Below are 60,948 nucleotides of genomic sequence, written 5' to 3'. Positions count from 1 at the left end.
ATGTCAAAAGACAAGAAGGTATTTTTCAATCCAATGTCAAAAGACTTCATTTCAGCCCAATCCATATAATATATGATTCTTAATGAGGCCAACAATAGCCCAAAAGGAAGCCCAATCTACACAACCCATTCTTATACTCTCCTCTCCACGTGGACGCCGCGCGAGCGCCACATCTGTGCCAGTTAGGCTCCAAACGGTCAGAAGCATACAACCAACACATGTTGTCCACTCGCCTCTCACAACCTTGCACAGGCCCAGCACCTTCCCTCCACATGTAACATTTTTATTGGTCATTTAATTCAAATTAAAAATCCTAAATTCCTTATTATTGTAAGATATCTATTTTGCCCTCACTTAATCCACTTAAAAATCCCAAAATACCCTTGATCCCTAAAAATCTTAAGGTTTTCTTTCTTTGCCTCTCACCCACCACCTTCCTCCTTTCTCTGCCATGGCAGAAAAAAGTTTTGGCATTTTTCTCCATTTTAACAAACGCTTGACCTTCATATCACAAGGCAGAGATCATATATCCATTCCAAGAAAACCTTTGTGAGGGTAAAAACAAAACGATTCAGGGATGGCTGACAAAGCGATTCAAATTTATTTCTTGTTTCCATTATAGAATAAGGCAAGGTAAAAGGTTTACATTTTTACTTGATGCATTTTCACCATATTCGGCATCAAGACCTCTGTCCCCTCGATTTTCTCTTCCATGTTGCCTCAGATCTACCAAAGAAGCCATTTTGAAACCCAAGAATTGAGCTTAAATCTTGCCCAAAACGTCCTAGAACCCTAATCCTATTCTATAAATAAAAAGTTTTTGGGGGGCCGCCACTTCTCTCTTTGAAAGCATTATCTTCTCATCATTTTTTCTCAAGGCACTTAGTATTCATTTCCTTCTTATCTCGGATCTGAGCATCATTCGTTTTCGAGGGTGAGTCGGAGATCCAAAGCCCCTGCACCTCAAAAGGTCGGCAAACTGTCCTTTTTTTTTATTTTATTTTTAGGCAGAATGGTCTAGGACCCCCCTGAACTTGTCGATTTTTATTCAGTGTACACCTAAACTTTACGTTGGCCTAATTACCCCCCTCAACTTGAAAATATTATAGCCTGGACCCCCTAGACGTTGATGTAGCAAAGAGCGTGGATACACTCTCTTTTAGGCTCGTGGAAGGGTGAAAAATCGAAAAATCAGCTTCCAAATGTGGTATTTTTCAACTATTAATTGCCACATAATCAGTATAATAATTTTGTTTGATCTAATTGTATTTCTTATTGGTTTTTCTTAATATACTTTGCATATTTTATCCCAATTGTGTTTTTTCTTTTTCGATATAATGATTATTTTTTTCAGCCATGTATTTTGTTTTCTTTTTTCGGATCCAAATCTAAATATCTTAGTTGAAAGTTTCAACTTGGAATCCTATTTATTTTATTCAAATAAAAATAAGGTTTAGCAAAAGTAATGAAGTTTAGACGGTTATTTTTTACAAAAATATTGTGTATTTTTCTTTTCATGGAAGTACTATTTATTTCAACTATGCATTATTTTTTTCGGGTCAAATTCGTAAAATATTTGGTTAATATTTTATTTGATTTCTATTTTAGATTCAATAATTATTTTTTCTTACTGTGTATTTCTTCTTTTCCTGGTCAAATATATAAAAATAACTTGATTAGAATATAATTATCTTTAGGGAAATAAAAAAATTATAGTCAAAATATTTTCAAGTTCTTTTTTTTTTTTTTACAAATTTGGCCCGAAAAAGATGATTCAAATAATTGTTGAACTTAAAAAGTAAAAAATATATATTGTATCCTTTAAAAAATGCCACATGGACAAAAACTCCATGTGGCAGCGCGTGTTGACCACCTCCATGGGGTTATTAGCGTCCAGGGGGGTCGTGTCTATCATATTTTCAAGTTTAGGGTGGGGGGGGGGGGGTAATTAGGCCAACGTAAAGTTTAGGTGTACACTGAATAAAAATCGACAAGTTCAGGGAGGTCCCGATCTATTCTGCTTTTTTTAATTGCAGTTTTCAGTACATTTATGACTCTGCGTATATTGTGAAATGTTGTTAGTTTCTTTCAGCTTTGTTTATTTTCTATCCATGAAAAGAGATATCCTACATGTTTGTTTTAAATCTTTGGTGCTGTGAGTATGGATCGTCATTCTGTGTTTTGCTATGAATCGTCATTTTGTGTTTGCTGCTTTATTAAGAATATTCATTAGTTGCTGCCCATGTAAAAATTATGTTCCTCGGACTCACTCTTTTTTATAAGCATTAAAGCTCTCAAAGAGCATGCTTTCATCTGAAGTTGATATATGAATGGGTGTTAGTCAATATATTTAAGTGTCGTTAATGGAATGAATGTATGGTCTTCTGTTCCCCATAATGTTGAAGCTCTAACACCATGCATTCCTTTTGATGTATTGATATACTTTCATTATTCTAGGTTGGACGCTCTAGGATGTTTCTTTTTGTTATTTACAGTACAATCATTTAATGCAAGAGTTAGACAAGTAAATGGGAAGCCGGTCTATTAAAAGCCTAAATCTTTCCCTTGGTTTCTTTTTTTTTTTTCCTTTACTACATTAAATATGATACACTATTTGGATATGTATAATTGAGATTTCCTTGTTAAATATTTAGAAACCATGTATTAATAAGCCTTTCTTGGTTAATACGAAAATAGCATTGCTATAGGAAATAGATACAATCTGTTTCTCGTCTAATCTGTTGTAGATCTTCTCTATACTTTTTGTGTGCAAAGCTTTGTGAAATCATAAAGTAGATTTTTTTGGAACTACAAAAAATCCTAGATATTTAGTAATGATTCTAGAATAGCCTAGTATAGTATCTTGGATAAATATCATGAAAAGATTTCTAGATAGTCTTGCGTATTGCAAGAAGATAAGGTTTGCTAGATTTTTCTTATAGATATATCTAGAAGAATGTCTTCATTTGTAACCAAGTAATTCAAGAAAGCCTTTCTTCCATAACTGTTATATCCCGTATTTTCGTACGTTGGATTATTCATAAGCTGAGGTGGGGTCCACATGTTGAGATTTTTTTTAGGACATATGACAAGTTATATGAATAATATATGTGAAGTTAAACACAACCCAAGAAGGACCCTTGAGCCAAATCAAAGTGAAAGCCCTCCAAAACAACATTTTTAAGATACGTTTTCAGGTGATTTAACTTCGGGAGGTCATAACCCTATCAGCATTTGGGAATTTGGGAAAACTCCCAAAATGAAAGTTGTAGATAATTGAAATAACTTTCCAATAATAGGTCGTGGGTCTGCATGTGACATCGGCATAAGGAGATATGGACATTTTAAGGCAGAAAGGTCGAGCTGAACAGTGAATTCGGCCCAACCCGATTCCAACTCGGGTCAGGCCCATTACCCATGATATTTGATGAAAATTTTCAGCTTTCTCATTCATTTTTCAGAGCAAAATTTCCAGAATTTTCAGAGATAGATAGAGAGAGGAGAGGTAGAGAGAGAAACCAAATTTTGACTACAATCCAAGCCCCGAATCGTGAAGCTCATGAAGAGAAAAGTGTTGTACGTCGCGTTGCCTTCAATTTGAGCTAAAATTCAGCCAAGAAGGAGAGGGTGGAGGTGGTTGCTGCATACATAAGGTAATATTAAGGTCCATTTTTCATTGTTAACAAGTTTATTTAGAGTTTTAACGGATTAGAATGGAGAAAATAGCATTATAAACTCGTTTGTTGTTTTGCTGGGATTTATGGATTAAGGGGCTGTTTTAGGCGGATTAAATGGATGGAATTAGCTGAGTTATGATGTATAATAATTGTTGATATTGTTGTTGATGTTGTTGATAAGAAGTTGTTCTTGAATTTGGAAGAATAAAGTGTATAAAGATATTGTATACAAAGCGTATACCGGGCTGTTTTGTGCCGATATTTGGGGCTGTTTTATGTAATTTTCGTGGCTGTTTTGTGACAATATTTTTGGGCTGTTTTATGTAATTTTTGTGGCTATTTTGTGACTATATTTTGGAGCTGTTTGGTATAATATTTGTGGTTGTTTTGCGATGATATTTTGGGGACTGTTTTGTGGGCTGGAATATCGGGGGATTGGCTGTAGTTGTTGCTGTTATATTATGGATATACGGAAATAAAGAAGTGTATACAAGCATTGGCATCCGAATGTATATTGGGCTGTTTTGGGAGTAATTTAAGAATGGATTTTAATTCTAGTTTGATATGAAATTGTTGGTATTGTTGGTATTTTTATTGATGTTTGGCTAAGTTGGAATTTCGAGGATTGTTAAGTTTATAGGGGAAATGCTGCCCGAATTTTGTTAAGTTTCATTCGTACTTGGATTGGTTAGTAAGTGATGTGGATAATCTAACTGTGGCCTATGTTATCTTAATTTTAGACCTGCGAGCTCGAGAAGTAGACGTTGGACATTAGATAGAGTTCAAGGTATGTGAGGCTAGTCTTTTCTTTTTATGGCATGATTCTTATAGCTTGACTCTCTTTCTTAACCATGAGTTCCCTTAAGTTCCGGAAAAAATGAGTCTATGTCCATAATTAGCCACACAAGGTAATGAGTAAAGTATAGAAATCCCAATACTCATGTTGTGATGATCCTATGATGTTAATGATGCTATTTATTGCTTACACTCACCTTATATGCTAATTCTTTCAAGGTGAGGCAGGATGTCAATGAATGTTCCATAATGACGTCGGAAGCCACCGACCTTACGTCACTCCGATATAGTTATGGCTTTTGATTGGGCTCTTATGCATGCTTTATTTATATATATATATATATATATATATATATATATATGTGTGTATTTTCTCACACCGCGCCGCACTATAGTCGGCCGGGCAGGCACGTAGATGTGCACACCACTATAGTGGGCAGCTTATACCCCGGACGCGGGAGGCCTGGATGCAGGCTATGATTATCACACCGCTCCTACATGGACGGACAGCATATACATTATCACAGCATACCTATATGGACGGGCAGCTTATATATGTATACATACATGACATGATAATGATTATGAGTAAGTCAGCATGCATTATTTCAGTTATATTTGATAGCCAGTACAGATTGCTCTTTCTTAATGCCTCCTTATCTCATTGATGCCTTCATATTTCATTGATATATTGTTACTGTTTATGCCTCTCATACTCAGTACAATATTCGTATTAACGTCCGTTTTCTTCGGACGCTGTGTTCATGCCTACAGGTAGACAGGGAGGTGAGCTTGATCCAGATTCTTAGTAGCTGTCAGCTGATTGAGAGCACTCCATTGTTCGGAGGTGCTTATGTTTATTCTTTTGGGTCCTTTATGTATTTCGCGCACGACGGAGTCTTGTTCCGTCTATATGTAAAATATGTTAGTAAAGGCTCGTAGACGCGTAGTGTGGGTTAGATGGTCTCACAAGATTACTATGTTATATTTGTATATGTTATTTTGATGGCCTAAGGGGCACATGTATATATAATCATTTGTGTTGTCAAATGAAAAATGGTTGTCTTATGATTATGAGATTATGAATGATAAAGAAATGCAAAATGGTTATGACGAGTGAGGAAACGAGCGGTGCTCGGTGGTTAGCCCCGGGATCCCGTCGCGTGTCCTAGTCGGGTCGTGACAATAACCAAGTTCTCCTATCTAAAAGTTTCTTTCTCCTTTCCAAATCATCCTCTTCTTTAGTTGAATCTTCAATCTTAATAATGATCTTGGGCTAGCAAAAGGTTTCTTCGATTTACTTTTCTTCTGCTATATTTCTCTACATAGTATCATAGCCATAGCCATATACGTTGGCTTCAAGATATATTTTCAAGATAGGGTTAGTGGTCGATTCAATTGTTTTTTTCTAAATGGATGTGTGTGGTCGTGCTAATGGACTAGGGATGGAATTATTGAACAAGTCCAACTAAAAGGTATGGAAGACCTATTTGGAGTCCTACCTTGTAGGCGAGGATTTGTGGGAAGTTGTCAATGGAAGCAAGACAAATCCTCCTACCGATGCACCAGAAAATAATGACGTACGTAAGAAGTGGAAGCAAATTAATGCCAAGGCGGAGTTCATCCTGAAGAGGTCCATCTCTCCCAGTTTATTTGATCATATTATAAGGTGTAAATCAGCTCATGAAATATGGAGGACCCTTGATCGTTTGTTCAACAAGAAGGATGAAGCTCGGCTACAGATTTTGGAGAACGAATTGGCCAACACCATTCAAGGTAATCTTTCTATTGCTGAGTACTTCTTGAAGATTAAAAACTTATGTTTTGAAATATCTCTATTAAATTCGGACGAGGATATTGCTGTAGCACGAATGAGAAGAATTATCATTCGTGGTTTGAAGTCAGAATATGTTCCTTTTGTTACATCAATTCAAGGATGGGCTCAACAACCATCCTTGGAGGAATTTCAGAATTTGTTATCGTCACAGGAGTTATTAGCCAAACAGTTGGTTGGTGTATCTGTCAAAGAAGGTGAAGGAAATGCTCTTATAGCCGATAAGAGGAACTTTAAAGGAAAAGCAAGAGATAGGATACACTCCTGCTCCTCAGGTGATTCAAGCTCGTCTGGAAAGAAGGAAGAGTCTTCTAACAATTATGGTAAGAAGCCTCCCAAATGCTATTGGTGCGACAAAATATGACACATAAAAAGATATTACCGAGTCAAAGAGAGTAATATGGCACAAACTGAGAAAGCTACTGAAGAAGAAGAAGAAGACTGGGGAAAATGCTTTGTAGCTGAGACTCGAACAGTAGATGCCATGGCTTCCATCAATTTTGAAAAAGACTGGATTGTGGATTTAGGATGTGGGCACCATCTCACCGGGATGAATCTAAATTTTCCATCTTATGAAAATACAATGGTCGTGATGTCATTGGAGAAGGAAGGCTTTGTTGTCATCAACGAGAAGCAAAAGGAATCTATCACTCTCAACAGTGTCTTTCATGTTCCAGGTATGAGGAAAAATCTATTTTCAGTTGCAAATGCTGTAGATGCTGGAAGTTATCTATTATTTGGCCCACATGACGTGAAGTTCCTTCAAAATATCAAAGAACTCAAGGCAGATATCATTCATACCAGTAAGAGATTTAATGATTTATATGTCTTATCTGCCTCTAATTCACATATTGAGAAGATGAGCAGCAATGATAATACATATCTGTGGCATGCTAGACTTGGGCATCTTAGCATGGATAAATTAAAAGTTATGGTGAAATTCAATCTAGTAAAAGCATTACCAAAACTTAATCAACTTTGGCGGAGGAGAGATTTGTGAAGGATGTCAATATGAAAAGGCACATTGTCTTCCGTTAGACAGATCCTTGTCAAGATACAGTGCTTCTGTAGAACTAATTCACAGTGATTTGATGGGGCCAACAAGAACTTCTTCATTCTCTGGATATTCTTATTTGTTAATTCTCATTGATGATTTTACTAGATTCACTTGGGTTTACTTTGTGAGGCATAAGTCAGAAGTTTTCAGCGAGTTTATGGAGTGCAAAGAAACGGTTGAAGGTGAGCTCGGTTCTAGAATAAGGCGGTTGCGGACTGATAATGGTGGTGAGTTCACTTCTGAAGAATTTCTCTCTTTTTGTCGTCAGCATGGTATTAAAAGAGAACTCACTTGTGCTAATACACCACAACAAAATGGAATGGGAGAAAGAAAGATTCGACACTTAACCGAGACATGTAAAATTTGGCTTCATGCCAAAAAATTTCCTAGAGCCTTATGGGCTGAAGGTATGAAATGTGCAACATATGTGATTAACAGGATGCCGCTTTATCCAAACAACATGAAGTCACCCGATGAATTAATGCTTGGAGAAAGCCTAGCATCAAACACCTAAGAGTTTTTGGCTCTATCTGTTATGTTCATATCCCAAATTCTCAACGAAGCAAGTTGGATGCCAAGGCAAGGAAATGCATCTTTGTTGGATATGACGAAAGGAAAAATGGTTGGAAGTGCATGGACCAGAAAACTCATCGCTTCATTATTTCTCGTGATATCGTATTTGATGAAGTCTCCTCGTATTATAGAGCAGCTTCAGAAGGAGAGGGTTTTAAAATCTTTATTCCTAGAGTTCCAAGCCTACCCATCACAGGTGTTTCCTTGGATAGTACAGCTGCAGAGGACCTAGGAGAAAGGGGGAGCCCGGGAACTCAACAATATGAAGCTCAACAAGAAGATAATTCACGTGATTCACAAAGACCAAGAAGAACTATTGTTAAGCCAGCCCACTTCAGAGATGAAAATTTTGTTAGTACATATTCTTGCTTCTTTGCAGGACCAATTGACGATGAAGAACCTTCCTCGTTTGAAGAAGCTAAAGGAGTCAAAGAGTGGGAGCTTGCTATGAATGATGAAATGGAGGCTTTAATGAAAAATCAAACTTGGAGCCTTGTACCAAAGCCCAAAGACGTATAACCCATATCTTGCAAATGGGTTTACAAAATTAAAAGAAGAGCAGATGGCAGCATAAACAGATATAAAGCAAGGCTGGTTGCTCGAGGATTTTCTGAAAAGTATGGTGAAGACTACGAAGAAGCCTTAAGTCCGGTGGCTAAGATGATCTCAGTTCGAGTTGTATTAGCCATGGTAGCATCGTACGGTTGGAAATTATGGCAACTTAACGTGAAGAATGCCTTCTTGTACGGGGAACTTGACAAAGATATCTATTTGGATCAACCACTCGGGTATGTCTCTAACTTATATCCTGATTATGTCTGCAAGCTTAAGAAAGCACTTTATGGGCTCAAGCAGGCTCCACGAGCATGGTATGGCAAAATTGCACAATATCTACATTTTTGTGGATATGCTGCATCACATTCAGATCCTAGCTTGTTTGTTAAGAAACTCAGAGACTTGCATGTTGGTGTTCTGTTATATGTGGATGACATGATAATAACAGGAAACAATGATGATGAAGTTGCGAGGCTTCAAGAGGAGCTTGCCATAAGATTTGATATCAAGAAGCTGGGAGAGCTACATCATTTTCTTGGCTTAGAGGTGACAAACACGATTAAAGGGATCTTTGTTACCCAAAAAGGGTATGCCAAGAAGCTTGTTGACAGGTTTGGGATAAACAAAGCAAAAAGTTCTCTACTCATCTTGAGACTAGCACGAGGTTAAGGCGTGAAGAAAGCTCACTTCTTGCAGATCCCAAGCCTTTTCGAGCTCTTGTTGGAAGTCTTTTGTATTTGACTATTACAAGGCCAGATATTGCTTTTTCTGTTGGATATGTCAGCAGATTTATGCAATCACCAAGAAAGCCTCATTTGGAAACTATAAAGAGGATTCTGAAATACATCAACTCAACATCAAATATGGGCTTACTCTTCCAAAAAAAGAATGATTTGGTATTAATTGGATATACTGACGCCGATTTTGGTGGTGATCTGGATGATCGAAAATCTACGTCAGGCAATATTTTTTTTGTGGTGGAACAAGTGTTTCTTGGTGCAGCAAGAAGCAAGACTCAGTTTCTTTATCAACTACGGAGGCGGAATATAAAGCAGCAGCTCTTATTGCTCAAAAATGTGTATGGCTCCAAAGACTTGCTGAAGATTTGCATCTGTCTATATCTAAGCCAACTCTATTTTCGAAGACAATCAAAGTGCCATCAAGCTTGCAAACAATCCGGTATTCCATGCTAGAACTAAGCACATTGAGGTGGAACATCATTTCATCAGAGAAAAAGTTCTTGATGGAACTATAAATACTTTGGAAGTGCGAAGTCAGGAGAATATTGCTGATATCTTCACCAAGTCACTTCCTAAAGCTTCATTCGAGTTCTTTCACGACAAGCTTGGTCTAGTTCCAAAAATTCACTTTAAGGGGGGGGGGGGGTGTGAAATCATAACGTAGATTTTTTTTGGAACTACCAAAAATCCTAGATATTTAGTAATGATTGTAGAATAACCTAGTATAGTATCTTGGATAAATATCTTGAAGAGATTTCTAGATAGTCTAGAGTATTGCAAGAAGATAAGGTTTGCTAGATTTTTCTTATAGATGTATCTAGAAGAATGTCTAGAACCATCCTTAGACAAGTATAAATAGGAGTGGACTTTATCATTTGTAACCAAGTAATTCAAGAATGCCTTTCTTCCATAACCAAGTTCTCCTATCTAAAATTTTCTTTCTCCTTTCCAAAGCTTCCTCTTCTTTAGTTGAATCTTCAATCTTAATAACGATCTTAGGCTAGCAAAAGGTTTCTTCGATTTACTTTTCTTCTGCTATATTTCTCTACAAGCTTTATTTACTAGATGGTGAATGAAAACACTTGGTTTGTTGTATTTTTAAACGGTTCGCTGTGGTTCGGAAGATCGGTTGCAAATTTGCCTCATGTTTGGCTTTGAGTGTTTTGAAGCACCTTCTAGTGTTGTAGTAATAAAATTGCATTTTTATTTTACTTTAAGAAAAAAAAGTGGGTTGTGATGGTCTCTCGTTAGTTATTGTCCTCTTGTTTCACCCAGCAGGGGGTGATCTTTTGCTGATGATGCAATATCCTGGATCTAAGGACATATCTTTGTCACTTGTTATGTTTACTTGTTAGTCGTTACATATATTGTGTTCTGTTATGCCGTATCATAGTGTTGTTTCGGTCCTCGCTGGTTTTAAAAATAATCAAGGACTAATCCTTTCTGGTTCTTTCCATTTTTATATATCTTTTCTTAGTAAAGCCAATTGGACATCGTTGACCAACTTTCTCATGCTTTACTTAAATACCCTTATGAGGTTGTCCCGCTAATCGTTATTTCCTCTTCTTTTACATGTACAATTCTCCGGAACAAAATGGAATCTTCATAAAAGACTCTCGCTGTTGCATAGTCTTTGCTACCATTACACAGGGAATCCGTGTCTTTTTTTTTTCCAGCAACCTTTGTCACTCCCTCGCGATGCATCCTAACAGAAAGAATAGGAAGGGAGAAATCTAGAGCCCGCATCCACTTGTTCACTCGCTTTTTGCACAGACTATTGCATTTTTAGATCGTCCTATGATTAGCTAACTGTTTTGCTTTCTAATTTGCGAATTTTGTACTTGATTCTTAACATTGTTAGCCTTAGAACACCTAAAAGAAGAGGGGGTAACAGAATATTCTTATGAGTCACTTACAATCTCAAATGAGGTCAATTTGAATTAGGAGCAATCTGAAAACGGAATTTGATTTATTTCCTTCACTTGAAAGCAATGGAAATTTAGTCTCTGGAAAGTTAAAACTCTGAATGTTGATTCAATTGGCAAACATTTTTTTTAAGTACTTTCTTGCTGCCTATTTTTAAAAACAAGTTAAAAACTTTTTAAATAGTCACGTAATTTTCTTTACAAGTTGACAAAAGGAAATGATCTTCTTTTAAGTCTTTGTTGTTTTTTTGAAAAATGTCTTTCGACTTTAAGATGGTTAATCTTACCTTCTTGAATAGGAAAACCTTTTTATTAATTATAAGTCGCAACTTTCTCAATTCATCTTGAGGTTAATAAGCGTTTCCTAAATTAACTATTCGCCTATTTGACGCCTTAAGGCAAATATTTTGTTTTTGATTAATTCACCTAAGTTTGACCAGTTAACCGTAGTTAATGGATCTTAAATGATGCTTAACCCCTTTCCTTTATGATAATTAAAAACCCTTAACCAGAATCACATTAGTTAAGTAGATCATTAATTAGAGTTAATTTTCAGCATTTATTTAGTTAAAATAGGTGTCCTAATTCACCTTTTTAAAATAATTAAATGGTGATTCCTTAATCTAAATAATTTAGGAATCACCAATATGGTGTACTCTACTTTGACTCACTTAAAATGGGGTATAACACCTATTACAAGTTAGGGATAAGATCTGCGTATACTCTACCCTCCCCAGACCCCACCTGGTAGAATTTTACCGTGCATGTTGTTGTTGTTCTGGTGCACAATAGAGCAGTTTAAACGTATTTGGTTCAGAGGGCTAATGACCCTTTTTTTAAAGATGTTTCCATCTAATGAACTCTACCTATGGATTGTATATTTTATTCTTTTCTTTAGATTTTATATTATAATGGAGACTTCTGTTGCACAATAGAGTAATACAAGCGTGTCTAGTTGAGAATTATAGTCTCATGCGGTCAAATTACCTAGTTTTACTCTAATTCTATGACCAAAAATATTATTCACACTCAACTATATCATCTATCTGTTGATGTGTATATCAAAACTTCATTAATCACTTCTGAAATATCATTGAAAGTAAATACTCAACAATGAAGAGAGACGAAATTATTGATGGTTTTTGTAGAAAAGAATTAATGAGTTATTTTTCCAAAAGGTAAAATGTAAATTGAATATGTCTTCTATGGCCATGAAGGTGCATTAGTATTTAAATCTTATAGATTTCTCTCTTCTTCTTTATTGGGATCACTATAACTTGTTTCAAAAGTATGAGATGTACTAACCGATCACAAGAGAGATGAAAGAGGAAAGAAGAGGACTGAAAGCAAAGAGGATAAATATTTTTCATTCACAATAAAAGAAATCAATACCCTCATCCTTCTAATTATAGTTACAACCACAACATTGGATTTTACAATCTCTTAACTTAGCTTAGTCAACAAGACTAAATTGAAATACATTAAAACTTGGCTAAAAATATAACAGGACATAAGTGTAAAACATAAAAACCTTCTTTGCTCCAAATATCAGCTACTCGTCAACAACTACGTACCATCAAATAAGCAGCAGGGACAACATCTACAAGCTTATTCATTATTGAATTTTACTAACTTAACATACAATCTCTAGCACAAGGGTATGGGTCTATATATTGATGAAACCCTGCTCTCTCAAAGTACCAATCCGCAACAGCTTCATTGATTGTCTACACAAATAAATGTTGCAAGATTTTTTTTTTTAATGAACTCATCATAACTAAAATGGTAGGCACATGATAAAATTCAAAATCAAAAATGTGTGTATTCAAACACTATATGGATATAACAAACAAATATTACCTTATGAAGTAGCCTTGGAGAGCTAGCGCTGAACCAATACGACGGTCTAAGAATGCTACCATGAGAATAGCAAGACGTGAGAAAACAACCCCTTGTAAAAGATAGGGGTAGTCCCTTGAATGTCTTCAAGAACTCCACTCCAAAGGCTAAATTAAAAGAAAAAAACAAATTAAAGGAGAAGAAGAGCCAGTGAACATGTGTAATTGGAAGGTATACATTAGTTAATCAAAGAGAAATGCTAACCTTGAACAATTATACGTTGGCCAAATGTGCAATTATTTATGCGCTTGCTGCAATCCTTCCAGGCATGTTGAGGATCAAGATATGGAGGAATCAAAATGTTATTAATCTGGAGTGAAGAGCGTAGAATAATTAGAATGAATTATTTTAGGTTTACAGAAGCTAAAGAAAGAAAAGAATAACATTCTCAAAACTAAAAGAAATTAGCATTTGTCTCCTTGACCTGCCAGGTGTCATAGACAGAATTGATTATGAAAAGTGGAGTCTGAACGTATGGAACGATATTCTCAGGGAAAAAGCACTGCACCATATATCATTGATTAGGAAAAATAATGTTATAATTAGAGGTCAATATTTATTCTCCTGCATAAATAAAGAAATCATTTTTGCTTCCAAAGCTTAAACTCTTACCAGACTTGGTTCCATTACAGACGTGCAGGCTGACGGCAAATTCTTAGCAGATCCCTGAAAATGAGAGAGAAAAAGCTATTATAGTAAAGCAAAAGATTTAAATTGTATCTACTTCTTAAGCATACCAAAATTTCTAATGTGACTCACATGTAGGTTAACAATTCTCCTATACATCTCTTCAATATATGAAGCACCAGAGGCTGTCTTCCTGCATAAATTGTGAAACGTGCCCAGAGGTTTGAGACAGTAATAAAGTTAATAGAAGAGTAGAGTATCATTTTCTTGAGATCACATAATGTGAAAATAAGAAAAGCTCACCCATTGATGAAGAAACCAGCATCTGCGATGCACTTTACTGTGGCATCATTCGGCAAGTGGGATTTGAACTTGTCGCAGTTTAAGATTGTTGCCAACCCTCCGGCTGAAGTTCCGCATAGAATTGCCTGACATTGCATTTTGGTATTCAAGATTAATTAGTAGAGTAAGGTAGAATATAAGTGACGTATAATTTATACTCTATAATGCTTTTTGTAACTAGAAATTGCGTTAAATTACCACACGAGAAATTACAGCTCAAAGAAAAGAACAAAAACACTGAAGGATGGACATAGAGCTCCATCCAGTTACCAAAAATAGGATCTTACGTTTTCAGCATTTTTCATTCCTTTGCTCTGTAGATCTTCCATAATAGCCTTAAATATTCTTGCCCCTCTAAAAAACAGCTTCTTATCCTAATGTAGATTTATCACCAAGTTAAATCATCAGTGATATTAATTATGAGTATAGATGAGAGACATATGTAGTATTTACTAATTTCTTACAGGGTCAACTTGTTCAACATCACCCATGAAAGATGAACCATCACAATACTTCACCCTCACCCTGTTCCAATTGTAAAACTCTACCAAATTCCAACATTGTTTGCAGTTAGAAGAATTGGGTAAAAATTATGCACACAGAGAAAAAGTTACATACTGCGTTTGAATTAACGAAATATATATGAGCTTCACCTGGATTTTTTTCGGAAGTATTATGAAGTATCCCATTAAAAGAACTTCGTTGTTCCATCCTTTTGGTAGAGCCTAAGTCCTTAGTTGAATGATCAAAGCAGTCTGGGATAGAGTTGCACCAACCGCCTCCCTATAAATATGAAATTTCTCCGGAGTTGGTAAAAGTTTAACTTGGTGTCTTAGTTATGCTAAATATGAAAATTTTAAAACGACCAAGAAGAATTAATCAAGCAACTAACATCCAAGTAGACAATCCAGCTACGAACTCCGCTACCATGTCCTCTATCTAGATGATAGGCTGGTGGACTTCCATCTAGGCATACTGTCAACGATTCAAAAACAATACAAATACATATGATTTTCTTTTCTGTTACAAATTCAGGAAGATAATATTTATGTATAACTAAAAAGTACCTGCGCCTTGGGCAGTTGCGCTTTCGAGTATTGTGATATTGACATATAGCTCATCTGCGCCGCTGAGAACAGTTGGACACAATACTTGTAGACATGCTAGCAAAGCCAACAAATGTGTTGTCTTCCTACAACAAACAAAAAGAAGTCTAATTACACAAGGCATTGCCCAGTTCTAGTTAAAACAAGAAGAAGAGAAAAAACAGTACAACTAATTATAAATGAATCGAAAAGAAACAGATACAAAGACGAAACATGGAATGAGGATTACATGTTGTTAACAGCAAGAAACTTTTTCTAGCTTCTTAAAAAGGCTGAGATAAAGAGAATGAAAGGAGGTTTTTAGAGAGGGAGAAAACAAACAATGCTTATGAGGATACAAGTAGAGGTGAATTTCATGAGAGTGAACTGCTTGTTTTTTCTTTTCCTCAGAAACTCTTCTATTACTTTTATGTGCAAAGGTAGATTTGAGGTGCTAATTGAACAATTGTGCATTACTGGAAATATGAAATTGAAGAGCCACAATTTTTCATTTTTCATTTAAAATCCATACATAGTAAAGAAGTAATCAATGATAAGAAAAGCTACGTCAGGCAAAATTCAATAGGAGCAACATATCTTCTTGTTTCTTCAATTAACGTTTTAAGTACATGTTCCATCAAAATGATATAAAAGGGTCAACCTATTGATGTTTTATTGAAACAATTAATTATCCTAGCTAGAAGGACCACCCTGTGTAAATTATTTTCGTTTCTATCAAGAAATTCTTTAATTGAGGAACCTTCTATTAACTGATGATTAGGACTCATAAATTGACTCTATGTACATTTTAGGCAATCATTTTTTGTGAATTGAAGAATTACACGTGTATGCTTTAAATGAAAGTTCCAGAATAATTCTATATGATGATTTATTGTGAATAGATGAAATTGTGTAGGCAAAAGTTTAAATAGGTGATTAAACTAAAATAAATAATGAAAAAAAAATGTTATCTAATCTACAAGAAACATTTAGTAATAATGCATATATATGTGATCGAGCATGCACATATTTGTAAAAGGATGCACATATTTACATAACGTAATGAAACTTAGAAATATACTAAAATATGTTCCAAAAAAAGATTAATATCATTGTTAAGTTAGACATTTTTGTTATCTGGCTGGGTCCGGACTAATTCAAACAATGAATTTTTCTTTCAAAGAAAAGAAAGAGATGGAAAAACATCAATATGTACATAAACAAATTCATTCATAACAATAACCAAAAGGAAAAAATGCATAATTAAATTACCCCTTACATTTGTATAAGAGAAAGAGAGTTCATCTGTGAACTTGAAGCACCAGAAGTGAGGCTTGAGAGGGAGAAAAAATAATGGTTGGGGGTTAGACAAGTTGAGGTGAATGAGTTTGCCTGAATTTGGCTCTATTTATTATAGTCTCCAATCTCCATCACTTATTTATTTCTTTTCTTCTATCTTTGAACAAATTCACATGGATTAGTCTTCATATTTGGTCGTAGAAATTAAAAGTTTCCACAATCGTCTTCTTTTATTGGCAGTGAAAATTAACTCCCTTTGCTACTTTTATCTTCTTCAAACAATTCACATGGGTTAGTCTTGATTCATTAATCGTTTTAGGTATATGGCCTATTCAAATTCTTTAAAAAAGGTCATCCTATATATGTACTATTACTACATATATTAGATATTCATGTTTTTGGCAACGACATCATGAACCGCTTATTCCAGAATTAAGGACCAGTCTATGTAATTAATGGTGCTAGTATATCAATAAATGTATCACTTAAAAAAAATACTGATTTAGTTTTACCATTGAAATTTGAAATCAATGATCTTAGTTAAGGAGATATTACCGATGGGATAACAACAAAATTAGATAATCTGCAATCATGTTTAGTGATGGAACTAGGCAGCTTAGCCGACGAAAAATATTTCGCAACTAATTTCAATTTTCTTATAGTAGATATGCACATGCATAAAAAATAATAAGTATGTAATTGTATTTTACTGGCAAAATGGAATTTCAACCTCTTCATATCTTTATTTAAAAACTAGAGAAGTTATCCACGCTTCACGCGATTATAACAAATATTGGTTAATCGAAATGACCAGCAAACAAATACGAATTTAGAATTATCTTTTTATTTTATTAGAAAGAAAAATATGCTTACCAACGTATATTTGAATCAATTTATACATTTGGGTTAACTCATACAGTAATTCATACATACAATTGTTATAAAGATGTAAAGAAGATTAAAAAATAAAATGTTAAATGAATAAAATTGAGTAATTTTCATCTTAAAAGTTAAAAGTACTAATTACAATACAAATAAGAATATTTAAATTATGATTTGTCTTTTTTTAAGAAGATAGAAATTCATGCAAATGAAATTTTAATTTTTTGATTAGCATTAAAAATTCTTCTTAGACGACAAACTTTATTATATCTGGGAGAACACAAGAGCAAAGAGCTTTCCTAGTTTCTCATTCTTCCTTTGAAACATACTCCTTCTGTTTCAAAATAAGTGTCATCTTAATTGTCCCAAAATAAGTATCACCTTAGACTTTCAAGAGAAAAATGGGCAAGTGTTACCAACTACGCCCTCAACATTAGAGAAGTATTCCTCTTTAATATTGCTCAATTTTCAAATCCAACTCAACATAAGTGTCACCTTAGCAAAAAAAAAAAAAAAATTGTCCCAAAATAAGTATCACCTTAGGAAATCAAAATATACCCTTGAAAGGCTTGAAGAAAACTCATGGATAAGCGAGAGCATACAAATATTTTTGTTAGATGCTTTCACTATGTCTTCGTTAGCTTTTTTTTTTTTTTTTTTTTCTAATGAAAATCCAATATTCATTAATCAAACATCTTTTTACGATTCTACCATAAACTACTACATCAACAAAATTAACTTATTATCACTTGTAAAAACACTAACCGTAAGACATCATGTTTAATTTATTCTTTTAATGTTTAGTGTTCATAAGTTATAATGTCATCTTAAGCACTTGAAAATAAAAAATTCAAATGAAACGAATCACTTGTAAAAACACTAACCGTAAGACATCATGTTTAATTTATACTTTTAATGTTTAGTGTTCATAAGTTAAAATCTCATCTTAAGCACTTGAAAATAAAAAATTCATACGAAACAACTCCTCCATCTTACTGTCAGAAAGATAAGGTCACGTTGGACATTGACTTTAACAATAGAAAATTAATAGAAGTATCTATCATGCAAATGACATCATTAAACTCTTCAAAATTGATTTTTTGAAGAAATCTCTTAATTATACACTTTATACTAAAGATAAAAGTGTTAGAAAATTAGAATACTATTGGTATTCTACTGCTCCAACTTGAGAAACAAAACCACTGTAAGTGACAACTTAATAAAATAATTTTTTAAAATAGGCAGTACACTAATGAAAGCTTTAAGGAATTATGCTTCAACCGCTATTTCCTTCCCTTTCACCATTTCAGTTGTGCTGCTTGTTTGTGGCTTCAATTCAGTGACAATCAAATCTATCATATTCTCAACAGGGCCTCAGAACTCAACTTGCATAACCTACACAAATCATCCATACCAATCAACGTTCACAAATTGATATCCTTTTACTAGTTATTGAACTAAAGAAACAAAATTCAGTAACATTTAGAATACAAACAGATATAATGATTTTTTGAAGGTAGAAACCGCTTTGTAATTTATACTCTAACTTCTTATATAATGATTCAACATTTAGTAGTACATTTAGCCAACTTGAATGCCTTGAACCAAGGTAATTCGTTCCAGACATCTAGGAAAGAAGAAAATAATAAATTCCATTGGGTTGAGGGCCAATTGTTGTTGTTGTTTTTTTTAAAAAAAAAAAAAAAAAAAAAATACTACAACAATAACAACATACCCTATATAGTCCCACAAGTGCGATATGGGGAGGGTGACGTGTAAATAGACCTTACCCCTACCTTTGTGGGGTAAAGAAGTTGATACTGATAGACCCTCTTGGCTCAAGAAAATCGTTTTCCAAAAAAAGGTTTGAAAGAAATACAGGAGTCAAAAGCTATGATGAAAATATTGAAGAATATAGAAAAAAGTAGTGATCCCGAATTGAATTATGTTTATTAGAAAACTTTGTCTAAGGTATTTTTGCCCCTACTTTCTATTAGTGGGAGAAATCTTAACATACAAATGCTAATTTGTTATAAAGTTATTACTATCTAACCTGTAAGTGAAGAATGAACAAATGAATAGGTGCAGAGATATACCACCAGATTGAATCACCAAAATTATGCCTTGATTAACAATGCAAGCTAATATAGTTTTTATAACTATCTGCAACTAAGTTTAGTCTAACATTCAGATGGCCACAAAAATATTTACAAAAGGTCAAAAATCTAAGTTGGATGTAGCCTAGGACTATTTTAGAATTCAATTACATTGTAAAAGCACTTATACTATGAAAAGCAAGAGACAATAATATTTAGAAGTGATTTTTTACATGCTCCAAGTAAGAATAATACTTAAAACTACATCACTATTAACATGTATCACCAAGTACCATTTATAGAATTCCATTAAAATGAAAATTTGAGCACCATCCATTCTGTTGCAGTCCCCCTCCCTAAGGTGCGCAGACTCTTCGTTTTCTATGCCGCACCCATCTCCATACGGCATGGGTGCAGATGCGGGATACATCTCGGATACGGTCAATCAACTTTGGCTAATTTGACTGGAGTCTGTGGATTTTTTATTTTTTTTTGTTGTGGGGCGGGGGAAGGTAAAACCGATTAAAGACATACCTTCAATATTATAGTCCTTTTGTCTCATGAACGCATGTTTCAGGCCAAACAGAGAGAAACCAAGAATTCAAGGGGTCGTATTCTTTATTGCTCTATATTTATGATTTTTAATTTTCTTAGCTGAATCCCCGCATCATATCCCTACCTGCATCTGCACCCGTGAATCTTAAAATTTAGATTTAGCATGAATTCGACACTCGAGTCCGTACCCGTATCGGATACCCGCACCTGAGTCTAAGCAATTTATCCCCCTCTACCTCCCTTGGTACATAGGACACAACCTCAAAATTCCTGATTTCCAATGTCCTACTACTTAATACATTTAATCATTATAAAGAAATCATGTAATGACAATAACTGATGAGTCGTGAAATTACGCGATATTCGATGCTAATTCCTTATGTTTTTGTGACTCTTTAAGCACTTTTGTTGTTACTTTTTGTGTTTTTATGTTGTTTTGTAGGAAAAGATGCCCGGAGAGCATAACGGAGCAAAACGGGCCAAAATAGAGCAAAAATAGAACAAATTCATGTTTTCTGGCAGCATATGCTAATAGCACATGCTGCAGCACTTTGTGCATGCAGCATGTGCGAGTAGCACATGGCGCAGCACTTTGTGCATGCAGCATGTACGAGTAGCACATGGCGCAGCACTTTGTGCATGCAGCATGTTCAACATGCGAGTAGCACATGGTGCAGCACTTGCTGACAGAGAAATTGGCACCATGTGCTACGGTTTTGGCACAACATGCGATTAGCATGTTGAACATGCGAATAGCACATGGTGCAGCATGTTGTGCAAGAGGGTATTATGGTCCAAATTTTGTTCCCGTTTTTGGTATAATATAAATACTCTTTTAGGGTTTGTAATAGATTATCTTTGGCAGTTTTTCATCAAGTTTGGAGACTAGTTTTTACACCACACTTTGGGGTTAAAGATTTGAAGATTTGGTTGAGTATTTCTTAAACCTTTAATTCATTTCTTCAATTCCTTGCTTTGTATTGTATATCTAAGTGTGTAGCTTTCTATTCCATAACTTGAATCTCGTTTATGAAAGTATTCTTAATTAAAGTTTGGTTTGAAACTTTTGTTATGCTTATGTATTGAATGATTCTTATTGCTATTGAAGTGGGTATTTGTTGATTTAATTAATCTCGTTCTTGAATGTTTCCAAAGGGATTAGCTAACCCTAGGACTCACCCATTTACTTAGATTGAGCTTGGAAAAGGAAATCTAGGTTGGGAAAGATTAATTAACAAGAATTTGGGTCATTAAACTCATCTAATAACTTGAGCTCGGAAGAGGATAGTTACTTGAGGTTAAATTGATTGTGCCTAATATCACACTCTAAGGCTTGGAAAAGCTTAGAGTGAAATTCATTGATTTGGTTGGAAGACTTTCAATGAGATTTTAGATATCATTATCTGTTGACGTAAACCCGTTCTTAGTTGAAAAATTGTGAAATACATTGGATCGTTACTTGAGTGTAATTTGTTTTGTATCCAAACTTGTGGCCATTGATCATTTTACTTGCTTTCTAGGTTAGTTTACATTTCCGCATTAGTCATAATTTTCTCAAAAACCCAAAATATTATCCATCGTTTAGCTTTAGCGTAGTTGGTGAAAGTTCCTTACTTTCTTAATCGCCTAGCATATTGTTCCCTGTGGGATCGACCCCGACTCATAGTTGGGTAAATATATTGCATACGACCGTGTACACTTTCTCTTTGAGGAGTGTATTTGGACGTTATCAAAAATGGCACCGTTGTCGGGGAACAATTTGGCGTATTTGGGTTAGTTTGGGATTTAAGCTTACTTGTTTTTGTCCAAACTTGTGAATATTTGTGTAGTTGTTTTCTTTTGATTTATTTTATTTTTATAAAAACATAATAATAAAAAAAATGGCATCATATAATGAAAATTGGTCGGATGGTAGTTGTTCATACTTTGATGACCCTTATCTTTATTGTGGAGGACCACACTCATGGCAAAACTGTCTGAATTCTCCTGGGGCGGATTGTGCGCACAATCCCAAACCTATGAGTGGAGTATTTGTGATAGGTGTGGTGGTCAAAATGGTCATTGGGATAATTGTGCTTATTTGTCCTCCCCTTCCCCGAACCCCTACTATGACTATTCTAGTTTTGATTTTGATGATAGTAGGGATATGGAAGTGGAAGAAGCCTCAAATGCTCAAAATGAGAGGATAATGCTCATGTTGGAGACCATCCTTGAAAAAGTGGAAAAACAGGACTTAGCGGTTAAGGACTTGAGGCAACCACTTGATGACTTGAGGCAAGCAATTAATTGCAATGACAAAGCTATTCACACCTTGGAGGATCAAATGAAATCATTGGTTCATACTCATAATGCTCAACAACTTGTGGGTGTTGAAAGTAGGCAAGAAAGTGGCCAAAACATGAATGTCTCCAAGGGTGGATTTTTACAAGCTTTGAATGACTCTCACAATGAAGAAAATCTTGACAAACTGGAAATTTTGAGCCAAGATTGGCTAATGAATCAAGCTCAACAACTTGAAGCCTATGGAAATCACCGTGAAGGCATTTCATGGATGATGGAAGAATTTCTAAAAGTACATGTTGAGCAAAGTCAAGAATTGGAGCTACTTGAAATTGATATCCGGAAATTGGAGGCCGAATTGAATGCAAAGATTGAAGCATGTAATGCTCAATATCAAAGGGCCATGGATTATAATTTTGAGTTGGTTTCCAATGTAGATGTCACAACCCGGCTAAGGTCCGCGACGGGTACCCGTGCTAACCACCGAGCACCACTCGTGTTACTACTCCTTAGCCTCTTTGTCAATCGATTATCCACTTCATAGTTAATTTATAAGAAAAACATTTTCATTTGGAAACAAAAGTACTGTATATACTTGAGCCCTATAGGCTAGCAAAATAATACATATATGTACATGCATGCAAAATGACCATTACCTGAGACTATACAACCCACATCGAGTATCTACGAGCCTCTATGAACTGACACATATACAACTGTACACAAAAGATTGTCATAGGCACCTCCGGAGCAATGGAGGGCTTTTAATCGGCTGGCAACTCTAGGAATCTGGAGCAACGTCTCCTCCCTGCCTACCTATGGGCATGAACATAGCGTCCAAAGAAAAAGGACGTCAGTACGAACATTGTACTGAGTATGAGAGGCATAAACAATGAAGAAAGACAGTGATAATATAATGTGAACATCAATATGAAACATCTGAATCTGAATGGCAATCATAAAAGAAGTATTGCATGTTGTCTTACTCATACTCATCATAATCTCATATATGCATAATATGCAAGCTGCCCGTCCATATCGGAACGGTGTGATAATCAATAACATTAGCCCGCGTCCAGGCCTCCCGCGTCCGGGGTACCATCTCATGCCGCCCACTAGTGGTGTCTGCCCATGCCCGAAGGTCATGGTGTCTCCGTATAGATGCCCGCCTTGGCGGTGATTGCCCGGCCAACTAGGCACGGTGTAAAATGCTCATGACATGCTCAATGCAAAATACTCATAATAATATGCTCATCATAAATTACTTATCTTATCCTAATGCGTATATAAGACTCATGATAAACTTTACCATATCGGGGTGACGTAAGGTCGTGATTCCCCGGTTACGTTATGGAGCCATTATGGACATTCTGCCTCACCTTGAAAGGGCTAGTACATAAGGTGAGTGTAGGCAAGGAATAACATCCTCACATCAAATAGCTTAATCCACATAGACATTCATAGGCATAAGCCTCTAACTTCTTAGAAGGTGAGAGCTCATGAAAAGAATAGGAATTCAAGCTAAGAGATTCATGCCATTAGAAGGAAGGACTAGCCTCACATACCTTTGTCGTTTAGCTAAGCTATCGGTCTCTCATTCACCTCCGATGTTACGCCGTCACCTTCATTAAAGAATGCGAGGTACATTAGCTAAATAACTATGAGAACGCGTCGTTATTTCTAGAAAAAAAATTGGGCAGCACTTCCTTTGTTTATACTACTTTTCCCATGTTCTATATCAACTCCCAACCTTCCCAATGCTACTCACAATATCACAATCAACAATCATCATCTATGTGCATTTAGCAACATCCACCATTTCTCTCCAATTTCATCACATTTATGGTTATAGGTTCGATATCGTATTTTCCCACGAATCACATTTATCTCAGGGTTTACAAGTCATTTATAACCTATTCATACTCACAACACCCTATAATCCATGATTAAATTCAACTACTAACCAAACATGACACTATTCACTCTTGAATGACCCATTTGCTATGCTTCTCTACAAGTCGAGTACCTTAACCTTCCAATATCTTAAACCACATGTAATAGTCATGAAACTTACCTTGGATGATGGTTGGACAAGCCTTGAGTGGAGTTTTCCCTTCTAGCACCAAAACCCTACTTTCCCTCTTTGGATTTCCTTGAGGAAGATGAACCTTACTTGGGTTTCATACACTTTGATTCATGGATTTGATGTTGTTAATCTTGGTTTCCCTTGATTTTTCTTGTGGATGAAAGTTTGGAGAGGGTTCCAGAGGTTTTAGGACTAAAATGGTGGAAAACAATGAGTTAGAAACGAAATTGGGTCTATATATAATTGTCCAGAAGATTCTGGACTGGCACAACATGCGACACCATGTGCGAGTCGCATGTCGAACATGCGAGTCGCATGTTGTGTCGCAGGTCTTGCCAGTCGATCGGTTCTCACTGGCACAACATGCGACACCATGTGCGAGTCGCATGTCGAACATGCGAGTCGCATGTTGTGTCACAGGTCTTGCCAGTCGATCGGTTCTTACTGGCACAACATGCGACACCAAGTGCGAGTCGCATGTCATGCCAGAACGTGATGAACTGTCTGTCGTAAAATGGTCATAACTTTTGATCCCGATATGATGTGAGGGCTCACGACCTATGGTTGGAAATATCTTTCAATTATCTACAGCTTGCATACTGTGGTGGTGTTCCCAAATTCCGACGTAAAAATGGAGTTTTGACCCCTACAAACCAGATCTTCCGAAAGTGTTTCCTTAACTCGCCCTTTTTGGATGGCTTATGCCCATATTTGGCTTATGGGTCCTTCTTGAAACTTACTTGGTACTTCATTACCAACATAAGGGGAATTATAATTCTTCTCCTAAATATCATTAAGACATCACTAGTTCGGTACTCGAAATTGTCCTTCGCCAGTTGATCCACTGTGCGCGAACGAAAATTTTCCGGGGTGTAACATTCTCCCCCCCTTGGGAACATTCGTCCTCGAATGTTAAACGCTCGGGAATTCTACGAAAATTTCGCCAGAGTTTCCCCTGTACTATGGCACTACTAACCTGTCACAACAACCCATAATATCATCGCCTCACAGGGCTACATCACAATAGCAACATATTTGTGGCCACACACGACCAAAATCATAAAAATTAGTGCATACATACCTTATCTCGTTGGCGTTTCGTCTTGGATTTCTCCTGGGGGTTGGAATAAGTGGGGATACTTTGACTTCATGCTCTCTTCCGCTTCCCAAGTCATTTCTTCCCGGTTGTTGTTCCGCCACAGGACCTTAACGGAAGCTACCTCTTTGTTTCGAAGCTTTCGCACTTGTCTATCTAAGATGGAAATAGGCACTTCTTCATAAGTTAACTTTTCCGCTATTTGCACATCATCTATCGGGACAATCTTTGTGAGATCTCCAACACACTTGCGGAGCATTGAAACATGAAAGACTGGATGGATTGATTCAAGCTCTGAAGGCAACTCTAGTTCATAGGCTACCTGTAACACCTTGCTGATGATTTTGTAGGGTCCGATATACCTCGGACTTAGCTTCCCTTTCTTGCCAAATCTCATCACCCCCTTCATTGGCGACACTTTCAAGAACACCCAATCATGAATCTGAAACTCCAAATCTCGTCGGCGGTTGTCCGCATAGGACTTTTGGCGACTTTGGGCTGTCAACAACCGATCTCGAATCACCTTGACCTTTTCTATTGCTTGCTGGACCAATTCAGGGCCCACTAATTGTGCTTCTCCTACTTCGAACCATCCGATTGGAGATCTACATTTCCTTCCATATAACGCTTCGTATGGAGCCATTTGTATACTAGAATGATAGCTGTTGTTATATGAAAATTCAATGAGGGGTAAATGATCATCCCAGCTTCCACCAAAATCTAACACACACGCCCGGAGCATATCTTCTAAGGTTTGAATGGTACGCTCGGCTTGCCCATCGGTCTGTGGATGAAATGCTGTGCTAAATTTCACTTGCGTGCCCAAACCTTCTTGAAAAGACTTCCAGAACTTAGCTGTAAAATGTGCTCCCCTGTCTGTGATAATAGACAATGGTATGCCATGGAGCCGCACGATTTCCTTAAGATATAGCCTTGCATAGTCTTCTGCTGCGTACGTTGTTTTGATTGGAAGGAAATGGGTTGCTTTCGTCAATCAATCCACGATCACCCATATCGAATCATACTTACCCCGAGAGCGAGGTAATCCCACAATGAAATCCATGTTGATCACTTCCCATTTCCAAGTAGGTATTTCTATAGCCTGCAATAAGCCTCCTGGCTTCTGATGCTCAACTTTCACTTGCTGGCAATTTGGGCATTGAGCTACGAATTCCGCTATATCTTTTTTCATACCATCCCACCAATACATTATATTTAGATCATGATACATTTTGGTCGCACCTGGGTGGATAGAATACCGAGTACAATGTGCTTCTCCTAAGATTCGTCGGCGCAGGTCCGCCACATTTGGCACGTATAATCTCCCTCGGTATCTGAGAACCCCATCACTAGAAACTTCAAACGAAGAATTTTCTTTTCCGTAAGATACGTCTCTATAATGACATAACTGAGGATCATCGCGTTGCCGTTCTTTCACTTCCATAACCAAGGATGAAACTGTATAATCTTTGATACTAGTACCTGCCTCACCCCCATCAAGCACACACACTCCAAGATTAGCCAACCGATGTATTTCTTGAACCATTTCTCTCCTTTCCGGAGGGACTTCGCATAGACTGCCCATCGATCGGCGGCTAAGTGCATCGGCTACTACATTGGCCTTCCCGGGGTGGCACAAAATGTCAACATCATAATCTTTTAATAGTTCTAACCACCGCCTCTGTCGCAGATTCAATTCCTTTTGCTTGAAAATATACTGGAGACTTTTATGATCTGTATAGATATCCACGTGCACACCATACAAGTAATGTCTCCACATCTTTAAGGCATGAATGACTGCAACCAATTCGAGATCATGTGTGGGGTAATTCTTTTCATGCTTCCGCAATTGTCTCGATGCGTATGCAATAACCTTATTATGCTGCATCAACACACATCCTAACCCGACACCCGAAGCATCGCAATACACCACGTAACCATCTGATCCTTCTGGAAGTGTTAAAACTGGAGCTGAGGTTAACCTGTCTTTCAACTCTTGGAAACTACGCTCACAAGCGTCGTTCCACTGGAATTTAGCCGCCTTCTGGGTTAGTTTAGTCAATGGGGCTGAGATAGATGAAAATCCCTCTACAAATCTCCTATAATATCTAGCCAAACCCAGGAAACTACGAACTTCTGTGGGCGTCGTAGGCCTTGGCCAAGTTTTCACCGCTTCAATCTTTTGAGTATCAACTCGAATACCATCATCGGAAATAACATGGCCTAGAAATGTCACCGAATTTAGCCAAAACTCGCACTTTGAAAATTTCGCATATAATTCCCGGGCTCGAAGAATGCCTAGAACAATCCTCAAATGATCTGCATGTTCCGATTCCGTGCGAGAATACACCAGAATATCATCAATAAATACGATCACAAACAGATCCAAGAGAGGCCTGAATATGTTGTTCATCAAATTCATAAATACAGCCGGAGCATTAGTCAACCCGAATGACATCACTCGAAATTCATAGTGGCCATATCTCGTTCTGAAAGCCGTTTTAGGAATATCCGCCTCTCTAACTCTCACCTGATGGTAGCCCGACCTCAGATCTATCTTGGAAAACCACTTGGCACCCTGCAATTGATCGAACAAATCATCAATCCTTGGGAGAGGATATCTGTTCTTTATCGTCACCTTGCTCAATTGCCTATAGTCAATAAACATTCGTAGCGAGCCGTCTTTCTTTCTCACAAACAAGACCGGCGCTCCCCACGGTGATGAACTGGGTCTAATGAATCCCTTCTCGAGCAAGTCCTTCAACTGTGCCTTTAGTTCTTTCAATTCTGCCGGAGCCATCCGATACGGAGTTATAGAAATAGGCTCTGTGTCCAGCAACACATCAATAGCGAACTCAATTTCTCTTTTTGGTGGAAGACCTGGAAGTTCATCCGAAAATACGTCTGGAAATTCGTTCACCACCGGAACTGACTGAAAAGTTGGCGGCTCTGTCGCAGTGTCATGTACCCGAACTAAATGATAAATACAGCCCTTTGCTATCATTTTCCTCACCTTGAGGTAGGAAATAAACCTACCCTTCGGCGATGCTGCATTACCCTTCCATTCAAGCACGGGCTCTCCCGGAAATTGGAATCGAACCATTTTTGTCCGGCAATCAACATTTGCATAACACGATGCCAACCAATCCATACCCATGATTATATCGAAGTCAACCATCTCTAGCTCAATCAAATCAGCTTGGGTCTGACGATCACATATCACAATAATACAATTTCTGTATACCCGTCTTGCTATCACGGGTTCACCAACCGGAGTGAGTACCTCAAAGGGTTTAATGGACTCGGGTTTCACCCCAACACAGCCGGCAACATATGGAATAATATAAGAAAATGTAGATCCTGGATCTATCAACGCATACACCTTACGGGAGAATATAGACAATATACCTGTGACAACATCTGGGGAAGACTCAAGATCCTGTCGCCCCGCTAGAGCATATACACGAGGCTGAGCAGCACTTGAAGTGGATACTCCCCCTCTACCCCTGCCTCTACCTGCTGTCATCTGGGGAGTCGGTGTTCTCTGGCGTGCTGATGAAGAACCCGCTGCTGAACCTGTGGGCTGAGTCCCAGCCCTATCTCTCGCTGAGGGGCAGTCCCTCATCATGTGACCGACTTGCCCGCAGGTATAGCAAGCATCCGACCCTAGGCGACACTGTCCCGAATGCAACCTACCGCACTGATTACACCGCGGTACTGGGGGCCTCTGCTGACTCTGATCTCTCCTGGACTGAGAATCTGAGGCTCTCGAACTCTATCCCTGTCCCGGCTGAAAAGAACGATCGAACCTCCTTTCTGAGAATCTGGGGGGCGCACTAGTCGCGGACTGACCTGAGTGCCTGGGATGTGTCTGTCTCGGTCCCCCTCTATACTCACTGCTCTCTCCCATAGATCTAGCCCTCTTACCCTGTCTTCTGTCACCATCACGATCACCTTCTTGCTGTCGTTGTCGGTCCTCGAGATTCTGGGCATGGGCCTGTATCCGGGAAATATCCATCCCGTCTTGCAAGGAGTCCGTCAGACAATCTCTGTACAAATGTGGCCCTAGGCCACTCACAAACCTGTAAACCCGGTCTCCCATGTCTGCCACCACAGCTGGAGCATATCTTGCCAATGAATTGAACTGCATACTATACTCTCGAGCACTCATGCCTCTTTGTTTTAAATTCAGGAACCTGTCCGCTCTAGCTCGGCGGACCTCGGGTGGCAAATAATGGCGAGTAAAAGCATCTACAAACTCTTGCCAAACTGGAGGAGGAGCATTCTCCCCTCTTGATAATACCCAATTGTTGTACCATAATACCGCCAAGTCCCGGAGTCTATAGGATGCCAACTCCACGGATTCAGTCTCGGAGGCATGAACAACCCTCAATGGCCTCATTATATCATCGATAAAACTTTGTGGGTCTTCCTCTGGCTTTGACCCGAAGAATTCCGGAGGATTTAGACTCATAAAATCACGGGCCTTTGTACTTGCTGCCCGGTCACTTGAACCCACGTTCTGTCGTTGTGCTTGTGTAGCCACCAACTGGGTCAATAACTGAATAGCCTCGGTCATTTGTTGCCCCGAAGCGACCGGCGGAGGAATTGGAGCTGGGGCTCCTGCTTGCCCTTCCACATTGGGCAAGGTAGAAGAAGAAGTGGGAGTGGCATGCGAGGAAGTGGCATCCTGAGCCTCGCTCTGTCATCACTCAACTGGAGGTTCTCGGCTGGTGCCTTCACCGGCGGCATTTAATATCGCGCGGATTTGTTTCTTCTTTGGCGGCATCACTGAAATCATAACGCACAATTAGAATAAAGGAAATCTTACATCACAGTTCTATCGCACGATCTTGTGGAAGAAAGATGGTCATTTTTCCGAAATGCCCTGTAGCCTCTTGTTTATCGATGTGGCGCGCAACACACCATAAACAAGACTCTACTAGACACGGCTCGTAGACACCTCCTAAGACCGAACTGCTCTGATACCACTTTTATCACGACCCGGCTAAGGGCCGCGACGGGTACCCGTGCTAACCACCGAGGGCCACTCGTGTTACTACTCCTTAGCCTCTTTGTCAATCGATTATCCACTTCATAGTTAATTTATAAGAAAAACATTTTCATTTGGAAACAAAAGTACTGTATATACTGCCCTATAGGCTAGCAAAATAATACATATATGTACATGCATGCAAAATGACCATTCCCTGAGACCGTACAACCCACATCGAATATCTACGAGCCTCTATGAACTGACACACATACAACTGTACACAAAAGATTGTCATAGGCACCTCCGGACAATGGAGGGCTTTTAATCGGCTGGCAACTCTAGGAATCTGGAGCAACGTCTCCTCCCTGCCTACCTGTGGGCATGAACACAGCGTCCAAAGAAAAAGGACGTCAGTACGAACATTGTACTGAGTATGAGAGGCATAAACAATGAAGAAAGACAGTGATAATATAATGTGAACATCAATATGAAACATCTGAATCTGAATGGCAATCGTAAAAGAAGTATTGCATGTTGTCTTACTCATACTCATCATAATCTCATATATGCATAATATGCAAGCTGCTCGTCCATATCGGAACGGTGTGATAATCAATAACATTAGCCTGCGTCCAGGCCTCCCGCGTCCGGGGTACCATCTCATGCCGCCCACTAGTGGTGTCTGCCCATGCCCGAAGGTCATGGTGTCTTCGTATAGCTGCCCGCCTTGGCGGTGATTGCCCGGCCAACTAGGCACGGTGTAAAATGCTCATGACATGCTCAATGCAAAATACTCATAATAATATGCTCATCATAAATTACTTATCTTATCCTAATGCGTATATAAGACTCATGATAAACTTTACCATATCGGGGTGACGTAAGGTCGTGATTCCCCGGTTACGTTATGGAGCCATTATGGACATTCTGCCTCACCTTGAAAGGGATAGTACATAAGGTGAGTGTAGGCAAGGAATAACATCCTCATATCAAATAGCTTAATCCACATAGACATTCATAGGCATAAGCCTCTAACTTCTTAGAAGGTGAGAGCTCATGAAAGGAATAGGAATTCAAGCTAAGAGATTCATGCCATTAGAAGAAAGGACTAGCCTCACATACCTTTGTCGTTTAGCTAAGCTATCGGTCTCTCATTCACCTCCGATGTTACGCCGTCACCTTCATTAAAGAATGCGAGGTACATTAGCTAAATAACTATGAGAACGCGTCGTTATTTCTAGAAAAAGAATTGGGCAGCACTTCCTTTGTTTATACTACTTTTCCCATGTTCTATATCAACTCCCAACCTTCCCAATGCTACTCACAATATCACAATCAACAATCATCATCTATGTGCATTTAGCAACATCCACCATTTCTCTCCAATTTCATCACATTTATTGTTATAGGTTCGATATCGTATTTTCCCACGTATCACATTTATCTCAGGGTTTACAAGTCATTTATAACCTATTCATACTCACAACACCCTATAATCCATGATTCAATTCAACTACTAACCAAACATGACACTATTCACTCTTGAATGACCCATTTGCTATGCTTCTCTACAAGTCGAGTACCTTAACCTTCCGATATCTTAAACCACATGTAATAGTCATGAAACTTACCTTGGATGATGGTTGGACAAGCCTTGAGTGGAGTTTTCCCTTCTAGCACCAAAACCCTACTTTCCCTCTTTGGATTTCCTTGAGGAAGATGAACCTTACTTGGGTTTCATACACTTTGATTCATGGATTTGATGTTGTTAATCTTGGTTTCCCTTGATTTTTCTTGTGGATGAAAGTTTGGAGAGGGTTCCAGAGGTTTTAGGACTAAAATGGTGGAAAAAAATGAGTTAGAAACGAAATTGGGTCTATATATAATTGTCCAGAAGATTCTGGACTGGCACAACATGCGACACCATGTGCGAGTCGCATGTCGAACATGCGAGTCGCATGTTGTGTCGCAGGTCTTGCCAGTCGATCGGTTCTCACTGGCACAACATGCGACACCATGTGCGAGTCGCATGTCGAACATGCGAGTCGCATGTTGTGTCACAGGTCTTGCCAGTCGATCGGTTCTCACTGGCACAACATGCGACACCAAGTGCGAGTCGCATGTCATGCCAGAACGTGATGAACTGTCTGTCGTAAAATGGTCATACCTTTTGATCCCGATATGATGTGAGGGCTCACGACCTATGGTTGGAAATATCTTTCAATTATCTACAGCTTTCATACTGTGGTGTTTTTCCCAAATTCCGACGTAAAAATGGAGTTTTGACCCCTACAAACTAGATCTTCCGAAAGTGTTTCCTTAACTCGCCCTTTTTGGATGGCTTATGCCCATATTTGGCTTATGGGTCCTTCTTGAAACTTACTTGGTACTTCATTACAAACATAAGGGGAATTATAATTCTTCTCCTAAATATCATTAAGACATCACTAGTTCGATACTCAAAATTGTCCTTCGCCAGTCGATCCACTGTGCGCGAACGAAAATTTTCCGGGGTGTAACATTCTCCCCCCCTTGGGAACATTCGTCCTCGAATGTTAAACGCTCGGGAATTCTACGAAAATTTCGCCAGAGTTTCCCCTGTACTATGGCACTACTAAACTGTCACAACAACCCATAATATCATCGCCTCACAGGGCTACATCACAATAGCAACATATTTGTGGCCACACACGACCAAAATCATAAAAATTAGTGCATACATACCTTATCTCGTTGGCGTTTCGTCTTGGATTTCTCCTGGGGGTTGGAATAAGTGGGGATACTTTGACTTCATGCTCTCTTCCGCTTCCCAAGTCATTTCTTCCCGGTTGTTGTTCCGCCACAGGACCTTAACGGAAGCTACCTCTTTGTTTCGAAGCTTTCGCACTTGTCTATCTAAGATGGAAATAGGCACTTCTTCATAAGTTAACTTTTCCGCTATTTGCACATCATCTATCGGGACAATCTTTGTGGGATCTCCAACACACTTGCGGAGCATTGAAACATGAAAGACTGGATGGATTGATTCAAGCTCTGAAGGCAACTCTAGTTCATAGGCTACCTGTCCCACCTTGCGGATGATTTTGTAGGGTCCGATATACCTCGGACTTAGCTTCCCTTTCTTGCCAAATCTCATCACCCCCTTCATTGGCGACACTTTCAAGAACACCCAATCATGAATCTGAAACTCCAAATCTCGTCGGCGGTTGTCCGCATAGGACTTTTGGCGACTTTGGGCTGTCAACAACCGATCTCGAATCACCTTGACCTTTTCTATTGCTTGCTGGACCAATTCAGGGCCCACTAATTGTGCTTCTCCTACTTCGAACCATCCGATTGGAGATCTACATTTCCTTCCATATAACGCTTCGTATGGAGCCATTTGTATACTAGAATGATAGCTGTTGTTATATGAAAATTCAATGAGGGGTAAATGATCATCCCAGCTTCCACCAAAATCTAACACACACGCCCGGAGCATATCTTCTAAGGTTTGAATGGTACGCTCGGCTTGCCCATCGGTCTGTGGATGAAATGCTGTGCTAAATTTCACTTGCGTGCCCAAACCTTCTTGAAAAGACTTCCAGAACTTAGCTGTAAACTGTGCTCCCCTGTCTGTGATAATAGACAATGGTATGCCATGGAGCCGCACGATTTCCTTGAGATATAGCCTTGCATAGTCTTCTGCTGCGTACGTTGTTTTGATTGGAAGGAAATGGGCTGCTTTCGTCAATCTATCCACGATCACCCATATCGAATCATACTTACCCCGAGAGCGAGGTAATCCCACAATGAAATCCATGTTGATCACTTCCCATTTCCAAGTAGGTATTTCTATAGCCTGCAATAAGCCTCCTGGCGTCTGATGCTTAACTTTCACTTGCTGGCAATTTGGGCATTGAGCTACGAATTCCGCTATATCTTTTTTCATACCATCCCACCAATACATTATCTTTAGATCATGATACATTTTGGTCGCACCTGGGTGGATAGAATACCGAGTACAATGTGCTTCTCCTAAGATTCGTCGGCACAGGTCCGCCACATTTGGCACGTATAATCTCCCTCGGTATCTGAGAACCCCATCACTAGAAACTTCAAACGAAGAATTTTCTTTTCCGTAAGATACGTCTCTATAATGACATAACTGAGGATCTTCACGTTGCCGTTCTTTCACTTCCATAACCAAGGATGAAACTGTATAATCTTTGATACTAGTACCTGCCTCACCCCCATCAAGCACACACACTCCAAGATTAGCCAACCGATGTATTTCTTGAACCATTTCTCTCCTTTCCGGAGGGACTTCGCATAGACTGCCCATCGATCGGCGGCTAAGTGCATCGGCTACTACATTGGCCTTCCCGGGGTGGCACAAAATGTCAACATCATAATATTTTAATAGTTCTAACCACCGACTCTGTCGCAGATTCAATTCCTTTTGCTTGAAAATATATTGGAGGCTTTTATGATCTGTATAGATATCCACGTGCACACCATACAAGTAATGTCTCCACATCTTTAAGGCATGAATGACTGCAACCAATTCGAGATCATGTGTGGGGTAATTCTTTTCATGCTTCCGCAATTGTCTCGATGCGTATGCAATAACCTTATCATGCTGCATCAATACACATCCTAACCTGACACCCGAAGCATCGCAATACACCACGTAACCATCTGATCCTTCTGGAAGTGTTAAAACTGGAGCTGAGGTTAACCTGTCTTTCAACTCTTGGAAACTACGCTCATAAGCGTCGTTCCACTGGAATTTAGCCGCCTTCTGGGTTAGTTTAGTCAATGGGGATGAGATAGATGAAAATCCCTCTACAAATCTCCTATAATATCCAGCCAAACCCAGGAAACTACGAACTTCTGTGGGCGTCGTAGGCCTTGGCCAAGTTTTCACCGCTTCAATCTTTTGAGTATCAACTCGAATACCATCATCGGAAATAACATGGCCTAGAAATGTCACCGAATTTAGCCAAAACTCGCACTTTGAAAATTTCGCATATAATTCCCGGGCTCGAAGAATGCCTAGAACAATCCTCAAATGATCTGCATGTTCCGATTCCGTGCGAGAATACACCAGAATATCATCGATAAATACGATCACAAACAGATCCAAGAGAGGCCTGAATATGTTGTTCATCAAATTCATAAATACAGCCGGAGCATTAGTCAACCCGAATGACATCACTCGAAATTCATAGTGGCCATATCTCGTTCTGAAAGCCGTTTTAGGAATATCCGCCTCTCTAACTCTCACCTGATGGTAGCCCGACCTCAGATCTATCTTGGAAAACCACTTGGCACCCTGCAATTGATCGAACAAATCATCAATCCTTGGGAGAGGATATCTGTTCTTTATCGTCACCTTGTTCAATTGCCTATAGTCAATACACATTCGTAGCGAGCCGTCTTTCTTTCTCACAAACAAGACCGGCGCTCCCCACGGTGATGAACTGGGTCTAATGAATCCCTTCTCGAGCAAGTCCTTCAACTGTGCCTTTAGTTCTTTCAATTCTGCCGGAGCCATCCGATACGGAGGTATAGAAATAGGCTCTGTGTCCGGCAACACATCAATAGCGAACTCAATTTCTCTTTCTGGTGGAAGACCTGGAAGTTCATCCGGAAATACGTCTGGAAATTCGTTCACCACCGGAACTGACTGAAAAGTTGGCGGCTCTGTCGCAGTGTCATGTACCCGAACTAAATGATAAATACAGCCCTTTGCTATCATTTTCCTCGCCTTGAGGTAGGAAATAAACCTACCCTTCGGCGATGCTGCATTACCCTTCCATTCAAGCACGGGCTCTCCCGGAAATTGGAATCGAACCATTTTTGTCCGGCAATCAACATTTGCATAACACGATGCCAACCAATCCATACCCATGATTATATCGAAGTCAACCATCTCTAGCTCAATCAAATCAGCTTGGGTCTGACGATCACATATCACAATAATACAATTTCTGTATACCCGTCTTGCTATCACGGGTTCACCAACCGGAGTGAGTACCTCAAAGGGTTTAATGGACTCGGGTTTCACCCCAACACAGCCGGCAACATATGGAATAATATAAGAAAATGTAGATCCTGGATCTATCAACGCATACACCTTACGGGAGAATATAGACAATATACCTGTGACAACATCTGGGGAAGACTCAAGATCCTGTCGCCCCGCTAGAGCATATACACGAGGCTGAGCAGCACCTAAAGTGGATACTCCCCCTCTACCCCTGCCTCTACCTGCTGTCATCTGGGGAGTCGGTGTTCTCTGGCGTGCTAATGAAGAACCCGCTGCTGAACCTGTGGGCTGAGTCCCAGCCCTATCTCTCGCTGAGGGGCAGTCCCTCATCATGTGACCGACTTGCCCGCAGGTATAGCAAGCATCCGACCCTAGGCGACACTGTCCCGAATGCAACCTACCGCACTGATTACACCGCGGTACTGGGGGCCTCTGCTGACCCTGATCTCTCCTGGACTGAGAATCTGAGGCTCTCGAACTCTGTCCCTGTCCCGGCTGAAAAGAACGATCGAACCTCCTATCTGAGAATCTGGGGGGCGCACTAGCGCGGACTGACCTGAGTGCCTAGGATGTGTCTGTCTCGGTCCCCCTCTATACTCACTGCTCTCTCCCATAGATCTAGCCCTCTTACCCTGTCTTCTGTCACCATCACGATCACCTCCTTGCTGTCGTTGTCGGTCCTCGAGATTCTGGGCATGGGCCTGTATCCGGGAAATATCCATCCCGTCTTGCAAGGAGGCCGTCAGACAATCTCTGTACAAATGTGGCCCTAGGCCACTCACAAACCTGTAAACCCGGTCTCCCATGTCTGCCACCATAGCTGGAGCATATCTTGCCAATGAATTGAACTGCATACTATACTCTCGAGCACTCATGCCTCTTTGTTTTAAATTCAGGAACCTGTCCGCTCTAGCTCGGCGGACCTCGGGTGGCAAATAATGGCGAGTAAAATCATCTACAAACTCTTGCCAAACCGGAGGAGGAGCATTCTCCCCTCTTGATAATACCCAATTGTTGTACCATAATACCGCCAAGTCCCGGAGTCTATAGGATGCCAACTCCACGGATTCAGTCTCGGAGGCATGAACAACCCTCAATGGCCTCATTATATCATCGATAAAACTTTGTGGGTCTTCCTCTGGCTTTGACCCGAAGAATTCCGGAGGATCTCATATGATGCATTAAAGTTTTATTATAATGTTTAAATAGTGGTATGTTTTTTTTTATGGCTATTTAGACAAATATTAGTCTTTTAAGTACCATTACTTGTCCTAAAACTCTTTTGATCATGTATTTAATGGATGAGGATTCTCATATGATGTATTAGAGTGTTATTATGATCTTTAAATAGTGATATGTCCTTTTAATTTTTTATTTATTTATGGCTATTTAGACAAATATTGGCCTTTCAAGTACCATTATTCGTCTTAAAACTCTTTTGATCATGTGTTCAACGGATGGGGACTCTCATATGGTGTATTAAAGTGTTATTATAACATTTAAATAGTGGCATGTACTTTTATTTATTTTATTTTATTTACTTATGGCGTTTTAGACAAATATTGTCCTTGGTCTATATATAACATGTGGAAAATTCTTGACCATGCATGAAGTCGAGCCTAAATAATAACTGTTAGCTATTAACGACGATCGGTTTATGATATACCTATCCACGATCCCTTAGATTTGTGCAATTTGGGGTCTGTGGTTTTTATTTTTTATTTTTTTGTCCCTACACTCTTTGTCATCACTATCAAGATCATCCTGTCACCTTGCTCATAGAAATTCAATTCCAACATTTTGAGGTCTCCTCCCATTCACCATGTAATCACCACCTACTATAATATATTCTGTAATCGACGCCATAATAAATCTATAATGGACTATGACTATAGTTTATGATTGCAATCGATGCCATAATAAATCGATAATAGACCAGGACTATGGTCTAAACTGCAATCGACGCCATACTAAGTCGCTGGGGACTGGATTTTCGATGAAAACTCTAAACTTTCACATGAAATGGAATCTAAAAAGTGGATAAATCGCCGGAAACGGGATCTAAAAAGTGGATAAATCGAGAGCTTTTGGAGGAATTTTTTTTGGGGTAATTAAAATGTTGGGGGTTGGGGGCCAAAGTGCAGTTTTCAAAACTTTGAGGCTGAGATTTGACACAACACATCTGTTACATGCTGACATCATAAATGGTGGTGAAAGCACCAATTTTTGAAGACTTGTGGCCTTTTGACAAAATAACTTTTCAATATCGCCTTTTGGCCAACTCCCCCTAGAAAACTATGTTTGTAATTATATTTTTCTCCTAGATAAAATTGATTGGTTGAGGTGATACTTTAAGTTTTACTTTTATCTAATTTAGAGGTCCATAATGCCAATGAAAAAGAGTAAGAGTCCGTTTGGATTGGCTTATAAGTTGCTTATAAGCTGTTTTCAGTTTTTTAAAGTGCTTGACTGACCAACTTAAAGTCATTTTGTGCTTAAAATAAGCGCAAAAAAATAATTGGGCCCATTTGACTTAGCTTATCTAAAGCAGCTTATAAGCTGAAAACAGCTTATAACAAAAGAAAAAAAAAGTTAGACTACCCCAACTTATTTTTTTTTAGCTTATAAGCTGTTTTCAGCTTATAGGCGCCCATCCAAACAGGCTCTAAATATGTTAAAACACGTTTAGGTTAGATCAATCTATAATTTTAACGGATAGTTCCAATATGAGTTCATTATAAATAGTTAAATAATCTTATCTTATATATATACTAGTTATGGCAGGCCCGTGCTAAGCCCGGGTCCAAACTCAAAATGTAAAAATTTGTATTAAATTCTTTTTAACCGCACTTTGGATTATTAAACATATCCAAAGTATATCACTTATGTCACCGGAGGAAGAATTATAAGAAGAGGTTAAAGTAGTGAAGCTATCTAATCACAATCTGATTCAAACCAAAATGTAGATTATATTTATGTTGCATTTTTGAACAAGCAGTTTAGAATATAGTTACAGGACTCTTAAGCATTTTTATAGTCCCGTATATTTCAACTGCTGATTCATGACCGTCTAGGCCATCAAAAGTTTAGTATGTACAAACCATCAAAAGACCTTTGTACAACCTCGCCATAGTCATATTGAACTGCAAACGAAAATAAGGGATATGTAATTAGCATCAAATGTAAATAGGTGAAATAGAACAAACATGACAGAGATCAAAAGAGTGGATACTTTATTTTCATCAGATATAGCCATCGATAGATGTAAATGTAATTAACATTTCAATTATTCGTTATGAAGTACATATAATTAACATTTCAAACCACAAGGCAGGTAAATGTTATAATGACAAACATGGTAGAGATTTTTGAAATTACCCTATTTATTTTCTTGTCTGCTCTTAACTTTTATTACTCTCTCCATCTCAACTTATATGAGGATATGTGACTTGACACGCAGTTTAATAATGAAAGAAGACTTTCTAAATATATAAATTTTATTTTTATAAACTTGAAAGATCTATGTTAAAATTTATGATCAAAGTTATAAAGTTTGACCCTCGTACTTCGAAAAGGTTCACATAAATTGAAACATGGGGAGTATATAAATTTGTTTGGCTAGAAAGCATTTCATTAAGGGAAAATAGAAGTTTAAAATTAATTTTTTACTAAATTAAAAATGTGTCATTTGTTTGGGATTGACCAAAAAAGAAATGACAAAATAAATTGGGACAGGAGAGTATGTGTGTATTAATTATAAAAAAGGAAGTTTGACATGTATAAAGGACTTTCTAGAAATTTAAATTGTACAAAAGTATTAAAAAAAATGAACAAAGAGTTTTTTTGTACTTTTAGTTACACGTGTTTTTATTAGTTGGTGACATTAGGTTCATAGTACATATTTTCTCCAGCAAAAAGTTAGTTAAATAGGTCACCTTACCAAAAAGGGCATGAAAGTGCCTTTATTCATGTATAGTACTCTTTAGTAGGAAAAGCAATAAAGGATAAAAATAGGGGCGAATTTGGAAGAAGAAACTTTAGTTGACAAGCCTAGTTATAATCCAACTGAGGACGATAAAACTTGTTAGATTGGCCTTTGTATATATATAATAATATAATTGCAAGCAATTGGCTTGGTGACGTGGCAACCTTTAATCCAGGATTCATATTTTTCTATTTTCTCACAATTTTGACTTTTCCCTTACTGTTACCATTTATTATCCGCTACATCCACAAAAAACAACTGAATTTCCATCTCCAGTAGCGGTTACATATACTTATCAGAAAATAACCCTACGGGAGATATCAACCTCGATAGCGCTCATTCCAAAAACTACAATCAAAGTTCTGGTTCGATGTTGGAAGCACTCAATCCTGGTTTGGTTCTCTTCTGCGCTTTACCTCTGTTCTTCAATCTTTCAAAGCACAAATTTTATGTTCTGGACGTGGTTTGATTATTAGAGTTCATATGACAAGCAATTAATGAATTCCCTTTATCTTTCTTCATCAATTTTGGCCTATTATCCATGTCTATATTATACGAGCCGAAGAGTCGCATCAATTACAAGCCATGAGGTCAGCTTCTTTCCCCCCGCTAAAATCCTTCTTCTTTTTGTAATGCAAACGGTGGGAAATTGGAGTCGTAGGGATATGGACATGGTCATTAATCCTCTGTGGAATGTGCTCAGGTGCGTAAAAATTTATGAATGCCCAACATATGTTTGATTTAATTGCTGTTTGATGTTTCAGCTTCATTTGAACAGTGAAGAACCCTTCCGACAAGATGAAGTGAAGTGAGAAGCAAACTGGAATTGCCATCTCTTATGCTACTGCCAAAGTACGCTTTTCACCAAACATTCTCAATCTATTGCTCTTGATTTTGTACTTTTATTCACTACCCATAGCATTAAGGTCTTCCCACCAAATTTAATTATAGCTTATGATGTATGCTTTTCTTTATCTCAGTCTAATAGTTTTTTTTTTTTTTTTTTAGGAAGTCCACATATTTTTGTTATGTTTCCCTGTTTTTGCACCTTGGCCCAACTTAGATGGTAAACATAACCTACTACACGTAGGTGGTTGCTTGTTTTATCAGAAACACATTATTGGTTCAGTTAAATATTTTTTCCATGGTGAAATTTTGAAGTTGTATTCTCTTTCCAGCCATATCATTGTCTGTCTTAAATTTCAACTGTGAAAATTTCATGTCAACTATTTAATTTTTATTTTTTTAAACTTCTACTGTGAGAGTTACTAGCTAAACATATGTTGTAAACGTTAATTTGCTTGTTTGCAGGAGATAGTTTCATCAATCTTGTTTTGTCGCGGCCAAACCTGACTTTTGCACAATCCAATAGAGTGTAATGCACTAGCACTTCTTCAGGTATAGAAATTTCTTGTGTTTGTGCACCTTTTTGCAAATGATTCTTGATATTGTTTCTGTTATTCTCTATTTCTTTTATTCTTTATTGTTGGCGATGTTTAAAGTAATGAGTTATTGATAACGTCCAAATACACTCTTCAAAGAGAAAGTGTACACGGTCGTATGCAATATATTTACCCAACTATGAGTCGGGATCGATCCCACAGGGAACAATATGCTAGGCGATTAAGAAAGTAAGGAACTTTCACCAACTACGCTAAAGCCAAACGATGGATAATATTTTGGGTTTTTGAGAAAATTATGACTAATGCGGAAATGTAAACTAACCTAGAAAGCAAGTAAAATGATCAATGGCCACAAGTTTGGATACAAAGGAAATTACACTCAAGTAACGATCCAATGTATTTCATGATTTTTCAACTAAGAACGGGTTTACGTCAACATATAATGATATCTAAAATCTCATTGAAAGTCTTCCTACCAAATCAATGAATTTCACTCTAAGCTTTTCCAAGCCTTAGAGTGTGATATTAGGCACAATCAATTTAACCTCACGTAACTATCCTCTTCCGAGCTCAAGTTATTAGATGAGTTTAATGACCCAAATTCTTGTTAATTAATCTTTCCCAACCTAGATTTCCTTTTCCAAGCTCAATCTAAGTAAATGGGTGAGTCCTAGGGTTAGCTAATCCCTTGGAAACATTCAAGAACGAGATTAATTAAATCAACAAAGACCCACTTCAATAGCAATAAGAATCATTCAATACATAAGCATAACAAGAGTTTCAAACCAAACTTTAATTAAGAATACTTTCATAAACGAGATTCAAGTTATGGAATAGAAAGCTACACACTTAGATATACAATACAAAGCAAGGAGTTGAAGAAATGAATTAAAGGTTTAAGAAATACTCAACCAAATCTTCAAATCTTTAACCCCAAAGTGTGGTGTAAAAACTAGTCTCCAAACTTGATGAAAAACTGTCAAAGATAATCTATTACAAACCCTAAAAGAGTATTTATATTATACCAAAAACGGGAACAAAATTTGGACCATAATACCCTCTTGCACAACATGCTGCACCATGTGCTATTCGCATGTTCAACATGCTAATCGCATGTTGTGCCATAACCGTAGCACATGGTGCCAATTTCTCTGTCAGCAAGTGCTGCACCATGTGCTACTCGCATGTTGAACATGCTGCATGCACAAAGTGCTGCGCCATGTGCTACTCGCACATGCTGCATGTAGAAAGTGCTGCGCCATGTGCTACTCGCACATGCTGCATCCACAAAGTGCTGCAGCATGTGCTATTAGCATATGCTGCCAGAAAACATGAATTTGTTCTATTTTTGCTCTATTTTGCTCCGTTATGCTCTCCGGGCATCTTTTCCTACAAAACAACATAAAAACACAAAAAGTAACAACAAAAGTGCTTAAAGAGTCACAAAAACTTAAGGAATTGGCATCGAATATCGCGTAATTTCACGACTCATCAACACCCCCAACTTAAAATCTTTGCTTGTCCTCCAGCAAATCAAAACAAAAATCTCAATGAGGAACCACTTTAAGCACCAAAACTTGACTTTGGTTGGTACCAACAATTAGGCTACAAGCATGTGAAGCTTCAACCAAATAACTCTCTCATTTCAAAATACAATTTCAAGAATGCAATAGAGATTTAAAACTATCAAGCAATAACACTCAAGTCTCAATAAGTGACTCAAAACCACTAGTTTACTAGATATGCTCAATTGACTCAACTTGAAATTTTTGAACATCACCACTCTATCGTAATCCATATGCCCTCACAAGAAAGAAAGTCCCAAAATCACTATATTCACAAAAATAACGCAAGGGACAAATACACAAAAGTCACTCACACTCAACAAAGAAGTTGTAGTGCTAACAAATATCACATCATAAGCTTGCCCTTATTTTCAATCATCACTAACTCAAGAACATTCGGTTGGAGATCACATAGGGACTTTTCAAGCTTGTAATGTAGGCTTAGGGAAGGGTAGGATAAGTATTTGGGATACAAGTGACTATGCCCTCCTTGAACACTTACACAAAACCTTTCGTCCACTTTCCTCTTCATTTCAAAACAACACTCCTTCCTTTGCATACTAGTTTCCCTAATTATTCCAACTTCCTTTATAAATATCCAAAATATAATGTGCTAGCACATTCCACCCCCAACTATAAATGTTGCAGTGTCCTCGCTACACATAATCAAAACAAAACATAAAAATAGAAGGAAGAAATTTTTTTTTACTCACTGGCCCGACCTGCGACCCCACCTGCGAATCGCAGGTCTGACCTGCGAGTCGCAGGTCTGACCTGCGAGTCGCAGGTCTGACCTGCGAGTCGCAGGTGATATCACCTGCCAATTTTTTTTTTTTTTTTTTTTTTTTTTACAAAGATACATTTTTTTTGCACAAAAAGTTTGCATTCTTTTTGTATTTTTTAAATTTTCTTCCTTTCTTTTGACTTTTTCACAACACCAACCTTCACCACTCTCAAGCAACACTAACACCCCAACTTAGGCTTTTGACCTCAAATTCACAATTTCATGTTCAAGGAGGGAAACGTTCAAAAGAGAGACTTTTCATCAAACATGGTAAAGGCTTGTAATGTGGCAATCAAAGAAAAGGTCATAAGCTCAAATGGGGTTACTAGTGATATTATTTATGCAATGGTAGGCTAGAAAGGCTAAAGAGGCTTTTTCAAACATCACAAAGATAGCCGAAGGTCATCTCTCCAACCAATATGATCAAAATTAATATTGAAAGACTAACCGGGCAAGTTCTAGATGATAAAAATAAACACAAGATTTATTCAACAAACACTCACACACATGGCATATGAACTAGTCAAGATGGATTAATTTCACTTCCCAAACAAGAACAACTTAGTGCAATATCTCATAATCCAAAGTCAACACACTAGTAGGTAAAGAGTCACAAAATGAGCCAAAAAGTTGTCACAAAGATCATTCTTTCCTATGCACCTTGCTTTTTAACTTTCACAACAATTTGGAGAGGTATTCACATTTCAATTTCACATGCAAGAGACTAACTCTATTAGTACCAAACAAGCCAAGAGTTTTCACATTTTTCCTCAAAGGAGAACCTACACCTAAACTTACAAGACTAATGAAAGAAGCTAAGAAAGAAAATAAAATAATAAGAGTGATTAATCCACAACATGTCAAAAGAACAAAATTTTCAGAAATTTTGAACAAGTTTCAAAATATAATGTGCTACCACATGCCACCCCCAACTATAAACATTGCAGTGTCCTCACTGCACATAATCAAAACAAAACAGAGAATTTTTTTTTTACACTCACTGTCATGACCTGCGACCCCACATGCGAATCGCAGGTCTGACCTGCGAGTCGCAGGTGATGTCACCGATTTTTTTTTGTGTCTGTCACCACATGCGATGCTACATGCGATTCACATGTATGACATGCGAATCGCATGTTATGACACTAGAAAACATTTTTTTTGCAGCTTTTACTGGTTTTGGGGGCTGTCCGGATATCCGATATGGTCAAAATAACTCCAAAAATTCTGAAACTTTGCAGATTAGTCAAAACCCATAAACTAAACTATTCTAAAAAATAAAATTTCAAAAACGATTTAAAACTTTTAAAACGATGGGTTACCTCCCACCAAGCGCTTGATTTAACGTCGCGGCACGACGGTTACCTTTACCACTTTTCCTTCCATTTGGAAGATATGGATTTGCACCCCAACTTTGAATCAAGATCATGATGACGCTCATGGGGCGGTGGTAGAAAAACATGGAGGCCAACTCTCGGGTGTCGCATTTTGCACTTCTTGGCCCTTAAGTGAAGCATGCCATTTTGTCTTCTTGGCATAGCAAATTTCAAAATGAAAACACTTTCTTCTTCATCTCCAAAATTCTCCATTGGTTTGATTGGTTCAACTTTCATATTATCAAGCAAGCACAATGTTGAGAAATGGTTAGAATGTGGTCCAATGCGCTTCAATTTCAAATTCTTTCCATTTTTGACATCCTCACCCAAAAATGAACTAGAGTCTTCAAAAACCATTGCATGAGCTTTTTTATGCAACTCTAGTATCATTTCTTCAATTTCGGCATCTTGCATTATATTTGGATTGGTCGGTTGGCAATTCGTCATTAGCTCATCAAAATCAATCTTGACCTCTTCTACTGTTACACCCCGGAAAATTTTCGTTCGCGCACAGTGGATCGACTGGCGAAGGACAATTTCGAGTATCGAACTAGTGATGTCTTAATGATATTTAGGAGAAGAATTATAATTCCCCTTATGTTGGTAATGAAGTGCCAAATAAGTTTCAAGAAGGACCCATAAGCCAAATATGGGCATAAGCCATCCAAAAAGGGCGAGTTAAGGAAACACTTTCGGAGGATCTGGTTTGTAGGGGTCAAAACTCCATTTTTAATTCGGAATTTGGGAAAAACACCACAGTATGAAAGCTGTAGATAATCGAAAGATCTTTCCAACCATATGTCGGGAGCCCTCACATCATATCGGGATCAAAAGTTATGGCCATTTTACGACAGACAGTTCATCATGTTTTGGCATGACATGCGACTCGCAGTTGGTGTCGCATGTTCGACATGCGACTCGCACTTGGTGTCGCATGTTGTGCCAGTGAGAACCGATCGACTGGCAAGACCTGCGACACAACATGCGACTCGCATGTTCGACATGCGACTCGCACATGGTGTCGCATGTTGTGCCAGTGAGAACCGATCGACTGGCAAGACCTGCGACACAACATGCGACTCGCATGTTCGACATGCGACTCGCACATGGTGTCGCATGTTGTGCCAGTCCAGAATCTTCTAGACAATTATATATAGACCCAATTTCGTTTCTAACTCATGTTTTTCCACCATTTTAGTCCTAAAACCTCTGGAACCCTCTCCAAACTTTCATCCACAAGAAAAATCAAGGGAAACCAAGATTAACAACATCAAATCCATGAATCAAAGTGTATGAAACCCAAGTAAGGTTCATCTTCCTCAAGGAAATCCAAAGAGGGAAAGTAGGGTTTTGGTGCTAGAAGGGAAAACTCCACTCAAGGCTTGTCCAACCATCATCCAAGGTAAGTTTCATGACTATTACATGTGGTTTAAGATATTGGAAGGTTAAGGTACTCGACTTGTAGAGAAGCATAGCAAATGGGTCATTCAAGAGTGAATAGTGTCATGTTTGGTTAGTAGTTGAATTGAATCATGGATTATAGGGTGTTGTGAGTATGAATAGGTTATAAATGACTTGTAAACCCTGAGATAAATGTGATACGTGGGAAAATACGATATCGAACCTATAACCATAAATGTGATGAAATTGGAGAGAAATGGTGGATGTTGCTAAATGCACATAGATGATGATTGTTGATTGTGATATTGTGAGTAGCATTGGGAAGGTTGGGAGTTGATATAGAACATGGGAAAAGTAGTATAAACAAAGGAAGTGCTGCCCAATTTTTTTTCTAGAAATAACGACGCGTTCTCATAGTTATTTAGCTAATGTACCTCGCATTCTTTAATGAAGGTGACGGCGTAACATCGGAGGTGAATGAGAGACCGATAGCTTAGCTAAACGACAAAGGTATGTGAGGCTAGGCCTTCCTTCTAATGGCATGAATCTCTTAGCTTGAATTCCTATTCCTTTCATGAGCTCTCACCTTCTAAGAAGTTAGAGGCTTATGCCTATGAATGTCTATGTGGATTAAGCTATTTGATGTGAGGATGTTATTCCTTGCCTACACTCACCTTATGTACTAGCCCTTTCAAGGTGAGGCAGAATGTCCATAATGGCTCCATAACGTAACCGGGGAATCACGACCTTACGTCACCCCGATATGGTAAAGTTTATCATGATTCTTATATACGCATTAGGATAAGATAAGTAATTTATGATGAGCATATTATTATGAGTATTTTGCATTGAGCATGTCATGAGCATTTTACACCGTGCCTAGTTGGCCAGGCAATCACCGCCAAGGCGGGCAGCTATACGGAGACACCATGACCTTCGGGCATGGGCAGACACCACTAGTGGGCGGCATGAGATGGTATCCCAGACGCGGGAGGCCTGGACGCGGGCTAATGTTATTGATTATCACACCGTTCCGATATGGACGGGCAGCTTGCATATTATGCATATATGAGATTATGATGAGTATGAGTAAGACAACATGCAATACTTGTTTTACGATTGCCATTCAGATTCAGATGTTTCATATTGATGTTCACATTATATTATCACTGTCTTTCTTCATTGTTTATGCCTCTCATACTCAGTACAATGTTCGTACTGACGTCCTTTTTCTTTGGACGCTGTGTTCATGCCCACAGGTAGGCAGGGAGGAGACGTTGCTCCAGATTCCTAGAGTTGCCAGCCGGTTAAAAGCCCTCCATTGCTCCGGAGGTGCCTATGACAATCTTTTGTGTACAGTTGTATGTGTGTCAGTTCATAGAGGCTCGTAGATACTCGATGTGGGTTGTATGGTCTCAGGGAATGGTCATTTTGCATGCATGTACATATATGTATTATTTTGCTAGCCTATAGGGCTCAAGTATATACAGTACTTTTGTTTCCAAATGAAAATGTTTTCTTATAAATTAACTATGAAGTGGATAATCGATTGACAAAGAGGCTAAGGAGTAGTAACACGAGTGGTGCTCGGTGGTTAGCACGGGTACCCGTCGCGGCCCTTAGCCGGGTCGTGATAAAAGTGGTATCAGAGCAGTTCGGTCTTAGGAGATGTCTCCATCCATTAAACATGGAATCCGCGACTTAAGTAGTACAAAAAAAGAAAAGTTGAACCAAAGTAGTACAGAAAAAAAAACACATAAATAGTATTCACGCATGAATTTCATGCGTGAAAGGACCAAACTGCAAAAATGCAGCTCGACCCTTTCACGCACGAAATTCATGCGTGAAAGGAGCAACTTGCAATAATACAATATACTCCTTTCACGCATTAATTTCATGCGTGAAAGAGCAAATTCCCGTTCTGCCTTTCACGCATGAAATTCGTGCGTGAATGGTACCATAAAAAAACGATCCCCTCCTTCCCCACCACAGAACCCGACACTTTGGAGCCCCCACCCACCTCCATTAACGACGAGTTTCCGTGGTCCCCAACCCCAAAAACGCTATTTTCTTGTTGTTTTTCAATCTAAAACTCAATATTCTTGGTATATTGAAGTGTAGGATCAAGTTTCTAAGGTTAGATTTTGGAATAGAGCGGCGCAGAGAGGTCATTTTGAAAACTCAAAAAAACCTTCAATCTAGGTATTTCACTACAAATTTTTTATTACATTGTTAAATATATTATTAGTCTAAGGACTATTGATGTGGATTTGCCGTTTTGCGCTATTTTTTTGTGCGATTTTGGGCAGTGCCCACGCACTGTTGGGACTGCCTTTTTTTTTTTTAATTTGTTTATGTTTTGTTAATTAGTTAATTATTTAGTAATTGTTTATTTAGTATTTATTAATTGTTCGATTAGCGACTTAAGTATTTATTAATTGTTATACTAGCTATTTTAATTGTTAGACTAGCTAATTATTTATTGAGTTTTTGTTAAGCCAATTGTTTATTTGCTAATAATTTCTTAATTGTTTCATTAGTTAATTAATTGTTTATTTGTTAAATATACGATAATAATTTATTAATTTTTTGAATAGTTACTTAATTGTCTATTTATTAAATATATGATAATAACTTGTTAATTATTTGATTAGTTAGTTAATTGTTTATTTAATAATTATTTATACTAATTGTATGCTAACTAATTGTTAATTATTTAACTTATTAATTTTTAATCTTTATATTTTAGGATTGAAAACACTTAGTTTAGGATTCATAACCCATAGCTTAGAATTGAAAACCCTTAATATAATTTTCAATAAAAGATTACATAACTAATATTACTTGTTAATGATTTATTTAAAATACGTAAAATAGATGGGTCACCACAATCCTTAATAATATTTTATATAAAAGATTACATAACTAATATTGCTTGTTAGTGATTGATTTAAAATACGTAAAACAGATGGGTCACCATAATCCTTAATAAAAATTTTGAAAAAAGATTACATAACTAATACTTCCTGTTTAATGATTGATTTAAAATACGTAAAACAGATGGATCACCACCCTCTTGATCCGGGTCCCTTTGACCGAGAGTTACTGTATCTTCAGCCCGAGCATAGGTCGCAACATATATGGACATCCGACCTGCAGCCTGAGTCTCAGGTTCGTACCCGGTTAGGGGACTCAGCATGGGAGATCTTAGTTACTCACCCCCCACATCCTCGTGTCCTGGACATACTACGTCGGGGCGGTATCTACCGGTGCGTCGAAGTTGGTCGAGTACAGCACGATAGGTCGCTAGTGACAACATTGATTGAGAGGTGGCCACCAGACACGCACACATTTCATCTCCGCACCGGTGAGGCTACCATTACCCTTCAGGATGTAGAGGTCATTTATGGGCTACAGGTTGATGGACGTCCATTGTATATTGAGGAGCCCCCTGTGCTGCCGCTTTACCGGAATGAGTTGACTAGGCTCACCGGTTTCGCGGCTCTGGATGGTCATATTTCTGGCCAGAGTCGGCTTTTATTATCGGCCCTTTACGCTCACTTGTGCCTCACAGACATGCAGCGTCCGATTGGAGAGGACACGCCTCAGGCTGATATTGACCTGTTATAGCTCGTATTTTGTACGTTCGGATATTTCGAGATGGTCGTGGTAAGTTAAGGACAAGACCATTTTCAAAAGTTATTTTAATGTATAAGTTGTTATGAATATTACTTATGAATATTATTAGTATGGAATATTGAGAAAGGTTGAGGTTTTTGAAGTAAAATAAAGTTTAAAGTAAAGTTCAGGAAGTCTAGTTTCCAACAGAACAAGCGGCACCTCAATCGGACATCGGAGTAAGGAGGTATGAACATTAAAAGTTGGAGGGGCAAGCTAGGAAAATAGTCTGCGCGAACGCGCCAAAAGTGGGCGCGAACACGCAGAAGCATTTTATGTCGGTTCTGGGCAGAATCCAGAACCTTATAAAAAGGGGCCAAGCCCCCATTTTCTTGACAAAACGCTCAGGAACCTCTCCAAAATCTGGAAGAGTTCTCCCCAACTTTCCACCACCAAATTTTAGCCCAAACCAGGTATAATTTCCCAATTTCAGTCCGATAGCGTATAGTTTTCGCTGCAGAATCGTATAGCGACGTGTGGTGGCCTAAATTTAGCATGGAAAAGTGGAGATTAAGCAATATTAAAGGAAGAAAGGTATGAATTTCTTTTTATTTGTGTTAATACCGATTTATTTACGAAGAAAGTGTGATTAAATGATTGTATACTCAGTTAATTAGTTATGAAAAATTGGAAAACAGCGTGTGGGCTGTTTTATGATATATTTTGGAGATGGAAACATTATAATTGATATTGGTATTGTTGTTGTTGTTGTTGGTTGCTGAATCGAGAATTCGGGCTAGGCATATAAACAGGGGAGATGCTGCCCGATTTTCGGCAGAACATAAAATAGTATAATTTAAAGTACGGTACAAGTGTACGATGAAAAGGCTAACATTAGTGTAAATCATCTTAAATGTAGACTTACGAGCTCCGACGAATGAGTGTAGCTATTACGAGGTGGCACAGGTATGTAAGGCTTACCCTTTATTTCTTTCGGCATGTCCTAGAGCCAAGTAAGTTATAATGTGTACCTTGAGGTAACTCTACTCTTGGACTTCGAGCTTGTTATGATTCGTACACAATTTTTAATATAAGTATCTAGTAATTCTAATATGAGTATCCCCAATTCTGATAAAAGCATTCTGATATGAATATTCTGATATAAGTATTCTGATAAAAAGTATTCTGATATAAGTATTCTGATCTGGGTATGTAATCTGATATAAGAATTCTGATATGAGTAATCTGTTATAAGTTAATTTCTACGAACATTCTGATAGAAGTATCTTCTGTAAACTCTGATGTTTTGGTTGTTAGACGACAGCACGTACGATTATTATATTGAGTCTTGATTTGTGTGCATGTGGTTTCGCACTACTCTGTCAGTGCGTGTCCGATATGTCCTTCACTGAGTCCCAGGCCATGTTCTGTTATCGTGTTCTTCCTCTGCATTGTTCACCGCGCCCCTCGGTGGGAGAGCCGGGTTCTGTATCTGTATATGATGATATGGGGATGGCGGCCAGGATGGCATATGATTCTGTTCACCGCATCTCTCTCTAGAGGGCCGGGTTCTGTTACCACGTCCCTCGCTAGAGGGCCGGGATCTGTTATCTGTTATCTGTATATGCATATGATGACTTATGATTTTGGCATGCATGATTTGTGTTCTGAAAGTAAGCATTTTGATATCTCGGATAAGGTACTTACCTTCTGTACTTCTGATTCTGATTATGGTTCTGTCTGTTCTGCTTCTGTGCTCCTGACTCCGATTATGAATCTGTTTACTGCACTTCTTGCCTTACATGCTCAGTACATACTCCGTACTGACCCCCTTTCTTCGGGGGCTGCGTTTCATGCCGCGCAAGTACACCCAGATGAGTTGAAGCTATTACAGGAGGTGTTCCAGCGGAGTTGGCAGGCTCCACTTGTTCCTGGAGTGCTGTCGAGTCAGAGTTCATATGCTATGATATCGGATTAATGTTAGAGACTTTGCAGACAGAGTCGTGGGTGTAGGATGTCAGTTTGTAAGCGGCTCCATCAGCCGATGTGTCCTTCTGTGTTATATGATAAATTCCATATGTTTACAGATTTTGTGTGATTTGAAAGCAACGAAAAAGAATATTTCTGAAAGTCGTAGAAAGTATATCATCTTTATTAATTTAAAAGGAGCAAAGGGTTATGCATGTAATAAGAGTCAGCGGGTTCGCTCGGCTCCGAATATGGGGTCGGGTGCCCATCACACCCTAGGGATATTAGGGTGTGACATGACCGACGCGCGCGTCTATACCTACTCGTCATATTCAGGGCCATCCTGTTCCCGAACACTTCGGGTTCGCATTTGAGCTTGAGGTATCTTCGGTATATCGACGATCTTGCCGAACTAGGATGCTATAGTTGGGGCGCTGCTGTGCTGGGCTACATGTATCGAGGATTCTGCCGATGTTCTATGGGCAAGAGGGTAGAGGTCCCTGCATTTTGCTCGCTCCTTCAGGTGATATATTTAAGTCTGTGTAATTAAACACAAAATATATTTTTTTAAAACAACGACTGATAAAATGTTTTTAAATAACTATATCAGATATGGGTGTGGACTAGGTTGAGACTTTTTCAGCCTATACCAGCTCATCCTCCCGCTGACTATCTTACTGTGCCGATACCATACGCGCGGAGATGGTCGCGAGGCGTATGCCGACGTGCGAAGACTCATCACAGCCTTCTCCCATTTAGGGATCAGCTAGACCGCATGACGGCGCAGACGGTATGTTCATATTTTAGATCCACACGCTAGACCACATAGCTACTATTTTAGTCTTTTATTGTTAACTAGTTCAATTCTTTTTACAGGTTTTTATATGGATGACGTATGATCATATTTTGGATCAGCTGCCGGCGTTTTGTAGGGCTGGTCAGCACATGTGGCTTGCTGAAATCGGCTCGAGGACTACCTGTCACCGCAATGGTGAGAATGACTTTCAAGCAGGTTGTGGAGCGATTTGTTGTTAGGACAAGGCAAGCTAGAGCGATATTAGCCGACGGCGGGACATGGATGCCAAAGCCCTTCAAAATTATGGAGCATTATAGAAAAAAAATGTGAGCACCACCAAATGACCGAGTATGACCCAATTCGACATGTCTATGAAGTTAGGACGGGTTATCAAAACGGTAAGGGTGGAAACGTGCAACCGTTTATGAGGCAACAAGAACATGCACTTGCGGTAAGTGGCAAACGTATCACATGCCGTGTTCTCATGCTGTCAAGTGCTTTGAGAGAATGAGAAAAACGGTAACAAGTTATGTGGCGGGGGAATACAAGGTCCACAGTTACCTTAGAGCATATTCCGGCCAATTCCACCCACTTGGTAATGAAGCTTATTGGCCAAACGAGCCATTTTCGATGGTTGCTAACAAGGATTACATCAGGAAATTGGGCATTAACTCGCGAAGTCGTAGACCCAATCAAATGGATGTTAGTGAAAGAACTTATTCTCGCAAGTGCTCTACCTGTAAGCAATATGGCCATGACAAGCGTTCCTGTGGGCAACAAGGCCGTGGTAGTACAAGCACGTCTCGAAGTAATAGAGTCTCTAGAACTTGAAAATTGTATTATTATTATTATTTATTATTGTATTACTTTGAATTAGTATTGTAATTAGATGGAATGAATTATTTTTAAATTAGTATAAACCTCTCGTATTGGATGAATTATTATTAAATCAAATATTTATATTTGTACATTCAAATATAATAAAACACTTAAATCAAAACCGTATAAATAGACAAGTTTCAAAACTTACTTCGGGGCACTTTAGAACCCCTAAAACGGAGATCCAAACGTTTAGGTGAACTTGATGTAATGAGCCGACATTATTGTACGCAAAAAAAGATATTAAGTTTTATATAAAATATTTATATTTTGGGATTTTGAAACATGACTAATCTTTGCCCAAAGTATGAAAAAAATGTGATTTGAAAGGTAACACCAAAAAAACAAAAAAAACTGTGCTGCTTCACGCATGAAATGAATGCGTGAAAGGAGTATATCGTATTATTGCAAGTTGCTCCTTTCATGCATGAATTTTGTGCGTGAAAGGGTCAAGCTGGAATTTTGCAGTTTGGTCCTTTCACGCATGAAATTCATGCGTGAATACTATTTGTGTTTTTTTTTCTGTACTACTTTGGTTCAACTTTTCTGTTTTTGTGCTACTTAAGTCGCGGATTCTTAAACATGAGATCAAAAGAATTTTAAGACAAGTAATGATACTTAAAAGACCAATATTTGTCTAAAAAAGTCATAAATTAATAAAATAAAATAAAAAGAGGACATACCGCTATTTAAACATTATAATAACATTTTAATACATCATATGAGAGTCTTAATCCATTGAACACATGATCAAAAGAATTTTAGGACCAGTAATGACAATAATAACACTACTATCTAATTAGTCTGACAACAAGTTATTGTTCTCAAAGAACAACCTTGTTCTAAAGATAGCCATTAATTGTGCTTAAACTATTTGGATCATGTGTTTAATAGATGGAGATCTCATATGATATATTAAAGTGTCATTAAAATGTCTAAATAGTATCAAGTCTTTTTATTTATTTTATTTTATCTATTGTTTTTTAGACAAATATTGGCCTTTTAAGTACCAGTACTTCTCCCAAAACTATTTTGATCATGTGTTCAATGGATGGGGACTTTCCTATGATGTATTAAAGTGTTATTATAATGTTTAATATCATTTAAAAAAAAATTATTTATGATTTTTTAAAAAAAAAATATTGGCCTTTTACGTACCATTAATTGTCTTAAAACTCTTTTGATCATGTGTTCAATGGATGGGGATTTTCATATAATGTATTAAAGTGTTATTATAATATTTAAATAGTGGCATGTCCTTTTATTTATTTTATTTATGAATTTTTAGACAAATATTCTCCTTGGTCTATATATAACATGTAGATAATTATTGACCATGCGTGAAGTCGAGCCTAAATGATAACTGTTAGTTGTTGATAATTATGAGGACCCCACCGCCTGGGTCGCCCAGGACCGGTGAGTAGACCCCTTGCGGGCCCCCCTCCATGACATGCAGCTCAATTGGTAAGAGTCGATTCCCTCAGGGGAATGTAAAGGGCATGGAGGTCGCGTGTTCGATACCCGTAGCGCTGCAGCGTGAAGATGGTTTATCGTGCGGACACGTGTATCCTTGCTACAATACCTGAGTATGTCAAGCATGCATGTCATGGAGGGGGGCCCGCAAGGGGTCTACTCACCGGTCCTGGGCGACCCAGGCGGTGGGGTCCTCACAAAAAAGGCGACTTTTTGTCGAGGATCCGAAGGTATTACCCATACATGCAACGGGTTGCCCTTTCATACATACATGACATGCATACATACATGACCCACAAAAGGTGTTACCCATACATGCAACTGTGAGGACTACTGAGTAATTGTGGCAGTGAAATCACAGACAATTCGAGATAGCACGCTGCAGCGCCTCGAACCCGTGACCTCAAGCCTTTTGTCCTCCCGAAGGAAGCGCCTCTTACCAGTTGAGCTGCAGCTCAATTGGTGAGAGTCGTCTCCTTCGGGAGGACAAAAGGCTTGAGGTCACGGGTTCGAAGCTCTGCAGGGCGCAGCGAACTGGTGTGATTTCCTGTCCATACAATACCTGAGTATGTCAAGCATGCATGTCATGGAGGGGGCCCGCAAGGGGTCTACTCACCGGTCCTGGGCGACCCAGGCGGTGGGGTCCTCACAAAAAAGGAGACTTTTTGTCGAGGATCCGAAGGTGTTACCCATACATGCAACGGGTTGCCCTCTCATACATACATGACATGCATACATACATGACCCACAGAAGGTGTTACCCATACATGCAACTGTGAGGACTACTGAGTAATTGTGGCAGTGAAATCACAGACAATTCGAGATAGCACGTTGTAGCGCCTCGAACCCGTGACCTCAAGCCTTTTGTCCTCCCGAAGGAAGCACCTCTTACCAATTGAGTTGCAGCTCAATTGGTAAGAGGCGCTCCTTCGGGGGACAAAGAACTTGAGGTCACGGGTTCGAAGTGCTGCAGCACGCAGCGAACTGGTGTGATTTCCTGCCTACAATAATGCAGTGTACATGAGCAAGTCATGGAGGGCAACTCGCAGCATGCATGGGTTACACCTGCGGATCCTCAAACACAAGTCGCCTTTTTTGTGAGGACCCCACCGCCTGGGTCGCCCAGGACCGGTGAGTAGACCCCTTGCGAGCCCCCCTCCATGACATGCATGCTTGACATACTCAGGTATTGTAGCAAGGATACACGTGTCCGCACGATAAACCATCTTCACGCTGCAGCGCTACGGGTATCGAACATGCGACCTCCATGCCCTTTACACTATGTCGGGGTGACGTAAGGTCGTGAACCCCCGAGTGTATTATGGACCTTTATGAGTATCTTGCCTAGCCATGAAGGAAATAAAGCATAAGGCGAGTGTTAGCAATAATAACATCATTAGCATCGTAGGAACATCGTGTCACAATTTCCCGAATCTCTATACTCTAGCTCATTATCATCATTATCATGCTCATAGGTGATTCAATATATAGAAGAACTCATAAGCTTCCTCTTATAGAGGGATTTTGGAAAACTTGAAGGATTCATGCCTTTTTGGAAGAAGAGTTAAGCCTCACATACCTTTCTTGTTTAAGTAATCTAGCATTCGCTTATTCTCCTTCAATGTCGCGTTTCTACCTTCAAAAGAGGATTCATACTAACATTAGTCAATCAACCATAAGAACGCACTACTAATTCTAGAGAAAATTGGGCAACACTTTCCTTGTTTATACTAATTTTCCCGTGTTTCATATCAACTCCCAAACATCTACAACACAACTCACAATATCGCAAGAAACAATCATCATTTATATACTTTAGGCAAAATCCACCATTTCTCTCCAATTTCTTCACATTTATGGTTATAGGTTCGCTATCGTATTTTCCCCCGAATCACACTTATCTCATGATGCTCTTTCAGTATATGATATATATCGGGATGGTATCATAGAGGATTGAGTTTTTTTCGTGAAGGAATGACCTGTCAGTCCTCTATGATACTATGTCAGTATATGATATACCATGTGGGTATCATAGAGGACTAAGTAGTATTTAATGAATCCATCTTCTATGATACCCAGCCAAATAACCAAATTGCACGACGAGGTAACAATGGAAGAAATACCCAAGTCGAAACTTCTCACACTATTTAAACCTAGAGAAGACAATAAAAACTAGCATAAATGGAAATCCAGGCAGTAGCTATACCAACAATAAAATAGCAAAACAAGCAAAAATAAATCGAATGGAAGAGACACCAAATTTACGTGGTAAAACCCCTTCAAGGTGAAGAGGAAACATCCACGGGACCTCCGGCCCACAAAATCTCCACTATAAACAACAAGAGTTATAACAATGTTCTCCAAATGGCTATAACAAAAAATTCTTCTCTATAATGTCTATACAATTGGGCTGTGCTTGAAAACTGTCCTATATTATATAGAGTTTTTGGATTTAACAGTTTCAATTGATTTTGTTGGAAAATTTGTATATCTCTATCTACGTCTATTACCTCACTTAACTGTTGATTATTTTCTTCTGGGGTTCTTCTATTTAAAATTCTTGATAAGAAATTATTACCTATTCTATTATCTGAAAAATTTACTCTTTGTCTTTCTTGCCTTTCTGATCTTCCTTCGTTTCTTGGTCTAGTTGAAAGAAAGTCCATTTTTGTGGTTTTCTAAGTACTTTAACTTTATCTTTTTGAAGTGTTATTTCTACCTTTTGTAATTGGTCTATTAACTCGTCAACTTCTTTATTTTTAAACGTCTCTTTATTTTTTTCTCTTTGTTGTTCAGTCAACCATGAAATGCGTTCGTCTAATAATTCTAACCTTGGTACTATTTTTTCTATTTTCTTTATTATTTCTAATATTAATGAAATTATAGTAGTATTCTGTTGTATTAATAATTTCTGGCTTAAGAACTTGTACTGGTGTATGAATAATATTTTTTAAGAAAATTACTCCATCTCTTGTAATCATACAGCTACCATTATTATGTAACATGAAGTCTAACCCTATGAAAAAGTCTACATTTATATTAAGGTCTCTTACCCATATCTTATCCATTTTATAACTTGGTTTGTAAAACTCTGAACATGTATTTATAAAGCTAATGTAGGCTTTATGTCTATACAATTGGGCTGTGGCTGATATTTGTTCTTCTCTATAATGTCTATACAATTGGGCTGTGCTTGAAAACTGTCCTATATTATATAGAGTTTTTGGATTTAACAGTTTCAATTGTCTGGATTTTGTCTAAGGGCTGGAGAAATATAGTAGTTTGGACCCAATACTCCCCTAGCATAGTCTAATGCTTCAGTAAAATTATTAAATCCTTTAAAAAGAGGTTTTCTCATGTCTTTTATAGAGTCTAAAACTTCTATCCAAGTTTGAAAAATACCTTTAGTTTTACCGTGAACTACAACATAAAATTTAAATTTTTTGTCTAAATTTCGGTCTGTAAAATACTGACAAAGTGCATTTATAGTGGCTACAAAATGACTAGCGCCGTCTTTTTTATTACGCGAAATCCATAAATTATCCACTAAGCATCTTTGTTGTCTATCTATTACATATTCTGGTAATACTTTAAAAGTCCAATTCGATGGCTGGTAAGCTACTAAGTTATTGGCTCCGAATTGTATTCTTTCTTCCATAGCATTTCTTAATTCTCTAAACTCCTTCAAAATCTGAATGGACTGGTGACATCCCTTGTCTTGGAGATAATTCTGGACTAGGATCTTTAACTATATATTTGTCTTGTTCTTTTGTCTGGAAAAACTTTTCTAGTGTCTCTTTTACTATATTTTCTATTTTTTCATTTTTCTTCTTTTTTGCAAGTGTGCTTTTCTTTGTAGAAGTCGCCCCTTGTGTAAGTGTCTTTGGTAGTCTTCGTCTAGTTTGGAGAATTTCTTAATATGAAACCAACTACTTATGCTTAGTTGTTCTAATTTTATTACTGCATTTCTTTGTAGTACTAATAATCCACTATTTGGATCTTCCCCTATAATCAAAGTATGTATTTTATTAGTAAAATTATATGGGTTTGCTCTCATGGATACTAGGTGTTGAAATTCCATTGGAAAATTTTCTTTATAAGCTTCCCATAAAGCTTTGGCTGATTCTCCTAAAAATGTTTCTAAATATTTATACATTGTTTCTGCGTCTGTTTCACTATATGTTTTTATATAGTCTGCTACTACTATTCCTTTCCAAAGATCTATCACTGAATTCCATCTTTGCGGGTCATGTTCTGCTATATTTAATATTTTACCTTTATTACCTCCTTCTTATACTGACTGGGTATCATAGAAGATGGATTCATTAAATACTACTTAGTCCTCTATGATACCCACATGGTATATCATATACTGACATAGTATCATAGAGGACTGACAGGTCATTCATTCACGAAAAAAACCCAATCCTCTATGATACCATCCCGATATATATCATATACTGAAAGAGCATCATAGATGCCAGATTCATTACAATATTACTCAGTATGGTTACTTCAACGTATCATAAAGGACTAATTCATTCCTTCAAAAAAAAAAAGAACACTCCTCGGTTCTCTATGATGCCCACATGGTATATTCATACACTAACAGGGTATCATAAAGGACTGATTCATTCCTTCAAAAAAACTTCTCAGTATTTTATGATATCCACATGGTATATATCTATGTTGACACAGTATCATAGAGGACTAATTCATCCCTCCAAGAAAAACGCAACTCAATCCACTATGATACCCATATGGTATATATCATATACTGACTGGGTATCATAGAAGATGGATTCATTAAATACTACTTAGTCCTCTATGATACCCACATGGTATATCATATACTGACATAGTATCATAGAGGACTGACAGGTCATTCCTTCACGAAAAAAACTCAATCCTCTATGATACCATCCCGATATATATCATATACTGAAAGAGCATCATGAGATAAGTGTGATACGGGGGAAAATACGATAGCGAACCTATAACCATAAATGTGAAGAAATTGGAGAGAAATGGTGGATTTTGCCTAAAGTATATAAATGATGATTGTTGCTTGCGATATTGTGAGTTGTGTTGTAGATGTTTGGGAGTTGATATGAAACACGGGAAAATTAGTATAAACAAGGAAAGTGTTGCCCAATTTTCTCTAGAATTAGTAGTGCGTTCTTATGGTTGATTGACTAATGTTAGTATGAATCCTCTTTTGAAGGTAGAAACGCGACATTGAAGGAGAATAAGCGAATGCTAGATTG

The 60,948-nt window shown here is 38.2% G+C and overlaps 1 protein-coding gene and 2 long non-coding RNA genes across 6 annotated transcripts; 2 read left to right on the top strand and 1 right to left on the bottom strand.

Moving 5' to 3' along the window:
- The first annotated feature begins 410 nt into the window (after nucleotides 1-410).
- On the top strand, nucleotides 411-5,588 carry LOC132635491 (uncharacterized). The gene is made up of 3 exons (XR_009580524.1): nucleotides 411-970; nucleotides 4,418-4,464; nucleotides 5,247-5,588. It is a non-coding gene; the product is annotated as an uncharacterized LOC132635491 (long non-coding RNA).
- Nucleotides 5,589-12,497: 6,909 nt separating this feature from the next.
- On the bottom strand, nucleotides 12,498-16,522 carry LOC132638257 (pectin acetylesterase 8-like). 4 transcript variants are annotated; one of them, XM_060355209.1, is made up of 13 exons: nucleotides 16,389-16,522; nucleotides 15,092-15,216; nucleotides 14,917-14,999; nucleotides 14,678-14,807; nucleotides 14,489-14,568; nucleotides 14,312-14,398; nucleotides 13,986-14,110; nucleotides 13,815-13,875; nucleotides 13,668-13,721; nucleotides 13,480-13,557; nucleotides 13,260-13,365; nucleotides 13,017-13,162; nucleotides 12,498-12,883 (listed from the first exon to the last, which is right to left on the bottom strand). In XM_060355209.1, the coding sequence occupies exons 1-13, from the start codon at nucleotides 16,412-16,414 to the stop codon at nucleotides 12,785-12,787; spliced, it is 1,200 nt and encodes a 399-aa protein (XP_060211192.1). In that variant the 5' UTR covers nucleotides 16,415-16,522; the 3' UTR covers nucleotides 12,498-12,784. The 4 variants fall into 4 exon arrangements, with proteins under 4 accessions (XP_060211192.1, XP_060211191.1, XP_060211190.1 ...); XM_060355208.1 differs by lacking the exon at nucleotides 16,389-16,522 and adding an exon at nucleotides 15,677-15,774; XM_060355207.1 differs by lacking the exon at nucleotides 16,389-16,522 and adding an exon at nucleotides 15,642-15,768.
- A 24,029-nt stretch (nucleotides 16,523-40,551) lies between these two features.
- Nucleotides 40,552-48,548, top strand: LOC132638256 (uncharacterized). The gene is made up of 4 exons (XR_009581645.1): nucleotides 40,552-41,121; nucleotides 41,197-41,270; nucleotides 41,730-41,816; nucleotides 48,207-48,548. It is a non-coding gene; the product is annotated as an uncharacterized LOC132638256 (long non-coding RNA).
- The last annotated feature ends 12,400 nt before the right edge of the window (nucleotides 48,549-60,948 follow it).

The sequence above is a fragment of the Lycium barbarum genome, chromosome 4, assembly GCF_019175385.1.
Source record: "Lycium barbarum isolate Lr01 chromosome 4, ASM1917538v2, whole genome shotgun sequence".
Lineage (NCBI taxonomy): Eukaryota > Viridiplantae > Streptophyta > Magnoliopsida > Solanales > Solanaceae > Lycium > Lycium barbarum.
Note: the sequence above shows the minus strand (reverse complement) of the source record. Positions and strands in the feature narration are given on the sequence as shown.

Bases quoted from the DNA above. Each gene is read 5' to 3' on its own strand.
- LOC132638257 (XM_060355208.1), bottom strand. From the start codon at position 15,747: ATGGAACATGTACTTAAAACGTTAATTGAAGAAACAAGAAGATATGTT. The intron at 14,569-14,677 runs GTGAAGCTCATA...GGAATTTGGTAG, and splicing joins TACTTCCGAAAAAAATCCAG to AGTTTTACAATTGGAACAGG. The intron at 12,884-13,016 runs GTAATATTTGTT...TTATTTGTGTAG, and splicing joins CTCCAAGGCTACTTCATAAG to ACAATCAATGAAGCTGTTGC.